At 40.6% G+C, this 72,089-nt stretch overlaps 1 protein-coding gene across 1 annotated transcript; it reads left to right on the top strand.

Moving 5' to 3' along the window:
* Window positions 1-11,713: 11,713 nt before the first annotated feature.
* Window positions 11,714-22,910, top strand: CARTPT (CART prepropeptide). Its single transcript, XM_089689008.1, has 3 exons — window positions 11,714-11,898; window positions 15,039-15,122; window positions 22,593-22,910. Exons 1-3 carry the CDS (start codon window positions 11,746-11,748, stop codon window positions 22,698-22,700), a joined length of 345 nt encoding a protein of 114 aa, XP_089545134.1. The 5' UTR covers window positions 11,714-11,745; the 3' UTR covers window positions 22,701-22,910.
* Window positions 22,911-72,089: the final 49,179 nt, after the last annotated feature.

Below are 72,089 nucleotides of genomic sequence, written 5' to 3' on the forward strand. Positions count from 1 at the left end.
AAACTCAAACATTCACTATATAAACTGAAACATGTTTGAAGATTTTGCTTTCCTGTGAATCAATTAATATTTCGTTGTATAAGCACTGTTTCTGAGAACTGCTGTACATCTCTGTTGCATGGAGTCAACCAACTTCTGACACCTGTGAACAGGTATTCCAGCCCAGGATGATTGGACTACATTCCACAGTTCTTCTCTATTTCTTGGTTTTGCCTCAGAAACTGCATTTTTGATGTCACCCCACAAGCTTTCTATTGGATCTATTGGGCTGGCCACTCCATAACATCAATCTTGTTGGTCTGGAACCAAGATGTTGCACATTTACTGGTGTGTTTGGGGTCGTTGTCTTGTTGGAACACCCATTTCAAGGGCATTTCCTCTTCAGCATAAGGCAGCATGACCTCTTCAAGTATTCTGATGTATTCAAATGGATCCATGATCCTTGGTATGCGATAAATAGGCCCAACACCGTAGTATGAGAAACATCCCCATATCATGATGCTTGTGCAACCATGCTTCACTGTCTTCACAGTGCACAGTGGCTTGAATTCAGTGTTTGGGGGTCGTCTGACAAACTGTCTCCGGCCACTAGACCCAAAAAGAACAATCTTACTTTCATCAGTCCACAAAATGTTGCGCCATTTCTCTTTAGGCCAGTCAATGTGCTCTTTGGCAAATTGTAACCTCTTCAGCACGTCTTTTTTTCAACAGTGGGACTTTGCGGGGGCTTCTTGCAGATATGATTAAGCATGAGATCGTGTGAAACGCGTTAACAGGTCCTGTATTCATGTCCTGATGTTTTGTGTGTCCCATGGATCAACAAGTACACACTATATTCATCTGTCCTCCGGTGTGCGGCTGACCCTTCTTCCTGTTGCATCGTGTGTGGTGGCGAGCCAGAGCCTGCACCTGTTGTGAATTGATCTGGATTGTTTACCTGAGTGGTATACCTTTTGCTCTTTGGCTTCTTGCAGATAGCTTGGCTTCACATAGGCGTCTTCTAATTGTAACAGTACTCACAGGTAACTTTAGACCTTCTTTGATCTTCCTGGAGCTGATTGTTGGCTGAGTCCTTGCCATTTTGGCTATTCTTCTATCCATTTGAATGGTAGTTTTTCACTTTCTTCCACGTCTTTCAGGTTTTGGTTGCCATTTTAAAGCATTTGCGATCATTTTAGCTGAGCAGCCTATCATTTTCTGCACTTCTTTATGCGTTTTCCCCTCTCCAATCAACTTTTTAATCAAGGTACGCTGTTCTTCTGAACAATGTCTGGAACGACCCAATTTCCTCAGAATTTCAGAGAGAAATGCACTGTAACCAGCATGTACAACATTTGCTGCCTTCCTGCCTTCCTTAAGGGCAATAATTGCCACCTGTTTTTCAAAGAATGAATGACCTCACTAATAGAACTCCACACTGCTATTATTTTGAACCTGCCCCTTTCAATTAGTGATTCAATTACACAGAATCAGCAGCATGCATGTCATGACTGTTGGGTCTGTTGGATTTCTATTACTCAACTACACCTGCTAGTAAATTATTTGCCATGTAGAAATATCATTTCTACCAAAAACAGTGATTGATCAGGTTAGTGATGTCTGACTGCTATTATTTTGAACACAACTGTACGTCTTTATAGGATACTAGAGTCTATAGACCTCATTTAACGGTTTGGTCATATTTACCAGGTGAGGGCACAACTGGTGAAGGTGCATGCAAGTTTATCATTACTACACAAACAGTGGTGAATTGAACACAAATCATTTTGTCCACAATATTGTAAAGAGTTTTTTCACAGATTATATGGACACTTAATTTTGGGGATAGTGATATTGCATATGGACACTTAATGAAGAGCTAGAATATGTTACATTTTACACCCTAAGTATGGGTGTAACATGTACACGTTCAAAAGGTGAACTTAGCCTGGATAAATTGGAGAAGAGATTTGAACACCTGTCAAGTTTTTATTGCTGTCTGTGTCCTCCTTAGGGACATTCACCCTATGAGTCCTGTTGTCACCAAGAGTAAAAGTGAAAGAACCTAAAAATGTGTGTCGCAGTGTGAGTGAGTAACGGCCTGCCTATTCGTGGCCATGGTGGCAGCCGGGACACCCCTAACATAAAAGACTGACCTGCTCAGGCATACCAGTAATTGCTTTGTATACTCTACTCTCTCTCAGTGCTCAGGTGGTATTCTCTGCCCACATCCTGATTGCTCAACTGTTCCTCCTCACTCCCAGGGGTTACCAGGACACTGGCTCACTTCACCCAGGGCTTGACAGCCAGGTGGCATCACTATGACTGTACTCACTTCATCTGCTGCATTGTCTGATGAACTCACACAGTGGCCACATGCAAATAAACTTCTTGTTTACTGAAGATTCACAATATATATACAGTTGTGACCAAAATTATTCAACCCCCACTGAAATTGAGTGTTTTGGCCAGTTTGACATTGCTTTTGATCATTCAGTCATCTTGCTTACATTTACATTAAAGAGGCACTTGTAGGTCAGACAAATATAACATAACAGTTATAATGAAATAACCACAAATGTCTTTTCTGTGCTCACAGCATTATCAGTTTTATTCAACCCCCAAGTGACATTCAATCTTAGTACTTAGTACAGCATCCTTTTACAGTTATAACAGCTTTTAAACGTGAAGCATAGCTTGACACAAGTGTCTTGCAGCGATCTACGGGTATCTTCGCCCATTCTTCATGGGCAAAGGCCTCCAGTTCAGTCACATTCTTAGGCTTGCGCACTGCAACTGCTTTCTTTAAGTCCCACCAGAGGTTCTCAATCGGATTTAAGTCTGGTGACTGCGATGGCCACTCCAAAATGTTCCAGCCTTTCCTCTGCAACCATGCTCTAGTGGACTTGGAGGTATGCTTGGGATCATTGTCCTGTTGAAAGGTCCAACGTCTCCCAAGCCTCAGGTGTGTGACGGACTGCATCACGTTTCCATCCAATATCTCCTGGTACTGAAGAGAATTCATGGTACCTTGCACACGCTGAAGCTTCCCTGTACCTGCAGAAGCAAAACAGCCCCAAAGCATGATTGACCCTCCACCATGCTTCACAGTAGGCAAGGTGTTCTTTTCATCATAGGCCTTGTTCTTCCTCCTCCAAACATAGCGTTGATCCATGGGCCCAAACAGTTCTAATTTTGTTTCATCAGTCCACAGAACACTATCCCACAACTTTTGTGGTTTGTCCACATGGCTTTTGGCATACTGCAGTCGACTCTTCTTATTCTTTGGAGACAGCAAGGGGGTACGCCTGGGAGTTCTGGCACGGAGGCCTTCATTACGCAGTGTGCGTCTTATTGTCTGGGCTGAAACTTCTGTACCCACATCTGACAAATCTTTTCTCAGTTCCTCAGCAGTCACACGGGGACTTCTCTCCACTCTACGCTTCAGGTAGCGCACAGCAGTCGAAGTCAGCATCTTCTTTCTGCCACGACCAGGTAGCGTTTCAACAGTGCCCTTTGCCTTGAATTTGCGAATGATGCTTCCTAAGGTGTCTCTTGGTATGTTTAACATCTTTGCAATCTTCTTATAGCCATTGCCCTTCCTGTGAAGAGAAATCACCTCTTCTCTTGTCTTCCTGGACCATTCTCTTGCCTTCACCATGTTTGTAACCACACCAGTAAATGTCTAGAAGGAGCTGAGTATCACAGTCATTTTAAAGCTGCCTAATTGGTGCTTATTATGCTTGATTGCTGCTCGGTGACATCCACAGGTGTTTTCAATACCTGATGGAAAGCACCTGTATGAACCTCTGTTCTTCAGAGTGGTAGTCTTTAAGGGGTTGAATAATTGTGGCAATGAAGAAACCACATAAGAACCATTTACTACTGTATTACATAAACAATTGATGTCATTTTAGTTGCATTTGGGTAGTTACAACGTCCTTGTAGGATTTGATTCTGAATACAATTCCAAATGTACACTATAGTCCCTAAACCCCTTTACAGCATTGGGGGTTGAATAATTTTGGTCACAACTGTATATATATATACATACATAAATAGTGTTGCCCTAACTCATATAGACATAATAGTCCATAAACAGATTCAAACGTTATAGTTCAATCAAAATATGAAATATAAATATAAAGTGCTTGAATTGTGAAAATCAAATAAAGTGCTTAACCATTGGCCGCCCGGCCAATGGCCGTTCGGCGGCGGCAAAAGTGCTTCTGCATTCCAGGTGCACGCCATTTGGCATGTCACCGGCCGTGTACCTCGGACATGGCCGATGACAGATCTGAGTACCGGCCCCCGTTGCTGGTACCATGTGACCTGCTGTGACCAATCACAGCAGGTCACATGACAGTTGTATACAATGGATGGCTTCATTCATGCCATCCATTGTATACTAGTGCCTAGCTGTGAATGGTCACAGCAGGTCACATGCACATGTCATGTGATTAGCTGTGACCAAATCACAGCTAAGCACAAAAAAAAAAAAAAAAAAACTGAATGAATCGATTTCATTCTGGTAAATGCTTGCTTATAGCAAAGTAATTCTTTGCTATAAGCAAATTGTGTAAAAAAAATAAAATAAAAAAAATACTGATCACTTCCCCAAAGTAGTACAATGTTACTATGGTAACACTGTACTACTTTGGTCATAGTAAAATATGAAAATAAATCTTAAAAAAATGTAATAAAAAATTAAAAATAATAAAAAAAAAATATATAAATATATATATATATTTTTTTCATACTGTCACCAGTCAGTGTCCCTGTTCACCGCCATGCCAGTTATATGATGATGCTGTACTGCACTGGTGACAGTATGTAAAAAAAAAAAAATAGTGAAAATAATTTTTTTCATTTTTTCATTTTTCCGAAAAATTATGACAAAAAAAATACAACTTCAAAAAACTCGCCATTCCTCTTATGAAGTACGTCGGACTGTCTACTCTGCAAAAAGGGGTCATTTGGGGGATATCTGTACTGTTCTGACATTCTTGGACCTCAAGAAATTAGATTGGCCGTCAGTACTTCAGGATTGATCAATATTCAGATATATAACATAGTTTGTGAACTCTATAACTTTCCTACAAACTAAAAAATACATCCTAATTTGGGTTATTTTCACCAAAGACATGTAGCAGAATACATCTTGGCCTAAATTTATGAAGAACAATTATTTATTTGTAAACTTTTATAACAGAAACAAAGAAATACTTGTTTTTTTCAAAATTTTTGGTCTTTTTTTGTTAATTTAGCAAAAAATAAAAACCCCAGCGGTGATTAAATACCACCAAAAGAAAGCTCTAGTTGTGTGAAGATGATAAAATTTTAGTTTGGGTACAATGTTGTATGACCGCGCAATTGTCATTCAAAGTGTGAGAGCGTTGAAACGTGAAAACTGGCCTGGGCAGGAAGGTGTAAAATTGCATGGTATTGAAATGGTTAAATGGTGAAGAATCACTACGATGTGCTTTGGATAAATAAATAAAGTCTATTTGAAAAACACAGTGCTTCACCTTGACTTAGTGTTCCTTCACCTAAAAATATATATGGATGGCGGCTCACCTGCTACAGTGGATTCATAAATTATTACAGGTCAACCAAGAATGGTAATTCCAAAAAGATGCTCTAGATGGCAGCAGAGAGCTGATGACAGGCACCCCTTCAATGACAGTATAAAGGGGACTCTTCTCAGCTACATCCACATATAGAAAGAACAGAGGACATGTCCCATAGTGTAACTGTTTTAATTCCACATAAAATAATTCCAGAGTGTCACTCACATGAGCAGTAACTGTGATTTGCAATTCAAAACTCCCACTCTGTAAAAAGCCAGCAATGACGTCACTAGGTTCCGACCCCACACTTTATGCCACCAACTAGGTGGCTTTGTCAGGGTAAAAAATATATACAGTCAATCAGGCCTTGAGCCAAACACAGTTCAAACAAAATAATTCTCTATCCAAGAGCACTTGGTCTATCTGGCTGGTGAGATATCCCTTGTGCCCATTTCCAGGGGGCAGGAAAAGGGAAACGTCTCTGCTCCTAGGTGTTGCTCCCTTTAATGGCTCTCCTTCCCATGGCCAGCAACCTACTCCGTTTAGATAGCTCCTCCCACACTATTTAAGGGATCCTGCCAGGCAAGAAGTTAAGTCCCTGTCCTTCCTGGAAGGATTTGAAAGGGTAATACTCTTAAGTGGGCTACCTAGTGGGTCCCACCTTAACCTGCCTACAATCAGAACAGGAAAAGAGGAAAATACTCTGAAGAGACCTTGGTTCTGGTGACTATCTAAGATTCCCTCACTCTAATTTCCTGTTTTAGCTATGGGACAGGACGTGAAGGGAGATTCCCAATGGGACAGCAAAAAACCCTCCCTTATTAGATCCAAAATGAAAAAAAAAAAGTTTTGCCTTTAGTTTCACTTCAAGGGTAATTGCAGAAAGCTTTAAGCTTTTCATTGTGCTTCTGGGTGACTTTGCTGCCACTAATCATGTGTTTATTGGCTGTGCAACATGCCCGTCAAGCTCTAATGTGTATAAGTAAAGCTATAGTGGGCTCAGAGAAAGAGCAATGTTTGCACAAGGAAATGTATGGGTAGTATCAGATTCAGGATCATTCTCTGGAGCTACAGGAAATTAGGTTACAGAACACAGAACCACTCAGCAGTTAATGTCTCTTCCATATAATAGTTCATGTATAATTAGACATTACCATGAAAATGATGCATGCATGTTCAAATACGTTCCATTATGCTACACAACGTAATGTTCAGTCTGCTGAATCACCTGTATTCACAATTATATAATCCTCATATGTGAAAGTCCATTACAATATCCATATATTTTAATCAACCCCATCCAAGTGCACAGAACTGTTACTTTTGATAACACCACTTTGTGAGATACCGTCACCATCAGCCTCTCACCTGATATATATGACCTACTACACTTCAGTCTAATTGCACCTTTAACCCTTTTATCCCTGGGTTGTGGGGATTATCTTCCTGATGCAGACCAATCACCGGTATATATGTAGAAAGATAAACTAACATAGTGTATTCTGAAAAGACTCAATTTATTGAAAATATTTAAAAAACACACTCACAAGTCAAGTGCTCTATCCTGGTGCACCACAGATAAAAACCATGACTGAATACAATTTCTCCACATGAATGTGGCACCTGGTGGGGCCTCTGTAATGGTTCTCAGTGTTTTCCCTTCCACACTCTCACTAGCTGGTTACCTCCTGTATTAAGCAACCCGATGGGCTCTGTCAGCCATTCCTAGTATCACTCTTCCCACACCCTTATGCATAACGCCTACGTGGGTTCGTCAGAGGGTACCTTGGAAAGTAGATTGTCCAAGGTATTTAGTAAAAGGTATTGGTGTTTTTTTTAAGCTGTAATTTTTTCACAATCTTTTGAAAATGTGGAATAAAAATGAACATTTTAATTTTTTGTAAGTGTGGAGATACCACGTGTGAGACTTTTTCAAAGCCTAACCACAAAGAGAGGCCCAAAATCCAAGGAGCACCTACAGGCATTCTAGGGGTATAAATTACGGATCTAATTTCCTGACCTAGCTATAACAATTTTGTAGACCCTGGAGTACCAGGACAGGGGAAACACCCACACAATGACTACATTTTGGAGAGTAAACGCCCCATGGTATTTTTTAAGAAGCAATGTGAGTCTTTTGAAAACTGTTTTTCCACAAATGTTTAGAAAATGCAGAAAACATTAAAATTATTTTGTTACACAAAGTTGTTAATTTAAAAGAGGATATTTTTCCTACACAGCATAGGCATACTTAGAATCACACCTCATAACACAATCTGTTACTTCTGAGTATGGCGATACCACATTTGTGAGACTTTTCAATGCTTGGACTAATTATGTACTGTACATTATATCTTGTGTATCATACAAATCAACCAAATGTATAAAAAAAACTGTACTATAATAGTCACTTTTGTACAGGGAATATAGCTCAGTGTAGCATCACCTATATCAGTCCCTATCCCTATAAGCCAAGCAAACCTAGTCTACTGGTATGTGGCCGCCCCCAGGAATGCCATGTTCACTGGCCAGGAAAAACAGGAGCCTGAAAAAAGGAAGAACAAAAGAGTTCCTGTGGTTCCAGTACTGTAGTTGTCCACAGGGGATAGCAGTAATTGTTGTCTCACCGGAACGTAGTCAGTGGGATATGCAGATTGGCTAGTTCAAGCAGCAGGCAGAGACATGATCAGCAAATAAGCGAAGGATCAATCAAGGCAGCAGGCAGGAACATGGTGAATAAACAGGCCGGGGTTAGTACAGGCGCCAGACAGAGGCAACACTGCACTGGTGTGGTGGTGATCAGGAACACTTGTTGGCTGCACAGGTCTGGTGACTCTGGGGACTAGTGTGCCAGCCATCAGGGATACTGTTGCTAGCTTACACTAGTCTGGTGACATTGTAACTGATGTGGCGGTGATCAGGATAACTGTTTGCAGATGAGGTGGCAATCAAGAAAACTGCTTCTAGCTAGATTTGTCTGGCAACACTGTGACTGGTGTTGTTGGTGATCGGAGGCATTGTGACTGGGTGCACATTTAGGGATAGTTCACAGGTAAGGTTTAGGGACACTGTGATTGGTGTGGTGGTGATCAGGGACACTGTGATTGGTGTGGTGGTGATCAGGGATACTGTGATTGGTGTGGTGGTGATCAGGGACACTGTGACTGGTGTGGTGGTTATCAGGGACACTGTGATTGGTGTGGTGGTGATCAGGGGTACTGTGATTGGTGTGGTGGTGATCAGGGATACTGTGATTGGTGTGGTGGTGATCAGGGACACTGTGATTGGTGTGGTGGTGATCAGGGACACTTTGGTGAGGTGGAGATTAGGGACACTGGGACTGGTGTGACAGTGATTAAAGACGCTGACTTGCAGTACTGATCTGGTGACATTGTACTGCTGTGGCGGTGATCAGAGAATGGCTGGCTGCACTGACATATAATGAAATCAGAGCAGCTGCCATTGTACATGATCACCACCACAGCAGTACAGTATAGTGACACTGAACTTGCAATTTCTGTTTACATATGGTCACCAGGGCAGTGCAGTGCTCCAGGGGTGGACGGGAGAGGGGGTTATTGTTTTTTGTTTGTTTTTTTTAACATTGCCATTGCTTACACAGTAATGATCACTGTGTATGCAATCCATAATACTTTTGAAATGATTTAATTCATTCAACCTTTGTTTACTACTGTGATCGCTGTGATTGGTCAGCCATCATATGGTGCAGGGCAAATTTCATTGAGTGGCTAAAGTGTGGGTATGCATGGGTCTGTCCTCCCAGAACAGCACTTGTCCTGCCCGGTTGTACATGTACAGTGGACAGGTGGCAGGAGGTTAAAGCAGTAACAAACCCAGAGACATAAATGTAATATATTGCAGCTTACCAATCCTTAGACAAGGTGGCTGCATTACGTTTATTTTTTTCCCCCTTTATTTGCACTGGATGATCCAGTCAGTAAGTCTGTTATTTTTCAACTTCCTTTAAGAGACCGAGCTCTCCAGAAAAATTAGCAGTTACAGAATTGAGACAAACCATTTATCACTGACAGGGGTGCTTACTATGATCAGCTTTTATTCATCTATGTAAAACCTTTATCTCAAAAGGAAAAAAGCTGTTGCTGAAACTGTTTATAAATTGTAAGCTGCAGTTCTGCTTTAATGTGTTAACCAAGTCCATCTAAATCTGCAAGTTCAGCTAGCACTGGTTGCTGCAACTGCTTATAAAGTTTTAGCTGGAGTTCAGCTTCAATTTGTTAGTCAAGCCCATCTAAATCATCTAACACTACCCTATCCCCAGAATACCAATGCCCAAAGGTGTCTCCTTGCTCCTCCATTCAGAGTGGAGACATAGGAAGTGTGTTACTGGCTGGATCACCAAGTGAAATAAAGGGGAAAAATCATTAAAAAAACGAATACAACCACCACAGGTAAGGATTGGTAAAGTGCAATATATATTTGTTTTGGTGTATAATGCTGCTTCAACAGTCCATAATGGTGCAAGAAATGAATTGTTAAAGCTTACATACCCTTTAAAGAGGACTTCCAGTCTCCCCCCCAAAAAAAAATTGAAAAGTCATCAGCTACAAATGCTGTAGCTGCTGACTTTTAATAAAAGGACACTTACCTGTCCAGGGATCTAGCGATTTCCTCACCTGAGCCGATTCTTCAATCAACTTTGGGTGCAGGCATGGTATCTTAGGTAAGGGAAACTGGCAATTCCAACCTCACAGCCAGTTCCCTACTGTGCATGCACGAGTCACGCTGCACTTTGTGATCGGTCCTAGTCTTTGGGACCTGTGATGTATCCCAGCAGGGGGAAGTAGAAGCAGCTGAACATTGGCGCGGTGATCTGACCAGAAGTGGGAGCGAATACCTGTCAAAACCAGGTACCCACTCCCCCCCCCCCCGCAAAAAAAAGTGCCAAATGTGGTTGTGGATGGGGGAAGGATGCAAACAAGCGGAACTTCCCCTTTTGGGAAATTCTGGTTTATGCTAGGTTCACACTTAAACGTTTTTCTTAGCGTTTTGCATTTTGCAGAAACGCTCTACAGTCCATTTAACACAATTTCCTATGGGACAAGTTAACCCAGTGCATTTTTTGGCAAGGGTCAGGGACATTTTTAAACTCAAAAAGTAGCATTTTTGGTTCTATAGACTTCAATGGAAACACTGCAGAAAAGCATGTAGTGCGCTTTTGCTGCATTTTTGCCACGTTCTGCGTTTTAAATCTGTCTAGCAACAAGAGAAAAAGACAAAACAAAAAAGACGCAAAAGGCATGTGCAAAGACACAAAATGTACCACAAAATGCACTGTAGAAATGGATCAAACGCAAATTGCATAGGTGTGAACCTAGCCAATTCACACTGACCTGTGCTGAAATGTATGGCAAGTGGATGTACATTTCCATCAACTTTAGTTGCATGCTGACATCCATTGACATTCATTTTGACATCTGTTGATATTTTAGCGTGCATTAAAGCGTACTGTATTTCACAGGATATTCCGTGCATTGCAATAACATCCTCTTACATCTGTTGCATTGTGCTAAAATGCATTCACGTTGCATTTTAGGGCAACGCAGCATTATAGTGTGAACAGCACACATTGGAAATGATCTTTTTTTCAGATGTCCTTCTGTTGATCTGCATTTTACAGCTCCGATAAAATGCAGATCAATGCACTGGTGTGAATTGGCCTTAAGTATAGCAATGCACCAAACACTGAGAATGTTTTCTTGCAAATTACATATATTACAAATATTATGGGGGGGGGGGTATTGTAACTGGAGAAAAGAAAGTGTTATTACCAACATCAGCCTTCACTTGTTATCTTTAATGAATGGAAAAGTAAAGATCTGACATCAGAAAGGACATAGGACTGAAAATAATGATCACTCATAACCTTTTACAACAATGGAGCCTGATATACATTGCTGGAGCCACAGTCCTCACATATCTGACACCTGTCATTTCACCTCCGTGTAAAGCATGGGAATGAGTTATGTGAACAATGCTAGAAGTCTGATCAGACACATAGATCCTAATGGTGACTAGAAGAGGCTGGTGATTTATTTGTGCTGTGGGTGTGATGTAGGGGGGTCCTGGTCTGTGTCCTCCATGCTGATGTCAGTGGAGGTAGGACCCTCTCCAGTATAAATCGTCTCCTCTGCAGGCTGGGAGAGGATTCAGCACCATGGACAGCGCCCGCCGCCACCTCCTCACTCTACTGAGCTCCACATTCCTCCTGCTGGTATTCCGAGCCAGCTGCGAGGAGACCGACTACTTGGAGACCAGATCGCTGGACTTCTACTCCCCCATAGACAACAGCGTCCACGAGAAGGAGCTGGTAGGTAGCACATAGGACTGGGGCTTCTATGTCAGGGTGTGCAGAGTCCAGGAACTTTCTGATTGCAGATATATTAGGTGTAGATGAGTGAATGTGTAGGTGGGTGCTCTATTAAAATGTCACTTTGGGTTTCTTAATGAGAGATATGTGAGGGTAGCCTCTATCTGGAACCACTTTCAGTCAATATGTGTTTATGTTCTCCTATGTGGATTTATGTTATGGATCTAGTTGTGAGTTCAAGAAAAGAAGTGCCTAGTGCAGCCATTCTCAATCAGAGTTCCTTCAGAGGCTGCTGGGGGTTCCCTGACTTGTGGCTGATGGACCTCTTATTTAAAGCTGAATTTCTGGAAAAGTAAAAGCACTCCCTTGTATTGAGACTAGTCCTGCACAGCAAGGACCAAATGCCTATTTAGGTCTAGGGAAGGGGAAGAGTAGAACCTGATCCCCCACTCCCGCAGGCTCCCTCTGCAATGCTAGACAGGTCCTGCAGCCTCTCTCATCTTCAAAAACAATGCAGAACCCACAGTCCTGCTCTGGACATGAGGATGCCAAAGGACAGTTCACTGCTATAAACATAGGGGAGCAGAGCAACAGGTAAGTAAAGCTGCTGTTCTTGGTCCCTAATGCTAGGTTCACACCTTGTGTGTGTCAGGAATATGCACAAAATCAAGCAATTTTCCAACGTGCATATTCGCTCTGCCCTTTAGCAGACACGCAGTGGTGCCATTATTTGTCTGCTAATGCTCATATTGTCACACATGCCAAACCACACGGTCCTGCAACACCATGCAGTTTGGTGTGCTGCGATTTTGAAAAAGGCTCAGGGACTTCTTTTGCACTTTTCTCAGGTGTAGGGCAGCCCATTGAAATGAATGGGCAGCCTTACAAGTGACCCATAGGAATGCACTCATGGTGTGAATGGAGCCTCAGACCTAAACCAGCATTAACCCTTGCAGTAAGGTAGCAGCCCGACCGCAAGGGAGGATTTTACTTTCTCTGGAGACAGGCTTAAATGGTGCCTGCATGGTTTTAAATGCCACTTGGTAGAGCCAGTGGCATGACTCCAGAGACCTTTTTAGCTGTCTGTAAGGTTACATTCACACTAGTTTTGTCAGCAGGCATCACACAGGCATTTGGGAAGCGTTTTTAACACTTCTCAAACACCTATGAAAATTCTGCACATGGCAGCACACAGTACTGTTCACACAGACGCATTAGCATCGTGTCGCGTTGCATCATGGCAAAACTGACGCCTCGTATCCAGTCAGGAGGAGTTGAAGCCTCCCATTCAAGTCTATGGTGCCGCTCCGCAAACGCCTGGTAGGCATTTGCGGTGCAGTTGCAGAGTATTAATACCATTTAACTTCATTATAGGAGTTTGTGGTGCAGTTTTAACGCTTGGCAAACGCATATCAACCACCTCAAAACCATGCATAGGGTGTTTTGGGAGCATTTAGGGAGCTTTTGAGGAGCATTAAAAACACTTCCCAAACGCCTGTCAAATGCTATAGGGGTGTTTGGCAAGAATTAGAAACAAAGTCAAGTGTGAACAAGCCCTTAGGGGTGCATTTGCTCCAACTGACCACCAATATAACGGACATTTCTTCCCTCTGACCCTAAAAGAATTCATTTTAGCAGGGATTCCCAGAGACCTGGAAAAAAATTAAGGGTTCCTCTGGGTAATAAGGTTGAGAAAGGCGTGGTCTAGTACAGCCTCAATTTGGAACAAAATCTGTCATAGGAGTCAATTAGACGGTTCTCCTGCAAATGTTATTTGCCTGGCTGCCATGCTGACCACATTGTATCAACAGTAAAGGTCACTGATATGGAACAGGTAAGCAGATAAGGACTCATGATCTTTGTAAATATTCTCAGTTAGACAAACAGCCAGGCAACTAGCATTTTCAGAAGAAGGTAAGCTATTGCTTGGTTGTGTATATATGGTTACACCTGTGTGTACAAAATAATAGGCTGGTATGGATAGTTTGAGAAAGACATTGATATTTGCTTTATGGTAGATGTGTTTGTTTGTGTATCCCTGATAAACAGATTTTAAATGAAGTCTGACACTGAAATGTATATATATATATATATATAGATATATAATCTTTTTTTCTTTCAAGAAAAATAGGTGATCAGTGACTACAACTGGCCTTAGAAGTAAAACTGTAATAAAGGCAATGTGCATTATTGAACTGGAAAACGTTACTGATCTTTCCACATACAAGGGTACAGACCAGGGGCGGACTGACCTTTCGGAAACTCAGGCACTGCCTGAGGGCCCAGGGTCAGTAGGGGGCCCCATAAGATGCCCCTGGTACCTTTTTCATAGCCTTTTTTGAGTTTGGGCAAGGACACAGGGGCCCCATGATCCCCTATTGCCCGGGGGCCCCATGAGTTGTCAGTCTATCCCTGGTACAGACATACAAATGATACTGCATATGTCTATGTACTGATCTGACACTCCTATGCTGTCTTGTTTTCGAGAAACAAAAGTAAATAGCCACTGAAATCTGGCTGAGCTCTTCCCTTAGATTCTTCTGGTCAGTGTCTGTACTGAGATCTATACATGCTCATATCAGTGATCATTTACAGATTGTGTGGAAATCTTTATGACTGGTACACATGATGAGAAAATTGTATGAAAACAAGCATTCTGATTGATCGTTCAATAATCTGTTCATTAGTACACAGCTTTTGAGAACCGATCATGACAGGTCTTGCCAAAATATCCAAAGGAGCAACCACAAAACTTTTTCTCCTAAGATACCAAAACAAATGGTTTTCATGTAATTAGTATAGTATTTTTACCATGCATGACCACCCATGCTCAAGAAATAAAATCATACCTTACAATACAATACATTTTCGTACTTTTAGTAACCTGTTCGTGTTCAAGATGGGGCTATTATGCAACAAAACCCCAAAAACTGGACAATAATTTATCTGATTATTAGGAACAATATAATTTAATGTAAATCCGTATACATAAAAACTAGGAACTGTGATCGCGTTGCAAAGATAGCATTTCAACACTGTCTATCTTCTTTGTGAATATTATGTAGTTAGCTGGCCAAACAATGGCTGTATTTCCCAAGCATCCATTTTTTAGTAATAATGTTACATTTGTCTTCTTTCAGATTGATGCTTTGCAAGAAGTGCTAGAAAAACTTAAAAGTAAAAGACTTCCATTATTTGAAAAGAAATATGGACAGGTGCCCATGGTAAGTAACGTGTGTTACCGAGTTAGTTTGCAGATATCAATCCTTTTTCACATTTACGTTTCTGCATCTGTTTGAAAGAAAATTTGGTGTATTGACTTATATCTCCTCCTGATAAACAGACTGGAATATAATCGGTATATAATCTGACCTGGACTAATAAGCATAAAGAATTTCAGAGATACATTTCCAAAAGGAAGGCATTGTGCATGTCTCAAACAATAGGGCATTACAAAACAAGAGAGATAAGTAGAACTAAAGGAGAACATTTTTTTATTTTGGATACACTGGGACGTCTTATAACTACTGTCAGAATTACAAAGCAATTACATATATATATGTGATTGCTTTGTAAAAAAGTATGTAAAAAAATACTATGAAAAGTGTGACACCATGGGGTTGATTTACTAAAGGCGTTGGGGTTGATCTGCTAAAGGCAAATAGGCTGTGCACTGCAAGTGCTCTCCAAGTGCAGTTGCTCTAGATCTGAGGGACACATGGAAAGAAAATAAAAAAACTGCATTTTTACTTGCACATGATTGGATGAAAGAATTCAGCAAAGCTTCCCCTCGGATCTAAAGCAACTGCACTTGCGGTGCACTTGCAATGCACAGCCTATTTGCCTTTAGTAAATCAACCCCAATCTCTTTAGTTTGGGAGTATTCAGAGGACTATAAGTAGAAAGTAAGGAAAGAAGGAGTATGAAAGACCATAAACAGACCTGAGTCTGATGTGGGAATAAAGTACAAAAAGAGTGGCAAAGAGAGAGAATAAGAAAGAAATACAGGCTGAAGGGGGGGGCTTGGATTTTGGACTATGAGGAAAGGAGGATAGAGGGGACAAGGGAGATGGATTGGGCAGAATAAAAGAGAGAGGGAAGAGAGAGAGGGATAGGATATGGACAGACTTCTCAGTACTTTAAAGGGTTAATTAGAGGGAGAGAAGAGAGCGATCAATGTTCACTTGGCTATTGTAATGCAGACAAGGAGTTCATATTTTAAGAAATGAGTGAGTGTTATAAAGTCTGGCAGTGAGTTTTTCATGTACCATAGTACCCATTAGGTGGACTACTGTTTTTGTTTCTTTTTGCCATCTGTATCCCATTGGAGAGATTTTCCTTCACGTCATGTAAAAGAATAGCAACTCCTAAGCTTCATTATAGACTTGTTAAAGGGGTAGAGACACTAACTTCTACAAGTAAATGTTAACACTGAGTGATATAACAAGACAGAAGATGATCCAATCTACCAGCCCCCACTGAAAATTACAATAAAACTATCAAATAAAGAAGGCCTTTAAAGGCATATCAGTGTATTTTTTAGATATTATTATTATACAGGATTTATATAGCGCCAACAGTTTGCTCAGCGCTATGCGTAGATTGTTTACTTTAAATGTGCACCTGTGCCAAGACTATGAATTTTATATTATTTAGATATTCTTTACAAAGTTAAGTAAGCTTTAAGGCAATCCATTCCTGAGCTCTGTAGCTGCTTGTAGTGTGAAGTAATTATATCTCAAATGTCCTCAAAGATCACAACAAAGACAATCGTATGTCCTGTGTGAATGAGACCTTAACAACACCTGCTGTTTGTTTATTTGGGCAGGCTGTCAAGAATCAGATGCTATAGAAAATTAATAAGAAAACTAAGATTTCTGTATTTCTATAATGAACGTTAAAGGGAAATTTCTCCATGATGCTTATGGCTAAAGGGGTGAGTGTGGGTTTGTCTGAGGTTTCGTTCATACTACACAGGTGTGATGTAGGGCACACACTTCTTTTGTGCATTTCTGTGCATCACCCATTTTAAATAGTGTGCCATGTACTGCAATACCATGTGTTTTGCACACATTAATGCACAGGTGTGAATGAAGCTTTGATGTGATTTCACTGCTTGCTCAGAATATGAAACTACTCTAGTGTGCATAGTTTTGGCACAGGTTCACTTTAAAGTAATTTCTTTATGTAACTTTATTGAAGACAGCAACAGGTACAGATCTTGGCCCTCCGTCCCACTGAGGCCATGTTCCAGAATCACAGCATCAACCTTATTTTGGGTTATTTCACCTGCACAGGAACTCAAAAAAGGCATTCATTCCAGGGATTGGGGTCATGAGCGGGCAGTCCCCACATATTTAGAGGTGGGGTTTGGGCAGGACCATCTCCACAAAATGGGTGTGGTAGATGGCCACTACATATTTAGAGGTTGAGTTTTAGTGTGATTTGGGTCCATCTACCCAGAAAGTGGGCAAATAAAGTGTAGTTCTTGAAGAGGGTTATCACTGTTCCAGAATGTAGGAAAATAATGTTGGTAAACGCCCTTTAACATTTGGGTAGAATAAACACAGAAATGGTCAGTGTTAGAAAAGGATAAAACTAACTAGGTGGCTTGCAAAAATAGGCCAGTATAAAAAACCCACAAATATTAGAAACACAAAAATTGCAGCGGCAAAAGAACAAAAGTAATAAATAAGTATATGCAAAGTATAAAAAACATCAAATGAACATTCATGAACTGACGCTTATTTTTCTATTTACCTTTTTAAGTAACCCAATTTATGAACTGTTAGTATCCACACAGGGAGTGCTTTCTATTCAATGGGTCAGCCAGGCCTTACAACCGTATTGTGAGAAGGAGCAGTAAAACACAACCACCTTGTAGCCCCGCAACACAGCAAACAAAATCTGAATGTTTACTGAACATAGATGGTTTCTCTTGTGTACATATATTACAAAATATACATTGAAACAGTGTTTAAAATATTGGTATACATACAAGTTATATTCATACAACTTTTTTCAGTTTTTATTGTTCAGTCACGTGACCACGCAGCATTCTTGCATATCCTCTTCTGATTGGCAGGGGGTGGGCAGTTCATTAAATCAGAGACAGGGAAGGGGGTTCCCTGTCTGTAAGCTGCACTCCAGAACCATGTGCCTTAATTGCTCCACACCCTACTGGCTGCAGCTGCAAAAGGCAATCAATCAGCAAGGCAGGACTGGGGAGGTGTGACTGATAAACAGCCATGTGAGCACGGCATCCTGTGTCTCCAGACAATAAACCCAAGGGCGCAGACTGACCGCGCAAGTGCGGATCTGCTTACATGCTCTGTGTGGTCAGTTTCCAACAAAGAAGAAGGGAGACTGACAAGATCACTAGATATTTCTTAAGAATGGCAATAGGTAAAAAGTAGAAGACTGTTTGAAAGGTATATACAATAAAACATTAAAGGAACACTTTTGAATCAGAGTATAGCATCAAGTCAATTAAACTCCTGGGATATTGATCTGGTCAGTTAAGTAGCAGAGGGGGTTGTTAATCAGTTTCAGATACTTTGGTGTTAATAAAATTAATAACAGGTGCACTAGATGGGTAACAATGAGATGATCCCCACAACTGGAATGGCTTTACAGGTGGAGACCACTGACATTTTTTCCCTACTCATCCTTCCTGACTGTTTTTCACTAGTTTTACATTTGGCTAGGGTCAGTGTCATTACTGGTAGCATGAGGAGATATCTGGACCCTACACAGCTTGCACAGGCAGTCCAACTCCTACAGGATGGTACATTAATACGTGCCCTTGCCATAAGGTTTGCTGTGTCTCCCAGCACAGTCTCAAGGGCATGGAGGAGATTCCAGGAGACAGGCAGTTACTCTAGGAAAGCTGGACAGGACCGTAGAAGGTCCTGAACCCATCAGCAGGACCGGTATCTGCTCCGTTGTGCAAGGAGCAGCAGGATAAGTACTGCCAGAGCACTACATAATGACATCCAGCAGGCCACTGCTGTGAATGTCTCTGACCAATCAGAAACAGACTTCATGAGGGTGGCCTGAGGGCCCAACGTCCTCTAGTAGGCCTTGTGCCCACTCTCTGGCACCATAGAGTTCGATTGGCATTTGCCAGTAAACACCAGAATTGGCAAGTCTGCCACTGGCACCCTGTGCCTTTCACAGATGAGACCAGATTCACCCTGAGCACATAGGACAGGCGTGAAAGGGTCTGGAGACATCGTGGAGAACGTTATGCTGCCTGTAACATCGTTCAGCATGACCGTTTTGGTGGTGGGTCAGTGATGGTCTGGGGAGGCTTGTCCATGGAGGGAATGCAGAGACCTCTAAAGGCTAGACAATGGCACCCTGACTGCCATTAGGTATCGAGATGAAATCCTTGGACCCATTGTCAGACTTACGCTGGTGCAGTGAGTCCTGGGTTCTTCCTGGTGCATGACAATGCCCAGCTTCATGTGGCAGTTCCTGGAGGATGAAGGAATTGATACCATTCATTGACTCCCCACTCGCCTGACCTAAATCTAATAGAACACCTCTGGGATATCATGTTTCGGTCCATCCGATGCCGCCAGGTTGCACCTCAGTCTGTTCAGGAGCTCAGTGATGCCCTGGTCCAGATCTGTAGGGAAATATCCCAGGACATCATCCGTTGTCTCATTAGGAGCATGCCCCAACATTGTCAGGCATGCATACAAGTGTGTGGGCCACACAAACTACTGAGTACCATACTGAGTTGCTGCATCATTTTTTCACTTTGATTTTCCGAGTGTCTTTGAATTCAGTCCTCTGTAGGTTGATAATTTTAATTTCCATCAAACAATGGGGCATCCTTACATTCCTAACACATTACCCAGTCCATATCAGTATAGATATCCAGCATGATGTTTTTCCCCCCATTGAGATCTGATGTGTTTTCAAAGTGAGCAGTGTATATTGAAACACACATAGATTAACGAATAGGGTAACATGCACTTTAAGAAGGTGATATCATCCATTAAAGATGTAAAATATTACCCTTTACACAATGCACTGTACACAATATAGATCGTGAAAAATAATAGGGGTTTCTACAGCCCTTTACTGGAAGGGTAAATAACCAAAAACTAACAACTGCATGCAAATATTAGGAAACTTTAACCCCTTCCCACCCAGTCCTGGTGTCCCTTTAAAATGGTCTGTATGCCTGAGGGTGGGAAGACCGATCATGTGACCTCTGTGATTGTCTGTCACAGTGGAAACATAAATGGGAGCCGGTTCTGCCGACTTCTGATCATTAGTATAGTTACATAGTTAGTCTGGATGAAAAAAAGACAAAAGTCCATATAGTTCAACTATAAAAAAAAGAAGAAAGTTATAATCCTACACCCACAGTTGATCCAGAGGAAAGGCAAGAAAAAACCCTAGCAAAATTATGAACAAATGTGCTTCTGCAGGGGAAAAAAATTCCTTCCTTATTTCCTGAGAGGCAATCAGATATTCCCTGGATCAACTTTACCTATAAATGTTAGTATCCAGTTATATTCTGTGTATCTAGGAAAGAATCCAGACCTTTTCTAAAGCAATCTACTGATCTGGCCAGAACCAACTCTTGAGGAAGTCTATTCCACATTTTCACAGCCCTTACTGTGAAGAAACCTTTCTGTATTTGGAGATTAAATCCGCTTTCCTCCAGACATAAAGAGTGCCCCCTTGTCCTCTGTGATGACCTCAGGGTGAATAGCTCTACACCGAGTTCACTATATGAACCACTGATGTATTTATACATGTTGATCATTTCCCCCTTAATTTCCTCTTCTTAAAAGAGAATAAATTCAGTTCCTCTAATCTTTCCTCATAGCTGATCTCCTCCATGCCTCTTTATCAGTTTGATTGTCCTTCTCTGTACTTTCTCCAGTTCCCCAAAGTTCTTTTTGTGCATTGGTGAACAAAACTGAACTGCATATTCCAGATGAGGTCTTCCTAATGATTTGTACAGGGGTAATATGATATCTCTCTCTCTGCAGTCTATACCTCTTTTAATACAAGAGAGGATTTTGCTCGCTTTAGAAACAGCAGCTTGGCATTGCCTGCCATTATTAAGTTTCTGATCTACCAGAACTCCCAGATCCTTCACCATTGATTCCCCCAGTTGTACCCCCCTAGTATGTATCAAGCACAAATATTCTTAGCCCCCAAGTGCATAACCTTACATTTATCAACATTAAACCTCATTTGCCACATAGTTGCCCAATTAAACAGCGCATTGAGGTCGGCTTGTAAGTTGGGAGACATCCTGTAAGTACGTTATTCCCCTGCAAATAGTTACATAGTTAGTCAGGCTGAAAAAAAGACAAAAGTCCATCCAGTTCAACCATAAAAAAAAAGTTATATAACAAATATGGACCAAGAACTATCTTTGACGACTTGGTCACTGTGCTGGGAGTACACAGTGAGCTCTGCCAGCCGTAGACACATACACTCACCGGCCACCCACCATTTGCAGGAATTTCCTCTCACTTTCTGATTGGCTATGAGACTGGAAGTGAAAGGAAATCTCCACAATGTGACACCGATGGAAAAAAAAATTTGACAGGGGTTATAATGCTCCCTTGCTCTAACCGAAATGAAAAAAAAAAGTTATTCCTATAGTTCTACTTTAATATGATTATGTAAAATCAATAGCAACTGTTAACAAGTCATTCTATTTGCAAACAAGACATAACATGACACAAATGCAGCAAGAATCTGCTCCTGGAATTTCCCTTCAAAAAGTAGATTATATATTTATGTACCCCCCACCTCTGCAACACTCATTTGATTGGAGAGCCACAATCACTGTAGAGAGGTACATCATGACAGGGTATTGGCAGACATGAATATTCTTAAGGTACTTTGTTTTCTGAGCTTCAACCCCTTTCTGACTGTATACACATTTATGCTGCGGGCATTAATGCTCAAACATTGCACATGTGTGCACAAGGCCGCATGATGTTGTGTGCCGAGAGCACGCTTACTGTGCGCTCCCAGCACACTGACCAAGTGGCGAGCAGTCACTGACAGCTCTTGATCACTGCTTCTAATCAGGAGCAAGCAGCATTGTGATAGATAGCGGATACATGATACAGAAGCTGCATTGCCTCCCAGGCATTAAATCCCAGTTAAAGGGCTGGTGGAGGCAGTGTTAAGGGGTTTAAGGAGCATCTGTGGCCAGACTATGGGCATTGAAATATTTATTTATTTCTAACAAGCAGTAAATTATCACAAAGAAACCCCCACTAACCTCTGTAGCTGTAGGCACTGTGAAACACATCATACTTAAAGTTCATAGTAGAAGCTCTAAAGTCATCCCATTTGTTCTCTCTCAATAGCTCAGGTCCCATGTGCCCCCGCTCTGAGCTAATTTCCTCTGTTTACGTTAGAGATTAGAAAAGGCTGCTGAAGAACTGCTGGGATGGGAATAGAGTCGAGCTGCTGAGAAAACAGCTTGAAAGATTATAATGCTTGTGTAGGATTAGCAGGCGATTTAGGTATATTGAGAAACAATATGAAAAAAAAGGCACATATGGAAGACATCACATTTTAACTTCAAATCAATAAATGGCAACTTTATGTTTGGGTTCTCTGACACATTATAATGTTTTGAGCTGCGGTTTGTAAATGGTCCCATGATCCTGAATGTAATGCCTGTGTTGTCATTGCAGTGTGATGCAGGAGAGCAGTGTGCCCTCCGGAAAGGTGCACGGATTGGAAAACTCTGCGACTGCCCTCGAAGGACCTCTTGTAATACGTTTCTCCTAAAGTGTTTATGATTTCCATCTTCTCTTTGACCACCTTTCCAGCTGACATCCTGAAGAGAGCCTGAGACATAGAGGTCCTCTGACTTTTTACATGAAATTGTATATTTTTTTTTCATTACAATGAGTGTGCTATACTGTGAAGCACATCTCTATTTATGTTATAATTCTGTATTGTATGATTTTATATGTTCTATGTCAGTAAATATATTTTAATGCAAATAAGCAGAAAGTGTAATAAAGATTTCTTTTTTCTCTATATTGTATTCTCACCTAATGCCCATGGCTGGAGTGTCCATTTCTATTTAGCTGTTTATAATCTACATATACTAAAAATTAAAAAAAAAATAATTTTGGTCAGTTTATCAGTTCCATTTATAAATATGTGGGATGTCAGCTTCAGATCTTGTAACCAAGTTGGGGTGGGGAAGGGCAGTTGAAGCAAGCATTCAATAACAGCATTGTCTTTTTGCCAATCATGGCACCATTTAAAAGTATGCAAAATCTCAAGGCACCACAGTCTAAAATGTTAATCAATGGGGAAATGGGCAATTATCAATGGGAGCCTGGGACAGGGGCGGACTGACAACTCATGGGGCCCCCGGACAATAGAGGATCATGGGGCCCCTGTGTCCTTGCCCAAACTAAAAAAAGCCAATGAAAAAGGTACCAGGGGCATCTCATGGGGCCTTCTACTGACCCTGAGCCCTCGGGCACTGCCAGAATTTCCAAATGGTCAGTCCGCCCCTGGCCTGGCACACAACCACCTTGATGAAATTAGCTTCCCATCAGAGGTCTCCCCATCACATCAAAGTTCCCCCCATCACATCAAAGTTCCCCCCATCACATCAGAATATCCCCATCACCACAGATCTCTCACCCCAATTAAAGATTCCTCTCATCCATCTCTAGCCCAGGGTAAACTAAGTCTGTTATTTGCAGCACCCTGTGGGGAAACCAAAAGGGCACCCCAAAGTGTCAAAGCACCCTGGTTGAGAAACATGGCTCTATAAATTCTTCACAATGTGGGTGTGGTTTTGTTTCCCCTCCCCCTTCCCCATACTGGACCTACATAAGTTAGACCAAATTTAAAAAAAGGCAACAGGGTCTACCAAGAAGGTTTAAAGGGTGAAAGGTTCTTATTTATCATTTTTCACATATTCTTCAATAGGTGTTTACAGAGACATTGTTTTATTATTTTTGTATTAAAATGAAAAATATTATTTTATTTAAAAAAATTAAAAAATATATTTGTAGGTTTTTGATGTGTGTAAATCTGTGGTGACACAAAGGTCGCAAAGTAGAATCCTGTGTGACATTTAAAATACACCTGTCATGAAATAAATATGTGGGCTGCCATTGCTGACCAACTTTTGAAAATGTTAGTTGTCCTATTGCTTCAGTATTTGATAAGCCACTGATTGGGAACAAGCATTCTGATCAGGTCTGAATCCTATACCTGCAAACTGCTTCCGGGTTAGAAATTCAAGATACTCACCCAAAAGGATTAGCATGATAGGAACTTAAAAGAATCCCTCATTATTTAGTAAGCTATCACAACATAAAGTACACATTCTACATTATATAAACTGCATAACATGCAACAAGAAGGGTGGAGAAAATCTCCAAAAATGTGAGGGATACCTTAGACAGTTGCCACTATTGGAAGATATACGCTCATCTTTGATCTTTCTTTAGATTTTGCATCACTTTCTGTCTAGGTGACAGTGGCCATTAGGTCATATAGAAAGGGGTAATCTCAGCAATTGGGACACATACAGCAATAAAAACGTGACAGAGGGTCTAAAACATTACCACAGTTCTCAAAACTTAAAAAATGCTGCCTTTATATGCTTTTTACATGCAATAACATCAGTTGTAACTGTGTAGTCAATTGTAGTTGACTGACATTCAAATGCATGACTGTCCATGTGTTTCTGAAGAGCCGACAACACAGGAAAAAAAACATTCCACGAAAATGAAATTAGACACTTTTTTGGCCACAAATATTTTTTAGAACTTTTGTTATTTAGTTAAAAGTATCACCAGAACAGGAGAATCAGACATCGGTAACAACAACATACCATAGGATTTCAAATAGTATACAAAAAGAAAAAGCATATGGCAACTGACCAAGTTACAAAAATCACTGTACACAGTACAGAGAAATGCGATATATTAAAAAGCAGCTCTAACTGTTGGCCTATGGTGTTCAGGGAAGAACCCAGAAGCACAAAATGGGGAAGTAGAGCCCAGGGATGAAAGAAGGGGGGTAGGAAGGGGGAAGGACTCCAACCTGAGGAAACCACAAACCTATAAAAAAGGGTAGATGTGAGAGAAAAAAAGAGATGGGGGAAATGTTCATAGGAGCAAGTAGATATGTATGTAAGTTCCCATAATGTTATGCATAGGAGGGGAAGGTGAAGAGAAAAAAGTTGATGTTATGAAAAGGGGGCATTAATTACATTTGGGTGAGCATTTAAATTCTTCCCAATAATACATTTTCTTTGGTCTGCAGACTTATGTCTGAGGGCACGATAAGATCTTCCATGGTTTGGATATTGTTCACTCTAGCAAAACCACTGTTGAAGTGTTGGAGTGGTTGATTGTTTCCAGGTACTAGAGATACATGCCCTAGTGGCATTCAGTAGATAAATTAATAAGGATTTCTTGCATCTTTTCCGCAGTATGGGTGTATGGGTGAGAAGGATGGCAGCAGGATTATCAATCAGAGAGAATCCTGTAAGTTGTTTGATTATCTCTGTAACCTGTAGCCAGAAGGGTTTTACATGGGACAGTCCCATGAGACGTGGATGACAGTTAGCCTGTATGTGTTTCTTAGTGCCAGAAAGTGGGACTTGTGAAAAAAATTTGGCAAGAACTGATAAGGTCTATATTATCTGGTCATTATCTTATAGGAAATCTCCTGATAATTATTACAGATTGAGGCTTTGTGGGCAAAGAACAGTATTCTACTAGTTTGGTTTTCCATAAATGTAAACTGTAGGTCCCTCTCTCATTTAGTGAGAAATCCATTTAGTGTGAATGTGTAGAAGTTGGTATGAAAAAGATAAAGACTGGTGTCTAGCCCTAGAGTCCTGACAAACCTATAAAGGACAAGAATTTTCTCAGGAAATAGTGAGGTTTAGGCAAGCAAAGCAGAAAATGTGATAAGTTGTATGCACCAAATGTTTAGCTTAGGCACACTGTAGGTCAGAAAGTAGAAGCCAGGATGCCTCTGCCAAACTACACTGTCATTAAGACTGCTTCCATACAGTAATGAGCCATAAACGTATACATTGACCCCCACATAGCTGCCTTGCAGATAGTGTCTGGGCACACAACTTCTGCTGCCGCTCACAAAGTCAAGACCCTTCGGTTGGATAGTGAAGTGATCCCCCATGGCACAGCCAACCCTTTCAACTTGTAGGGCAAGGAGATGAGCTTCACCAACCAGGAGGCAATAATCTTGTTGGAAGCCATAAAATCATTACACACTCCACCTGGAATGACAAACAACTGCTACGACTTCCTGATGCTAGATGTCACCTTGATGTTAAATTTTAAAGCTTGACCCACATCTCATGGGCTAACTTCTTGGATACACCCCAAGAGGGATGCAGGAAGGACTATTTTCCATGTAATATGGACTATGAAGGCCACTTTGGTACAATCTTGAGCATCAGCATGAGTACCACCCTGAATGCAAGAAAGGGTTCTTTAAACCCCAGGGCCGCTAATACGGACACTCTTCTGGCTGATGTAATTGCCACCAGCAAAGAAGTTTTCAACGAGAGGTACCACAAGTGGCCATTTTGATTGAAGGCATCTGATGCAAACAAGTCAAACAACAATAGGAGATCCCACTGCACAAACAATCCCTTAGGTTGGTTTCAACCAAGTTGCAGCCTGAAGGCCAGTATAACTGAGTGTTGGATGCCCATTGTATGCCGGTGAAGGCAGAGATAGCTGAAATGTGGTCCCATAGCATACTTATGCATAAAGCTAAATCAAGCCTCACATACAGAAACTTTAGAACTTGACAGACTTGTGGAGAGCCCAGTGTAAAACCCTGATAAGCAGCAATCTTGTGAATTTATGTCATATTCTACTATAGGCACTGTTAGTGTTCTTCTTTGCTTTCATAAGAGTATTCACAACCTTTACAGAGCCCCCAAGATCTAGTAGCCTCTGCCTTTCAAGACCCCAGCCATGAGCTTGAGCCTGTCAGGTGTTGGACGAATGTGACTTCGGAGAATCCGATCTTACCAACAGAGGGAGTGGATCCTTGGCACTCATTAGGAGGGCAGAGGGTACCAAGGCCCCTTCAACCAATCTAGGATACCACCAGATTAGATCCTTGGCACTTATTAGGAGGAGCAGAGGATACCAAGGCATGTGTTGGGTGTCATCATCCTCATTTGTGGTTGCTTAAACAAAGCAAGATTCATATTATCAAGTCCATTTGTCTTTTCTTCTTTGGAGAGTCTGAAGAGGCTGTTCTGCCTGGGAAGGCTATGAGACTGCTCCTTGTTAGAACACATAACCCCTTCACAGGGTGAGTGAAACATTTACATTCATGTTTATCTGTGTCTTCTTTTTTGAAAAGTCTGAAGAGGATTGTCTTGCTTCGGAAAGCTCTGGGACTGCTCATTGCAAGACAATCCTTTCACATTGTTTTGCCTGCTGCTTAAAGCCACTAACACCCCCCCCCCCCCAGTAATTTAACAAAGTAGAAAATAGCTTGCTTAGTAACGAAAAAATAAAGGGTTAACCACTGCTAGAGGAATGCTGATACTTCAGCTTCCAACCATAGCCATGAAGTCTGCCAGAGAACAGGACATGATGAAAATGTTTTGTTAACCACTTGCCCTCCTGAGGATTTACCCCTCCCCCCTCATCATCAGGCCACTTTTTGCGTTACGGCACTGCGTTACTTTAACTTACAATTGCACGGTCATGCAACACTGCACCCAAATAAAGGTTACATCTTTTTTTTCCCACAAATTGAGCTATCTTTTGGTGGTATTTGATCATCTGTGCGTTGTTTGTTTTTTGCACCATAAACAAAAAATACCAACAATTTTGAAAAAAAACCCAATAGTTTTGCATGTCCAGTAAAAAAAATTTTACAAATCAAATTTCATCATAAATTTATGCCAAAATGTATTCTGCGACATATCTTTGCGAAAAGAAAAACTCCCAATATGCGTAAATTAATTGGTTTCAGTGAAAGTTATAGCGTTTACAAAAGGCAGTATTGATAATTGGATTTTTTTTCTACTAGTAATGACTTTTAACAGGACTGCAGCGGACATTCTGGCACTGGGGGGGGGAACTAACTTGGTGTCCCTGACACCCCAGAGACACCAATACAGTGATCAGTGCTAAAAAAAAAAGCACTGACACTGTACTAATGGCACTGGGCAGGAAGGGGTTAATGTGAGGGGCGATCAAAGGGTTAACTGTGTGCTGGGAGTGTTTTAATGGGGGCGGGGGGTGTGATCTTCACTTTAAGCACACTGATCAGGATGGCTGTACCTGTCACAGCCATCCCGAGCAGTATGCTAGAGCTGACATGGAGGAAGATTGTAAACAAAATAATTTTCCTCCCCATCGGAGATGCTTGGTATTCACCAGGCACTGGTGGGTAATTACCGTTCGGAATCCGGTGATTGACATCTGTGGCCACGAATGGCGGCATGCAGCTCGCTCTCGCCCCCCTACACGGAAATGCAGAATGACATACTGTATATACAGTATACGTGATCCTGAGCACAGGTGCCGCCCTGTAGCAGTATATCTCCTATAGGGCAGTCCTAAAGCGGTTAAGAAAAGCAACAAAAAGGTAGGAATCTGCATCAGAATTACAATAATATTGTGCAATGTACACAAGTCATCCAATTAAATTGTTGACACAAACAAATATTAAAGGGATATCCTATACTCCAACAGGCAATGCTGGCTATAGTAGTCATCCACAGGCGACTCCTCTACCTTGTCTGGGAATGCTGGTCTTTTGAGGGGGTTGGCATAATGGCACAATAGTAAAGCATATATGAGAAGCCCCCAACAAGTAATACCATGTGGGAACAGACAAAGTACTACTTTGTACACCTGTTATGCAGAGTGCAATCTGTGGAGGAGCTCAGGGTATGCACAGTGGCTGCAGGGAGCAAGGCACAACAATAGCCAGCAATGCAGCATTCATTTGGATACAAAGCATTTTTACATTTAGCTCACCCAACCTCCACCATCCGACTGTAAACACTGGCACTGCGCGGGTGTGCGTGCCTAGAGGAGACTCTACTGACTCCACTGCCCACTTCACATGGACCTAGTGGATCCCAGACAAGGCTGTTAGCCATGATAAAAGCCGCTCTGAGAACCAGCAGCGGGGCTCCCTGGATTATGGGTCATTTAGCCGGTACACCAGAGACTACATCCAGCTGAAATCCACACACATGGATGGACAGCCAGCCCTTTAGACTGGCCAGGTAGAGGAGCACACTTAGGTTCTGCACTTGGGACGAAAAAAGAGGAACACTGAGGCTGCAGGTAGGTTCAAATTTATGAGTTAGGTCCTGGAAGCATGGGGGGCAAGGCCCTTACCCAGCTGTGCTGACATGGAGCTGGGAACATGAGACATATGTGTCTGAAGCAAATATAACAACTAGGGCATCACATTCTTTTTTAAAACATTACATTTTCTGAACCAAGAGAAGGTAAGATATCTCTTTGTAAAGGTTTTGAAAGTGGGAGGTAGTTCAAGCTGAAAATCAACCTAAAATCAGCTGGTATAAGCATGCCCAGGCACTTTATAGATTGAGGTGACCATGGGAATGGGAAATTAAGATTTAGTGTCTTTAAGGTAGGTTCATCTAGGGATACATTTAAAACTTCAGATTTTTGTAGTTTGACTTTAACATGCCATACGTATGGAGTTCTTACACAAAGGACGGTAGAGAAATAATTGGATTGGTAATATAACAAAGAAGGTCATCCATGTATGCTGCAACCTTATGCTGGTAACCCTGGACAGATAGGCCAGAAATGTCTGGGTTGTTATGGACATGATGTAAAAAGGGTTCAAGGGTTAAGATGAAGATCAGGGATGATAGAGGACAGCTCTGACTAGTCCCTTTTTGAATAGCAAAGGGAGCGGAATCACAGGCATTAATCTGGACAGTCAGTCAGGAGAGGAATATAAGGCCTTAATCCAAGTGAGCATGGGTTCTGGAATCCTCTATGGGCTAAGGTACAATGCATGAATGCCCAACTGATCCTATTAAAGTCTTTGTCTGCATCCATAGACAACAGAAACAAAGGAGTGAACAAAGTCCCTACTTTGGATATGATATTGATTGTATAGATGGAATTATTGTGTGCCTCTCTAGTGGATATGAAACTCACCTGATAAGGAGGAATAATACACTGGAGGATTGGGCCAAATCTATTGGCAATTCAATTTCATGTCATGGTTCAATAAAAATATAGACCTATAGCTGGCACAGTAGCCAGAAACATTTTCATATTGGGACTTATTCGTGCTGCAATGCCCTCCCACACTCATATGCTCTCTCTGCACCAGAGCATTTTTTACATTTCTGCTATGGACGTGTTTACACATGCACCAAGAACAGGCATTTCATCTGCATTTTATAGCTTCACAAATGTCTGTAAATGTTGTAGCAATTATATTCATTGCAACTGACAGTGTAGTTTATATGGTGGAAGAACATTGAATACTCTATGACTTTCTTTAACATGATAGGTGCATTAATGGGCATTCGGGGTATCTAAAACTTTTAAAACACACCTAAACAAGCCCCAATGATAACAAAGTAATACATATAATGTTTTTAAGGACAAACAAGGCTTCCTTTTCATGATATTGTTTTGCAAAATTGAACTTTTTTATTCAATCATTAGACAAAAAAGTAACAAAACAAAAAACAACCCCCCCCCCCCCAGCTTTTTTATTTTTGAACAGCGTTCATCTAAATAATAGTGTTACTATAGAGTATGTATTAGATTCTATAATTTGTCCTGTTTAAAACGACACTACAATTATGATTCTGGAACAAAGTTGTGCTTTTTTCAGATGTGTCTCTTAAAAAAAATTAACAAAACATGAAAAAACTTTAAACATTAATGGTTAATAAAATAGAAATTAAAAAAAAACACCCGGAAAAAAAAGAGTAGAAGGGAAAAATTGGGGAAGAACTTTTATTTATTTACTTTTTTAACATGTCAGGTTGCTATGCCTGCAGATGGAACTCTTTCCTTAGATCTTCAGATGAATGAAACAAAGTAGATAGAAAAGTAAATGTTACTTTGTATTTATTTAATTCATGTCTGATAAAGCTAAACTGTTCTTTTTTTTGACAGCTGAAACTGCTGTATGTTTTGCTGGCAATTTGGATGGGGAATGCGGCAGAGGTGCAGAAGGAATGGCTGTGCTACACACATCCTGTGTACTAGGATGAGTTTTTTTTTGGATGTGTGTGGCACATCCAATATCCCCAACCGGTTAAATGAATGGTTATGTACAAGTACAAATATCAACTTAAGTGTTTGTAGATGGGCATTTGTATATGTCAGAATAGCTCTTCCTCTCACAGAAGTGTATGGGAATATAAAAGCAGCTCAGCTTGAAGCAGCTCAATGCAGCTTAGAAAAAGTACTTGTGAAGGAACACTGAAGGGCTCCAGAAGTGTCTTTAACTGATCTTAAATGTATGGTGAATGCATCTGCAAATACAGTGTATTAACCTATATGCACAAGCTCAAGCACATACAGTATGTGTTAGATGTCATCTACTGTTTTCTATATCATGGTAGTTAGTTCCTGGCATCCACCACATTAGCAATTTAGTATTCATAACTATTGCTTTTGTTTTTTTTTCCCCCTCAACCCGGCCACACATGGGTTGAATTCCAAAATAATTTTCTTCGAAAATCTTTTTTAAGAATTTATGATTCGAATTTCGCACCATTAGTGGGCCACAGTAGCAGCCAATTCTTGAACAACCATCAAATTTGAGTGATTCGGCATGTTGGAAATTTTTTGAAAAAATAACAAATTTCTAACCAATGATGGGAGAATCGTATGAGAAATATAATCGAAAAAGAAAAACATGAGCTGTGACATGGAAAGAAAAGAAAATTCTTGGCCACGAAAATTCTTTTCTGTAGCAACATGAGGTGAAATTAAAGCCATGGTTGGTTGAATTTCAAAATCAATGGTGGCACCTTTGGATTACAAAATGCACGAAATTTCCGATTTTATAAAGAAAATTCATTCGGAATTCGACCCATGTAAGGCCTGCATTACAATTGTACTTGGTGCCTGCAGGCCGGAAAATCATTTTTTTTAGAATCTTAGTGTAAACAATTTGCACACTGTAGCTACACACTCCTTGCTTGGCTACACACTTAGGCTCCATGTACACTGCAGCTGATAAACTCACGTTTAGGAGCTTTTCTGCGTTTTTTTTCAGCAGCCCCTGAACTCTCCCTAATGTTTTCCTATGTATTCATGTACACTATGTCCTTTACAGGCAGTTGAGTTTACAGTCATTTTTTTGAACACAAACTTGCATTCAGGAGTATATTTTCTCTGTGTTTCAAACGCCAAACATTTGTAAACGTAGCTAACCATGTTTATAAGCGTTTGCGCTTAGAACATTTTTTAACTCTTCCATTTCCAGATGCTGTCCAGAGCCTTTTATCATCATGAAAAAATGCATGCAAAGCGTTTTCCCGGTACTCAAATGGACCTGGTACACCATACTTTGAGGTTTTGCATGAAAGAAAATATGTTAGCCACTGCTGCAATAATTTCTGCACAGAAATGAGCTGGAACACATCAAAACACCAAAAAAAAAAAAGACAGTTAATCTCAACAAATACTGCTCTCTCTGCTTCTGCTCTCTCTATTTCTCTCAAAATGTCTGAAATAGTTAATTTTATACTGTTTTTCAGTGCATTCTGGGCATTTTGGAAGGTCTCCTGAGGTTATCTTAAAAACAAATGCCTCTAAACGCAAACGCTCATAAATGTGCATAAAGGCAGCTAAACAGATGCTTTTTAACCTACGTTTTCCAGTAGTTAGTTTCCATCATTCAGAAGTGTTTTTCAAACAGCCCGTGTACATGGAGCCTTACCCCCACCATCTGCTGGACAATGTTTACTACTATAATATGTTCACACTGCAACTGCACACCTGGCTTTCATTAATTGTACTTAAATTGAGGTCAGATCCTTCAGTCAGTGCCTGATCCAAGATGTGTGTTAAGACCCATCTGGCCACTTCTAAGCTTTAGGATGTTACAAGATAGACTTACCTTGGTTTCAGCTTTTGCCTGTTTTATCCTTGTCCCATACTATGTCTGTCTGCCACCAATCCTGACTACCAACCTGTCTTGACTTTGTTCCTGCTTTGATATTAAATACTATGCTTCAGTTCTGCCTGCAAAAGCCAGTTGTCATTGTTTGAGCCATCCCAAGTGTCATGATCAGGTGCTGTCTAAAACACAGCATCTGCTACTTTAGCAGCTCTGGAAATGACTTGAGACACTAGAGATGGGCCACATTGAGTTCTTTCCTCCCCTTGCTGGTGACTCACGAAACACACTGCAGGAAGACAAAGATAAAGGTCACAAATCTTAAAAATAAAAAATAGGGTTGTTATTTATGTACATGGTTGTTTCATGCAGTAGAGGAATCTACATCACAACACTAGATGAACTAAATTACAGGTTCTGTGGCAAGTTGAACACTTCATGTATATTTATTTCAACTGCTTTTTTAGCTATTTGCCTGGAGTTTCACGCCACAACTGTGCATTGCATCATAGGTAAAGAACACCCGAACTTACATGCTACTATGAATAGAGAGTATACGCATGCCTAAACACCCACCTACTGTTGCTAAAATTTTGGAAGCATTTCTCTGGAAAATGCAAACATTCAGCGAACAGGATTTGCAGACACCAAATGCACAAGGCTATAACAATTGGAAAACAATGTGGGAAAAAAAACCCCATAAACTGAAAAATGTCCAAATTATAGGTAAGATTGTCCAGGCAACTTTGGCAAACTTCATTTCATAGTGAGGAATGTGTTTTTGCCTTTTCCCAAAATGTAGCTGAAATTGGGATCTACTGTAATTCTGCCATGTGTGCACCACAAAGCCTATAATGGTTGTCACAACTTATTTATAAGAAAGGTATAGCCACTACAGCTCCAGTGATGTACCTATACTTTACTGGTGTTTGATCTGTTGTACCACGACGATGCCCAGTACTGTTATTTAGAGCCAACATTCGGCTCTCTTGTAATAGCAAGTGGAGTGTCTAACTAGCCTCTAGGTCAAGCCCTCCCCCGCCACCTTCAGCAGGAGCTCCCATCCCATTGGGAGTCCTGATCAACTAGCTGGCATTGATCACAGAGCCGAACAAAGATCAGCTTTGTTCGGCTCTGTAATATAGTAAACCAGAAGCGATGACCAGACATCACTTTCAGTTTACTCGGAACTAAACAGCACCATTTTTATAAAACAAAAACATTCAATCACACCAACCTTAGTGTAATTGAATTCTTTTAAGGGCATAGGAGGGATTTAGGGTCTCATTGACCCCAGATCCCTTCATAAAGAGCACCCGTCACATGCCTATTGCAGTCACAAGGGATGTTTACATTCCTTGTGACAGCAATAAAAGTGATCTAAATTTTTTTTAAACAGTGTAAAAAATAAATATAGGTGTACCTCGGTTTACAAATGCCTTGGTTAACGTAATTTTCAGTTTACGAATGAAAATCCATTGAAAATAATGCCTCGGGTTTTTTTGGCAATATGAAGTGTATGTCGGTGCCGATTTTTAAATGCAATTGCCGGCTTTTTTGTTCTTCACTATAGCTCACAGAGCTATCACTGGAGTTAAAGGAAGCTTTGTGTATTTTAAGAAACTAAAAGGAAACATTGTTTCTTTTAACTTTGGGAAATAAGTTAAAAAGAAACTTTCTCTTTTAGCTGGGGGGAAAGTGACAACTGAATCTCTGAGCTATAGTGAAGAAAAAAAAACAGCAGTAATTACAATTAAAAACCAGCACCATAGTAAATAAAAAAATGGCGTGGGGTCTCCCCTCCTATCCATACCAAGCCCTTCGGGTCTGGTATGGATTTTGAGGGGAACTACCATGCCAAAATTAAAAAAAAAAAAAAAATGGCTTGGGGTCCCCCCCAAAATCCAAACCAGACCCTTATCTGAGCATGCAGCCCGGCAGGTCAGGAAAGGGGGGGATGAGCGAGCACCCCCCCTTCTGAACCCTACCAGGCCACATGCCCTCAACTTGGCCTGGTATGGCCACATGGGGTGGGGTCACGTGCATGATGTCCTCGGGTGGCCCCATCCCTTACCTATTTAGGAACTTTCAAACCACCGGAGCATGCAGATGGCTGGAAGCCATTGTCAGAAGCAGAACCTCTGTTTTTATTACTCTTTTTTTGGATGGGTGGCTGGCATCGTGAGCGATGTTGGATCTACTGCGGGGGGGGACATTCTTTTAGTTTTTTCTTTTAATAAAGGACTTGTGAAAGACCGTGTCCTGTCATTTTTCACACTACACTTGTTGCTTTTTGTGAATGAGTATTGGGACCATGTACCCCATACTCATTCACATAGGGGGGGGCAGGGATCTGGAGACCCCCTTGTTAAAGGGGGCTTCCAGATTCTGATAAGCCCCCTGCCCGCAGACCTCCACAACCACTGGCCAGGGTTGTGGGGAAGAGGCCCTTGTCCCCATCAAAATGGACAAGGTGCTTTTTCGGGGGAGCCCCCCTGCCCCAAAGCACCCCTCCATGTTGAGGGCATGTGGCCTGGTATGGTTCAGGAGTGGGGGGGGGGACTCACTCGACCCCTCCCCTTTACTGACCTGCTGGCTGCATGCTTGGATAATTGGTCTGGTATGGATTTTGGGGGGGACCCCCACGCCATTTTTTTTAAATTTTGGTGTGGGAGTTCCCTTCAAAATCCATATGGGGGCGGACTGACAATTCGAGAATTCGGGCACTGCCCGGGGGCCCAGGGTCAGTAGGGGGCCCCATGAAATGCCCCTGGTACCTCTTATAAGCTTTTTTTTAGTGTGGGCAAGGACACAGGGGCCCCATGATCCCCTTTTGCCTGGGGGCCCCATGAGTTGTCAGTCCGTCCCTGAAACCATACCAGACCCGAAGGGCTTGGTATGGATGGGAGGGGGTCCCCACGACATTTATTTTTTTTTGTAATTGCCGACAATTCGTTTACATTCAGCTGTCAGTGGGGAACCCCGCTGACAGCTGAATCATTAACACATGGTTGTCACTACTAAAATACCACATGACATGATAAAATAGTGTTTACTTTTTCTGACATCAGGAACGGATTAATTGGTTTTCAATGTATTCCTATGGGAAACGGCGTTTCAGTTTACAAATTTTTCGCTATACGAAAGTCCCGCAGAACAAATTCAATTTGTAAACTGAGGTATGCCTGTAATTAAAAAAAATAATGTTTCCCCACTCTCCCGTGCTTACGTGCAAAGGCAAATACACACATTGGTCCCACATGCAAACAGAGATTGTCCTATATATGTGAGGTATCGCTGTGAACAGATCAAGGGCAGTCATTCTAGTACCAGACCTCTTGTGTAAATTTAAAGTGGTAACCTGTAAAAGCTTTTAAAGCGTCACCTATGGATAGTAAAATATATGTAATTTGTCGTCTCTGCACGGGCGGGCGCAATGTTATGTTTGTTTGGTATCTATTTACTCAGCATAACAACATCTTTTATATTTTACAAATGTGTTTATGTATTGTGTTTTTTTTTGCATTACAATTTAAAGTGTTTTTTCCTGAAAAATTGTGTTTAAAAAAAAATGCTGCGTAAATACCGTGCAACAAAACCCACCAATTTATTCTCTAAGGCCTCTGCTTAGAAAAAAATAAATATATATATATATATATATATGAATAAAATGTTTTGGGGGGGGGGGTCTGAGTAATTTTCTAGCTAAAATTACTGATTGCTAAATGTAAACAGAAAAGGCCTGGTTTGGAAGTGGATAGGGTTATAGTTAGGGTTGATGCTAGGTTTAGAGTTCCTGTTAGGATCAGGTTTAGTGTTAGATTTAATGTTACTCTTAGAGTCAGGGTTAGTCCTCAGATTGGACTTACTGTTAGGGCTATTGTTAGGCCTCGGGTTACCATTAGACTTTTAGGCATAAGAACAGATCCAGAATAGTTTAAATGGACTTCTGTAACCCATCACACTCCTCAAAGCCACCAAAACCACCACCCCAATATTGCCCTTTCTACTGACTCCAATGCATTTTGCAGGAAAGAAAAATGTTTCAATTATGCAAAATTTTCTGTAGCACCCTCCTATTTAGCTAGGGGGAGATAGAATCCTGATTGTCAGTAAGGAAGGCTTAGTAGCAGCCTGGGTGTAATAGCCAGAGAGAGGTCAAATTGTGGTCAGGACTGCGAGGCTTTTCAGGCTAGCCCCTCTGGATTCTACCCCTGCTCTAGTGCTTTTGGACGAAGGCTGTAGAGGCAGTGTGTGGATCTGAGGAGTAGCTGGTTGTACTGTTGAGGGATCCTAGCCAATCCCCAACAAGAGGTTGGCAAGGGGCTGGATACCCTTAAATGTGTTGGAGCCTGCTCAGTTGCAGGAGAGTTGGAGGGAGAGTTCAGGTAGAAGACAAGGAGGAAAATGTGAGACTGAAGGAAGAAGGCTGCAAGGAGGTCCAGTGGGTTGGGGCCTACCTGCAGGCCTGGAGCTGGAAAGGAGGAAAGCTCGGGCGCTCACTGGCCCTCTGAGAGCGGACCACCTATATGGCAGGGAAGGAATGACCCAGCTGATAGGCCTAGTAGCAGCCACCAACCCACAAGCGGTAAAGGAGAGGATCTGAGTGAGTACACCTACACCCCTGATTAGCCACCTGCCAGTGATTTTTGTACCTCCTAAAGTGACAGGAATTGAATTCCATGTTCAGGGATACCTCCAGATTGCTAGGGTCTGGGGTGGTACACTAAGGAGACACTGGCTAGCTCTCCAACAAAGACTGTGCTGCAGGGAAGGATTGTAAATAGTTCCAGGAAATTGTCCCCAGTTTATCAGACCCCTTGAGCATTCTGTACACATCTTACTCTATCCCAGTTCAAATCCTCTAAATAAAACAGCAAAACCAAACCTCAAGGACTGATTTCTGACTCTGGATGCAAGCTTTTGTGAAGATATGTGATGCCTGACTGTGCGGGGCTATAGGGAGACCCAAATCTTCTAGTGACTCCTAGGGGGAAAGTGCTACACTTCCAATCTTCAATTATGGGGTGACATGTCAGAAGAGTGGTGTAAATAACAAAATGATCCACAGAATTACTAAGAAAACTCATAGAAAAAAAAGAAGCGTATTCTGTAGTCCAACGTTTGGAGTTAGTAAGCAAGCACACAATGGTATACAGGCTGAACAGCTAGAGAATTCAAGTATGGATATTTATTAATGAGAGAGTATGTAGTTAACTTCAGCCTTGATACTGGGGATGAGGCTATTAGGACAGTTATTGTAATCAGCTCTCATTCTGCCAGGAAAAAAATACATTTAGGAACATTAAAGACATTCACATCATTTTACCTTGGTAATTTATTATGAAATATTACAATTTCTCTGAATGTATATCCTGTTACAAAAGTCATTAAAGTCTTATTATTGTATAGCGTGGTAATAAGTGTTTTAGGTTTGCTGACTATTCAATGCTGATATGATTTAAAAGAACTTAGGAATACATAGGGCCAGATAATAAACATTTTAGACTCAGACTTGGATAATTAAATCTGTATTTATGTATCAGTGACATACTGTATATCCTTGCATAAGGGTTATTTTCAGTGGATGAAAAAAAATCCTACAGCTTTCTACTTGTCAATTCAAAATCAGCCACTAAGGGGCACTATTGATTCACATAATGTCTGAAATCCTTTCCCTGGTGTTCTTTTGTTTCAGTAATTTGGTTATAATTATATAAACAAAATACTAAAATGCAATTGACTAATGCAATCATTTTTTAGGTTTTCCATTAGCATTTAACATATACTGTAGATACATGTATGCAAATTATGCTTACAGTCCATAGTGATCACTTTTTTTAACATGTCAGATGAAACCAGTGTTGGAAAGTGTTGAACCCCAGTTTGGATTTTTTTTGTCCCCAGCCTCTGCAAAGTGTAGTCCTAACTCTTATATTTGAGGGTCTCCATACTGGATCATATATAGCAATGGATAATTAAGGGCAGGTAATCCTGGAAGCAGCCTATTTCTCCTTAACCACTTGTCATCCTGAGGATTTACTCCCCTTTAATGACCAGGCCTCTTATTGCTACTCAGCGCCGCACTATTTCAACTGGTAATTGCGTGGTCATGCAATGTTGTACCCAAACTAACTTTACGTCCTTTTTTTCACACAAATAGAGCTTTCTTTCGCTGGTATTTAATCACCTGTGGCTTTTTATTTTTGGCACAATAAACAAAAAAAGACCGAAAATTTTGAAGAAAAACAATATTTTTTATTTTTGGCTACATGTCTTTGGTAAAAAAAATCCCAATAAGTGTATATTGATTGCTTTGTGTGAAAGTTATAGCGTCTACAAACTATGGTATAGATACTGCAATTTACGCCATTTATTGCCATACAGTTTAACTAGTTTAACGGACAATTGCGCGGTCATGCAATGCTGTACATAAATTAAATGTATGTCTTTTTTTCACACAAATAGAACTTTCTTTTGTTGGTATTTGATCACCTGTGCGATTTTTATTTTTTGATTCTGCCAACACTGCGGTTTTGTGTGCAATGTATCAAGTGACAGTGACCTACTGACACTGAACTTGTTGGGGGAGAATGGGTGATAAGCGTAGGGGCTAAACGCAGGTGCTGGCAGGTTCCCGGGGCTGATCCCGCTAACGCTGCATTTTTGGGGACGCTATACTAATGTGAATGCTGGTATAGTGCTGATCTGATCAAAGATATTGATTCGTTCAGACACCATACTATCAATGGAGGTTTATTGTGTATGTGAGCATGTTCCTGGCAATCAAGGGGTTAAATGTGATTTAGATGTGGCAAATGTGATTAGATGTGGAAATCAAGGGGTTAAATTATTGGTGTACTAAGGGGCAATCTGACACTATCTGGGATGGGTGCTAACTGACGCTAGCACTATCTGAAGTCGAGTACAGTGATCAGCAAAAAAATCTGTACACTGTACTAATGACACTGGTGATAGGGCAGTGAAGGGGTTAACTGTGGGGGCGATCAAGGGGTTAACTGTGTCCTAGAGTTTTATAACGGTAATTGTGTAGTGCTTTTACTCACAGTTTATTGATTCTTCTCTCCCTGAACGGAATGTGCCCCGAGAGAGAAAATGTAATCACTTTCTGTCCTGTGTAACTGTCAACACAGGACAGGAATCAATCATGTGACTTGGGCTGGACATCACTGGCCTAAATCAGCTTGCCCGGTGTGGCTGCCATTTTTGTATAGATTGCGTGCTGGAATTGGCTGGGGGTCAAATTGGCTGCCTTTAGCTGGGCTACCTCCAGACATATTGCTATGTATGGTCCACTATGAAGAAGTGAGTTAGAACCGCACTTTACAGAGGGACCTTGACGTGGCAGTGTGGCTTTCATATACCGTATTTTTCGTTCCATAAGACGCACTTTTTTCCCCCCAAAAAAGGAGGGAAATGTCAGTGCGTCTTATGGAGCGAATATAAAGCGGCCGGTCCGGTATTTCCGCCGTCTTCATGTCAGAATACCAGGCCGGCCGCTCAGCTGTTCTTTGCGGCAGGAACTCACCTGTTCCTCGGTCCAGCGCTGTAGTCTTCCTGCGCCAGCTTCTTCCCACCCCGGCATTTGTGACAGCCGGGTTCCCAGTGCGCATGCGCGAGAAGCGCTGCGCTTTGTGAATAGTCCGGTGTCTTCTGGGACACGACAGGTCCCAAAAGACGCTGGGCCATTCACAAGGTGCAGCGCTTCTCGCGCATGCGCAGTGGGCACCCGGCTGTCAAAGTCGGGTGCCCACAGTATAGGAAGGAGAACTCCGCAGAAGTGGGAGCGGGTACCTGTCAAATTCAGGTACCCGCTCCCCCTCCCTCCCTAAAGGTCCACAGTGTCTGGTCATCCCCTGTACTGTCCACAGTCTCTGGTCATCCCCTGTACTGTCCGCAGTCTCTGGTCATCCCCTGTACTGTCCGCAGTCTCTGGTCATCCCCTGTACTATGTCCGCAGTCTCTGGTCATCCCCTGTACTGTGTCCGCAGTGTTATAATATTTTTTTTCTTGTTTTTCTCCTCTAAAACCTAGGTGCGTCTCATGGTCAGGTGCGTCTTATGGAGTGAAAAATACGGAATATATATTTGCAAATGTGGGAACCTAAAACTTATGTTTTTAACACAGACAGTTTTTTGTTTTTTGTAGGCTAGCTGGTAAGTGAGCTGCAAATCTTTTTGTTTGTGTTTAACCATTCCCTACTCCAAAATGTTTAAAAAGTTTGGGCTTTAGATATACTTTAAGTTCTGCATTCCGATTGCACCAGTTTATTACATTGTCAGATCTTTATAACTGTTTAAAGAAGAATTACTGATAATGCAGGCACTAAAGGATCCAATAAAGAATGCATGAAGCTTTCCAAGAGACAGACTACCAGGGCTGCAATAAAGAACAAGATGAATATCTGCACTGTGCCCACAGAATGGGAAGGCCAGATATTTATTAGCAATGGATCATGGCCTGGTTATTTGAACGCCTCATGCACGCTTTTCCTAAACTCACGTTTCGGAGCTTTTGGTGTTTTTTTGCCAAAGCCCCTGACCTCAGCCCTATAAAAGTCTATGGGTGTGAGTGCGAGCTGAGTTTAGGATCAGCAGAGTTGAGAGGCAGTTAAACGATCCTCTTCTGGATGCAGAAGAATCACAATCAGGACATTTTGGGAAACAAAGACAAACATGGCAAAGTTTTGTGTAAATGTGCCTAAAGCAACATCTGCATTTAGTGCTTGGGTGTTCATTTAAATAGCAAGTACTCTGGCTAATTAAATGAATATATTTCCAAGCATTAAAAGAGGTACCGTGTTCACAAGTGTTTTTGGTACATTTAGCGTTTTTCTGCTTCCAGGAGAGTTAACGTCTATGGGTGTTCCAGTGTACGTGTAGCCTAAAAGAGGCTGAACTTCTTCCATCTGGCACAGAGCTAATACAGCCAAAACCTGAAATCTAAGGCACCATTCGCACAGGCGTTATGTCACACTGGCAATTCCTGAGGTAGGAATTTACTGATCTTATATTTTACAAATAGACATACTCTAAGAAATAGTTTTGTAAATGAATGAAAGTGTTACTAAACCCAGAACCCTGCATTTACTATATCTGGTCTCCCAGAGTACACACAACATGGAAATGCAATTATTGTAGTAAATATAAACTGCTAAATACCTTTTCTCATCAGCAGTTAGAGCAGTTTTGTGTCTTCTATCAGTGTCCAGCAGAGAACTGAAAAAAAGCTTGTAGAAGTTTTCTTTCTGCTCTAGGAGGATGCAAAACCCCTGACTTCTGTCTGGACAGTGCTGATTGGCTCTGTGCTGATCACACGCACTCTCCCAAGAAAAAAAAAAAACCTCTCTAGCAATACACTCTAAACTGAGCATGTGCAGAATGGCTACGGTTCAGTCTGTCTTATCAGGAGAGAAGACGCTGACATTTGAACAAGGGGCAGAGAAGTCAGGATCAAACGACCTTTTTACACAATTTAGAGGATTAACTCCTTAGGTTCCACAGTGAGTATAACAAGCATAAAATGGATATTATATAGGGCGCGCTTGTTACAGCCCAACCTCTGTAGCTGTAGGATAAAGGTGTCAGATGAATATCAGGGATGGCTGGATGGATGGGAGCAGTAACAATGAGGTAGCTCTTCTTAGAGTGGAAGCAAAGCTCTAATGCAGTAAACATGAAAAAGAGAGGAAGGCGCCTCTAAGTGCAGTATAGACAATTTATTAGTGAACAATAGATAAATTGCACTTACAAGATAAATAGTTAAAAAGACTCATCGTGTGGTGTGTTAAGATCCAGGTAAAACATCCAGCCGTCCAGCAGCAGCTCAGTCTATAGGATCAGGAAGTATACACAGACACATCCTAGGTCTTACTTCCTGATCCTATAGACTGAGCTGCTGCTGGACAGCTTGATGTCTCACCTGGATTTTAATACACCACACGATGAGTCTTTTTAACTATTTATCTTGTAAGTGCAATTTATCTATTGTTCACTAATACATTTTCTATACTGCATTTAGAGGCACCTTCCTCTCTTTTACAGTATAACAAGCATGCTTTATTTACTGCATATACAGACTGATTTTACGGTTGTGGGTTTAGTAACATTTTAATACAAGAAATGAATAAACTTGCTGATAATTTGAAATATATGAAATCATTTCATGTCAGGAGATATTAGATCAGAGCAGAAGTCCCCCCTGTACATAAGAGTCCCCCTTTTATATCAGAAACCTCCATCACTTCACAGCCCCCTTACATATCTCTCCTTTAGATCAGGGTCCCTATCAGAGTCCTCCATACATCAGAGTCCCCATCAGAGTCCTCCATACATCAAGGACCCAATCAAAATCTCCTTACATCAAGGTCCCCATCTGAAGTGGAGACCAACTGATCTTCAGGCTGTAGTTTGGAGACCACTGACATAGAGCAACAGGTACATTTGAACTGATAAGGAAAGGTGCTGTGGATTAGATACTCTTTGCAGTCACATGGCTGTGCTCTTCTCTTTCTTGTCGGAATATTCCTTCCTGCTTACTTAGTGTAAGTAGTTACACGATGCAGATCATTCAGACACAAGGCCCCTGAGTAATTCCCAGGAGTCAGACAAATCTGGAGCACATAGTGACTGCATAATGGGAGGACAGAGACAGGAAGACACAACAAAGGAGATCAATACTTACTACCAGGAGGAACACTAGAAACAAAAGGAAATTTCTAATGAAGACCCTCTTCCTCTAAGCTACATACCATCTATATTCATTACACTTTGGACATGTTCTACTACAAAACAACCTGCGCTACAACATACTGTATCTGGCACTTGATTCATTTCTTTCTACCATATTAACCACTGTTTAGTATATGTGCTTAGAATGTGGTTCCTAATTTTTATTTTTTTTAACATTGTGAAATACCATGATGCTGATTTGGAACATTCCTATACCAGATTCCATAATTAGTAGGATTTTACTTTCTAAAGAAAAAATCTAGTAACAATTAAAAAAAAATGTAATATTTTTTCCAGATGTAAGGTATCTATTAATATCTGTCATATTTTCTGTAAATTGCAGCGTTGTAAAAATGCAAATCAGTTGCCACACACACTGCCTAACAAGTCTGAATTCTTCCTCATGTGTATGTCTGTCAAGGGCAGATGGGCCTCCATAAACATTAATGGGCTTCTTCAATGAAGGCTGGGATTAGCTACATTTACATGTAATACGTTCTAGCAATCAGTGACTTTACCCAAATCAGGTTACTATAAAGCAAATTGTGATTGGTTGCTATAGGGAATGCTCTTTGGATATCATTTCTGTTCACTAAAATGCCTGTTCTTCTAATAATGAAACAGTGGAGTTAGGGAAAGATTTACTAAAACCGGAGCATGCAAAACCTGGTACAGCTCTGCATAGAAACCAATCAGCTTCCAGGTTTTATTGTCAAAGCTTAATAATACAAGCTGAAGCTAGCAGATTGATTGCTCCAGTTTTAGTAAATACCCCCCATAATGTTATAGACACGTCCTAGTGTAGGCATATATCTGCTTTTGCTTAGTTTCACAAAGTATGTTTCTTACCTTTTTACAAAGTTAGAAGTTCTGTCATGTGACCATGTCCCACTTCCTGATATTGGGGGGGGGGGGAGGAGTATGGTTACAGGACACTGTGCAGGCACACCCCTTGCCTGTATTCCATAGTCTGTTCAGCTATGATGCAGGCTGTGCTTGAGCATGGGGAGTGTTCAAGAGTCAGGCTATGATTGGTCGGGGGGTGTGGTGGCTGAACAAACTACTCAAGCATGCTGTGTGTCTGCACAGTGTCCTGTACCTCTGAATGTCCACCCAAAGTATGAAAACTGACCATGCTAACACAGATCAGCTTCCGTGCCTTGTGTGGTCAGTTTAGAACAAGGACGAAAGGTGACTGGCAGGATCGACCAGGTATTTCAGATGGAAAAAGTACATGAATGATAAAGGACTATTATTTACAGTATAAAAAACACACATGTGGACACACACATAGAAAAAAATAAATATTTAGGGTAACATACACTTACATTTCATATTTCATTGTTTGTATATGTTGTCTGTGCTTTGTTGCAACCTTTCATGTTATCATAAAGAAAGATGGTCTGGGACTTTGAATATTGTAGAAGTATGACTCTTATGTGACATTTGGGATTGTGACATCACTGCACCATGTCCATTACTGCTGTACCCATCTGGGGGAAAGAATGGAATTGTATTTTTGCGCTTGGGTGTGGAGAGTAATCTTTACACAGACAAATGCTCCAATCATGAAATATATCAACACTTTAGATTATGGTTGCCCTGAATATGTATCTTAATGGCAACATTAACAATATATAGACTTGTTCAGTCAAAGCAGGGCAATGATGATGTAACAAAGTGCTGCAACCCACAGAAACCTAACCCAAAATGATCTTGTTATTATATTGTTATGATGTCAGCTATTTGCAATTGGTCAGCTTACTATGGGATACTATACTTTACATCTCATTATTGCTCTTCACAGTGCCTTATTATTGGGCTAATATTAAATGCACATAACAGACAGGCAATGAAATGGGATCTTGGACCAGAATACACAGCCATGGCATTAATCCACATAAGTAAAGCTAATTCAGCAACCAGCCATCTTTGATTAGTGTATATGTAGCCAATTACAGGGCAAGTAGTGTGTAGAGGACATGGTTCATGAATAAGTGATTCAATTACCAGTGCAGCAGCCAGACACAACCTTCCCCATCATTCTTAACAATTGAATATCCCATCTTGTATACAGCTAATGGCTGGAGATAGGAAATCAAGAAAATGGCAGGAAAGGAAATCCAGAAAAAAATGCTGAATGTGAATAGGCAGGCAGCAAATGGTATAATATTTAACATAATTTGAATTGGACGTAGCTGACAAAATATGATGCTACAAATGATAAACAAATATAGTATTGAATTGGTGTATTTAGCAGTTAATTTATAGGTTATGTTTTCTTATTATTTTCCATATTTATAAAGTACCCATTACATGGTGCCATACAGAGTGCCGAGTGCCTCACAGTCACATAAACTCTTAGGCTACATTTTTCAAAACCCAATCCAATCACCATAGAGGTGATATTTCCTCTGGAAACTGATTCTGTGTCCGAGGAGGTCTGGCTGTATGAAGCCAGGGTACACTGATAACTGAGTGGTACTCTATGAGTCACTCTAGTTTCTCTTTTTTGAACAGCATTTCCATGCCGTTTCTTCAGAGCTGTGTGCTGTGGCCCAGGACTCCCGCGAGTGATGTTATCACAGCCTGGCCTGCCAGCCGGATTGAGTTCGCGAACCCGAAAGGAAGACCGGGTGAAGATGGAAGCCTCTGCAGCAGTGACAGCGCATCGCTGGGGGGCTTTTTTTTAAATTAAGTCTTTCACAATGTGCTAGTATGCCATGCATACCTTGCAGGGGACCTTTCTTCTTTCCTGCTGTTTACTACTGCTTTAAGATTATGAAAGTGTAAAGAAAAATCAGATAATGTAACACTGTAACACAATTGCTTACTGTTCTGATTCTGGTAGCATGGCCAGTGCCATGAGCTTGTTGAATGAGTTTAAAGAAAAACTCCAGGATATGCAAAAAAAATAACCCATTTGTACACCCCTCTACACAAAACGCTAAACAGTCAGTGCAATTTTTAAAATCCTTACCATTTAGGAGAAAAGTCTAAGTGAATTTTCATGACCTCATCGCTGTAATTCAACAGATAACAGCATATGCTTTGCCAAGGAGGAGGTGTAACAGCAAGGATAGCATCATATCTTCTCCTCTTTCTGCAGTGAAAGGAAACTACAGTTCCCATCAACCACAGAGAATTGCAGTGAATGTGGGTACATTAGGCCTGTACATGTTGAATATGTCTGAGAGTATCGGTCTGCACACCAATGCAAGTGGGGCTGAATTACATCACTGCTTCCCGGCGAAAGAACTACAGAAGGGAAGAGCCAAGACCAGTGGCTGGGGGAATAGGAGGCATTGCAGCCGCTGGTCTTACTAACCTAAAACCAAAGAGAATTAACTGTTTAATCAGAAACTGAATAGGCTAATTCAGAGCAACTACTGAGTGAACCAGAAGATGGAAGACATACTCAGTGAAGGTAGGAAATCAGCAACAAGGACATTGTTTTTTCCCAGAGGTCTGCTATAAGGCAGATGTAAATGCTAAAGGGTTGGTTCACACCATGAATTGCATAGGAACGCACTATGTGTTTCTGTGCAATTCACAGTAAATCCGAGTGCAATGCAATTTCGGCTTATTCATTTGAATGAACCAAAATCATGCCGGACTGCACCAAAAATAGTGCATGCACTACTTTAGAAAAAGTACAGCAACCTGATCATATGGTACTATTGTACCATGCGATCTGGTGTCAGCAAACGCACTGCATTTGTGACCTGCATTTGGGGTGTCAATAAGTTAACATTGGCACCTGCTGCAGATCGCAAACTGCAGTGTGTTTTGAATGCGGTGCAGGGAACACGGGTTTCCTGCAATGCGGTCTGGCATGGACTTGCCCTAACCAAATAACATTTAGTTTGCTAAAATACTGTGCATCATAAACAATCTTTTAAAATAACTATTTATTTTCATCATTTTTTATCCCTTGCAGCCTCTACCTACCTACATGCAAGCACTCCAGCATTGCCTGCATAGCATTTCTGAGGTGGTTCCTGAGGGGGAAAACAGTGGACCATGCCTGCTAAAACACCAAGACCTTAATGGTCTGATCATTTTAAAGAAAACTATAGATTTTTCTTCCACTACAATTACTTTTGAAATTACATTCATATGTTGAAGCAACTAACTTTAGGCAGAGATGATCAGTCACCTATACCCTATACCAGTGGCCAGAAGAAAAATAGTTATGGAGTTAAAGTGGTTTTAAACCAAAAAGCAAAAATGTATTATATTGCAGCTTACCGATTCTTAGATGTTACGACTGCATTAGTTTTCTTCTTTTGGCTTTCTTTCTTCTATTTTCATCTGGTGATCTGGCCAGTAAGTCTGTTGTTTTTCAAAAGAACAAGCTCTTTTGCAAGATGTATTAGGTATAGGGATGAAACAAACCATTCAACACTGGCAGGGGTATTTACAATAATCAGTTTTATATATGTATGTAGCACCTTTATCCCAAAAGGAAAAAAAAACTGTTTACCGTAAATGCTTCAAAGGCATTAGCTGGACTTTGGCTTCAATTTGTTTAGTGTATCTAAATCTGCTAGTACATCTAACACTCCCTCCCCCCCAGACTGACAATGCTTCTGTCCAAAAAGGTGTCATTGTTGCTCTTTCATCCAAAGTGGGGGCACTCTAATACAGGAGGTATGTTTCTGAATAGATCATTAGGTGAAAATCGAGGACAAAAAGCCTTTAAAAAGAAAAAGGAATGCAGCTACCACATCTCATGATTGGCAAGCTGCAATAAACTACATTTTTGGTTTTGGGTTTAATACAGTTTTAAGGTGAATCTGTGCCCAAATCATATGCTCCAAGGTGTTTACATACTGTATTCTGAACAGGCAGTATAAACATTTTATAAGAAGCTCTCATTTATCTCTGTATCTATAAGCATTGTTGAAAAATTATTTTTCAAATACAACACAAGAAGTAAAATAAAAAACAGAAATTTGACAGGATGCTAGAGCTCAAATGTAAACAAGCAGCAGATGTTTCTAAGCTGGTTGAGACTGACTGAAAGAGCACAGAATCACTGAAAAAGTATGGAAGATGCAATTATTTTCAATTGTGCAGCAGTAAACCACATGGTACTGTGGTACCATGTTTTGGTAGGTACTAATGCACCCAAGTTTTCTAGATGTGTGTAGGGGGCATTAAAAATGAATGGCACCAGGGCTGTCTGCTGGGGAAAGCATGTGCTCTTACATGCGTTCCTGCACCACAAGTGGTGTGAACTGGCCCTAGAAGAGAGTTATTTATTTATTACACCTACTGACAATTTACACAGCGCTTTAAATATATATTTTACTGAAACTAGGTATAATAATTGGTGTCTATGCACAAATCCCTTTACATAGGCTTGCACTATCATCCCTACTACTTACAAAAAATATATTTTTACAAACAATTGGGACTTGAAAGGTATACAAATTCCAATGTTCAACCAAAATCATACCCCAAGAAAAAATATTAATGCATTATAAGGCTGATAATATTTGTCACAAAAAATGTCTTACATACAGTTTACCACCTATTTCATGTTCTACATCCTCATAACATGTTCAAATTGCATATATTGCGTAATTCTTTATTAAAGATGCCAGCCCAGACACCCAAACTAGAGGCCACAAGGGATATCTCTTAGTGCCCTTCCAAGTATTGTGATTTCTCCTAGGCCAGCGCCTCCACTCAACCTGGCCAGCAGCGAGGTGAGGAATATTCATAACAATAGGTCACAGGGAATTATTGATCTCCCCCTATCCTTGGAGGCCAATCCAATTTTTGGAAGTTACAACGTTGTCACTGGCCTAGGAGAAATATTGTGACACTAACACCAATCCACCAAATGAATCAATCTCACCTTCTGCAGAGCTAACCCATACAAGGCTGATTCAATCAAACACCATCATTGTCTGAATATGAATATCCACCTACAGATACAGAGATTTAGATGCCATTTACGTATCAGATATGAAAAATCCATAAGGATGGGATTGAAAAAATAGATTAAGATGTTCCACATCATTAAGGAAGGGTACTAAGTAATATCCCTTGTGGCCTCTAGTTTGGCATCTGCAGAGCAAGTCACACGTAAATGCTTAACTTTGAGGCTGGTTTGTTTCATGTACCTACCATGTATTTGCACTGTTCTGAAGAAGTAAATGTTGTTCATGTAGAGAATTGCTACAGCTTTAGTAAAGAATTATGTAATATATGCAGTTTGAACATGTTATAAGTATGTACAATGTAAATTAGTGGTAAATTGTATGTAAAATATTTTTTGTCACAAATATCACCAGCCTTATAATGCATTCATATGTTTTTATAGGGTATGATTTTTTTATTGAAGATAAACAATAAATTGATTTTACAAGATTGGGAATTGTGTACCTTTAAAGTCCCGTTTGTTTATAAATATAAAATATAACCCCTATCTTTTTTTTTTTTTGCCATCTGTGTATCATTTGGGAGATTTCCATTCACTTTCTGTCCCATAGCTAAAAGAGGAAATTAGAGGAAATCCCCCCAAAGTGAGAGAATCTGTGGTTTCCACCAGGGTTATCTGAACTATTGGGAATAACTCAAAATTTGGGATTTTCCTCCACTTTCACATTCGGAGATAACTGTAAACAGGACAAATAGAGAGGTTGAACCTTCTAATGGGGGCACAGACAGCAATAAACACTCACAGGAATTGTAATCCCTCTCCACTCTTTCCAAAACTAAAAAAGAGTTGCCTTTAGTTATCAATTAATATCCATAGTTTGAAACAGGTATGCTTTAAAGTACTTTTAAACCCAATAACAATAGTGTAAAATATTGTAGTTCACCAGTTCTTAGTGTTGGTTGCATTCACTTTCTTCTTTCTGGATTTTTTTCCCTTTAATTTACCTGGAGATCCTACCAATAATACACTTCCTGCCTTAGGGGGATACTTACTATCTCTACTGCATCTATGGAGGAGCAAAATTGTCATCCTAGGCTGCTTCCTCCTTATTTGGATTAGAAAGCACTTCTTTCACTCATCTGCATAATATGGGGAGATGTTCTGTAGTTCAATGAAATACCCTGGACAAGGCTGATAAGACTCCTAGGGATTTTAGTGCAGCATTGATGTCACTGTACAAAGTTATAGTTTCACTCTGATTTCAAGATGTTTGGTTACAGAGTGGGTGTACCCACAGTTTTCTTGTAGGTTACCCACAGTTTCCATAGGCTTTCTGTTATGTCCTATGTTTTGGGCACGTTTTCTGAAAGCATAACAAAAGTCCTGCATGCTGCATCTTTGGTGCACGTTTAGAAAAACAAGGAACATAATAGAAAAGCAATGGAAAACCGTGTCTAACCCACATGGGAACACCCACGCAGCAGCCACATCGCAGCACAGCAGTGCTCTCTGTGTATTCATCAGAGAGATTTCCCATCACTTTCTGCACGGTTTTCAGGAGAGATGAGGAAAAAGCCTGTCAATGCTGCACACATCAATAAAAGCCTGTCAGGTTCAAACCTTTCCTACTCCTCAAAATCTGAGCAAAACAAATAAAAACCAATTTGTCTGCAGTTCAACTTCAATTGCATTCAAAGATACAGTATGTACAGTACCAAAAGTTAATATTGAAATGTTTTGATGCAGAAAATTATTCCGATTGCAGGGAAAATTTTGTTGACCAAAAGCTAAAGACATTATAAACCTTCCTACCAGTGCCTTGCGTTTTTTACCTGCAAAAGATGAACATTGATCATGTAGTTTCATACAGTCATGGCCAAAAATATTGACACCCCTTCATTTCTATCAGATTATGCACCACTTTGCCCAGAAAAGTGTTGCAATTACAAATGTTTAGGCATTCACATGTTTATTTCTTTTGTTTGTATTGGTATGACACAAAAAAATGGAGAAACAAAAAGCCAAATGTGACACGTTGCACGCAAAACCCCAAAAATGGACTGGACAAAATAAATGGTCCCCTCAAATTAATTTTTGGTAGTACACCCCCTTGGAAAAACTGAAATCAATTGCTTCCTATAACCATCAATGAGTTTATTACACCTCTCTATGTGAGAAGTGATGTCAAAGCGAGTGTGAAAGAGGACCTAGTTGATGGACAGTGTGATGAGGCTGAAGCATTATGGGTGAACTGCACATGGGGGTGCGTACTACAAAGGTAATCATTGGAGTTTGTTATGGGCCTCCCAGTGTTATTAACGAGATGGAGACTCAGCACCTTGCACAGATTGAAAGGGCTGGGACAATGATAATAATGGGAGATTTTAACTACCCGAAAATTTATTAGAGTAATGGCACTGCAAGAACAGTTAAAGGGCAAACATCTTAAACCTACTAAAGGACAGTTTTATGGTACAGTTAATAGAGGCCCAAACTAGGAATGATGCTCTGCTGGACCTGGTAATCTCAAACCATGCAGTTTATTATGAATGTCCATATAGAAGAACATCTGGGTAGCAGTGACCATAACATGATTTAATTTATTGTTAGCTGTAAACAACAAGCACATACAGGAAAAATAAAAACACTCAAATTTAAGGGAGCTAATTTTCCAAGGCTGAGAGCTGATCTTCAAGACTTAGACTAGGAGGGAATATTGGCATCGATTAGCACAACACAGAAATGGGTGTTCTTCAAAAAGACTGTATGTGAACACACTGCAAAATACTGTATATCCCCATGGGCAATAAATTTAAAAGGCTAAAAATAAAACCTGTGTGGCTTACAGTCAAAGTTAAAAAAGCTATAAATAATAAGAAAAGAGCTTTTATAAAATATAAAAATGAAGGAATGCTATCATCCTTTAAACATTACAAAGAATATAACAGAAAATATTAAAAGGAAATAAAGGCTGCAAAAATTGAAAACGAACGACAGATTGAAAAAGATAGCAGGACCAACCCCCCAAAACACTTCAAATATATTAACCACTTCCTGTCCGGACACTTTTACCCCTTCCTGTCCAGGGCAATTTTCAGCTTTCAGCGCTATCACACTTTGAATGACAATTGCGCTGTCATGCAATACTGTACCCATATGAATTTTTTACCATTTTTTTGAGACAGATAAAGCTTTATTTTGGTGGTATTTATTCACCGCTGGGATTTTTATTTTTTTTACTATGTAAATGAAAAAGTCCAACAATTTTGAAAAAAAGTGTTTTTTTTAATAAAATTTTGAAAATAAATAATATTTCATCCTAAATCTTGGCCAAAATTTATTCCGTTATTTTTTTAGTAAAAAAAAAAAAATCCAAATTAGTTTATAACCAAAAATTATAATTTTTAAACATTTTTTTTACATTTCTATTTTATTTTTTTTATATTATTATTTTGTTTTTATTTTTTTTTACATACTGTCACCCTAGCAGTACAGTGTCACCATGGTGACACTGTACTACTTGTGGGGGGTGATGAAGATTTTTTTTTTTTTTTATTTTACACTGATTGCTTTTACGCCCATATAGGATGTAAAAGCAATCATTTCTCTTTCTCTCTGTCTGCAGTCTTGCAGTCATTGAGAAATACTGAGTGAGCTGTGATTGGTCACAGCTTGTCACATGGTACAAGGCTTTTGTGAATAGCCTTGTACCATATGACCTCTGTGATCATTCACAGATTTCACACGTAGTAAGCAATGATGTCACAAGTGACATCTTGCTTACTATTTTGCATGTGATCACTGATTCGCCAATCAGTGATCACATGACCGGGACCTCGTAGAGAGGTCCCGTCCTACGATCGGTGTTTCACTGTGTCCGGAGGACACAGCGGACACCGGATCGCGGTGGTGCGCGCTCCTAGGGAGCGCGCACAGCTAGAAAAGGCGGGTGCCGTTTAGGAACGGCAACCCGCCCCTGGACTGCCACCGCCCTGCTGTTTATAAACAGCAGGCGGACGGCAAGAGGTTAATAGTAAAAAGGTCCTGTCCAAGCATGTAGGCCCTTTACAAAATAATCTAGAGTGGGTGACTGGGGACAAAGAGAAGGCAAATTTATTAAATACCTTCTTCAGCTCTGTGTATACAAAGGAACATGGGGGAGCTCTTGTCCATAATGGGCATGGTATTGACACAGCTCCAGATGATCCACATTGGCTCACAATTGATATGATCCAAAAATATTTAGACAGTATAAAGGTGAATAAAGGACCTGGACCGGATGGCATGCACCCGCGGGTCCTTAAAGAATTGAGCTCTGTCATTTCAAAGCCATTGTTTCTAATTTTTAGGGACTCTAATGACTGGCATAATAACACTGGATTGGCGTAAGGCCAATGTGGTGCCTATTTTAAAAAGAGATCAAAATCCTTCCCAAGTAATTATAGACCTGTTATTTAGCATCTTTAGTTGGGAAGATACTGGAGAATTTAATAAGAGACCACATAGATGAGTTCTTGCTGGAAAAAAAATATTTTAAGCAACAGACAGCATGGATTCATGAAAGACAGAAGTTGTCAAACAAATCTGATTTCTTTTTATGAGAAGGTGACAAAACCTTGGACAGAGGGGTGGCGGTGGACGTGGTATACTTGGATTTTGCAAAAGCGTTTGACATAGTTCCCCACACACGGCTAATGTGTAAGGTAAAGTCTACGGGCTTGGAAAAATCCATATGTAAATGGATAGAAAACTGGCTAAAAGATCGTATTCAGAGAGTAATGGTTGAGGATTCATACTCTGAATGGTCTAGGGTTGTCAGTGGTGTACCCCAAGGTTCAGTGTTGGGACTGTTACTTTTTAATATATTTATAAACGATTATAGGGTCTGGGATTAAAAATACTGTTTCAGTCTTTGCAGATGACACCAAGCTTTGCAGTGGAATAATGGCCTTACAGGATGTTTCCAACTTACAAGCCAACCTCAATGCACTGTTTAATTGGGCAACTATGTGCAACTATGTGGCAAATGAGGTTTAATGTAGATAAATGTAAGGTTATGCACTTCGGGGCTAAGAATATAAGGGGGGATATAATCAACATGTATAAATACATCAGTTGTTCATATAGTGAACTCAGTGTAGAGTTATTCACCCTGAGGTCATCACAGAGGACAAGGGGGCACTCTTTACGTCTGGAGGAAAAGAGATTTAATCTCCAAATACGGAAAGGTTTCTTCACAGTAAGTGCTCTGAAACTGTGAAATAGACTCCCTCAGGTGTTGGTTCTGGCCAGCTCAGTGGATTGCTTTAAAAAAGGCCTAAATTCTTTCCTAGATGCAAGTAATATAACTGAATACTAACATTTATAGGTAAAGTTGATCCAGGGAATTTCCAATTGCCTTTTGGGGGATCAGAAAATATTTTTTTCCCCTGCAGAAGCATATTGGATCATGCTTTGCTGGGTTTTTTTTGCCTTCCTCTGGATCAACTGTGGGTATAGGATTATAACCTTTTTTTTATGGTTGAACTAAATGGATGTTTGTCTTTTTTCAGCCAAACTAACTAACTATGTAACACTGCTGAAATTTTGGACCACTCTTCTTTCCCCAAATGTTTCAGGTCTCTCAGATTGGAAGGGTTACTTTTCCCAACTGCTGTTTTGAGATCTCTCCACAGGTGCTCTATGGGATTGAGATCTGGACTCATTGATGGCCAGCTTACTACTCTCCAGCACTTTGTTTTAAGCCATTTCTGGTGTGCTTTGAGTCATTGTCCTGTTGTAAGACTCATTATCTCTAACGAAGATCCAAATTTCTGATACTGGGCCCTACATTGCACCCCATAATGTTTTGGTAGTCTTCACATTTCATAATGCTATGCAAACGGTCAAGTCATCCAGTGCCTGAAGCTTCAAACAACCCCAAAACATCAGTGAACCTCCACCATGTTTGACTGTAGGGACTGTATTCTTTTCTTTAAAGGCCTCATTTCTTTTTCTGAAAACAGTGTGTCAGATTTTGCTTTTCATTTCTCCACTTTTTTGTGTCATACCACTACAAACAAAAGAACATTAATAATTGCAACAATTGTCTGGGCGAAGTGGTGCATTATCAAACAGAAATACAGGGGTGCCAATATTTTTGGCCATGACTGTATGTTGCCCCATACGCATATCTTATAGTAGAGCAAATCTTCACATTTCTGTGTCAGACGTTTCTCTTTGGGGTCAAACATGAGGCATGCTGCATGGCACTGCACAGTTTAATGCACTTCCCCTGTCTGTACTCTGAGACTTGACACTTCAGATGAAGAAACTATATATCCCACAATCTCTCAGCCCAGCATTGGTGCAGGTGAAAATTACACAGTAATTAGATCTGACACAGGCCTGGCAGTCACAGAGCTTACCATGCTGGAAGATATTTTTTTTCCACATTAACACCTCCACATTTGTGATGCAACCCAGGGAATGGTTAGGCATGCAATGGATGCTGTGCAACAGATAATGAAGTTGTCTGTTCCTTTGTTGAATAAGGACAAGCTAGGTGAATGCATACATGGATATAGTAGACTTGATCAGCCATTTCACTACAATAGAGTGACCTGATGTCCTCGGTTCTCTAGCATAGTCCTTGGACCAGGGCACGGTGTTAAAATTTGCCTAGTAACTGTTTTTTATTTGCTGCCTGGCAGAGTGGGTAGAGGTGGGGTACCTGTGCTACTTTCTTGCTTTAATAACATCAGTGCCCTCTTCTATTGTTTGTGCAGATATCACATGATTTCCTCCCTGCTTGAGATGATGTGGTATGCCCAAGAGCTGAGTAGATGCCGCTTTGCCCTGGATATTGCCACATGAATTTACAAAATGTAAGAAAAGTTGGCATGTAAAAGGTACAGTCAGGTCCATAAATATTGGGACATCGACACAATTCTAACTTTTTTGACTCTATACACAACCACAATGGATTTGAAATGAAACGGAAAAGATGTGCTTTAACTGCAGACTGTCAACTTTAATTTGAGGGTAAAATCCAAATCAGGTGAACGGTGTAGGAATTACAACAGTTTGCATATGTGCCTCCCACTTGTTAAGGGACCAAACGTAATGGGACAATTGGCTTCTCAGCTGTTCCATGGCCAGGTGTGTGTTATTCCCTCATTATCCCAATTACAATGAGCAGATAAAAGGTCCAGAGTTAATTTCAAGTGTGCTATTTGCATTTGGAATCTGTTGCTGTCAACTCTCAAGATGAGATCCAAAGAGCTGTCACTATCAGTGAAGCAAGCCATCATTAGGCTGAAAAAACAAAACAAACCCATCAGAGAGATTGCAAAAACATTAGGCGTGGCCAAAACAACTGTTTGGAACATTCTTAAAAAGAAGGAACGCACTGGTGAGCTCAGCAACACCAAAAGACCCGGAAGACCACAGAAAACAACTGTGGTGGATGACCAAAGAATTCTTTCCCTGGTGAAGAAAACACCCTTCACAACAGTTGGCCAGATCAAGAACACTCTACAGGCGGTAGGTGTATGTGTGTCAAAGTCAACAATCAAGAGAAGACTTCACCAGAGTGAATACAGAGGGTTCACCACAACCCTCAACTTTGAGGGTAAATACCCTCCAATTAAAGCTGACAGTCTGCAGATAAAGCACATCTTGTTCGTTTAATTTCAAATCCATTGTGGTGGTGTATAGAGCCAAAAATGTTAGAGTTGTGTCGATGCCACAATATTTATGGACCTGACTATAGTTATGAATGCACTTACCACTGTTCCTTGCACTCTGCATTACTTACTACTGACCTCTGAATTCTGTTACTTCCTACTGACCTCTGCACTGTGCATTACTTACTACTGAACTCTGCATTACTAACTATTGACATCTGCACTGTGTTACTTACTACTGCACTCTGCTTTACTTACTATGGACATCTGAACTCTGTTAATCCTGACTTCTGAACTCTGCAAAACCACTGAGCTCTGAACTCTCTGTTAGTATCTACTTAACCTAGGATTCTGCACTGCATACTATTGACCTTGCACTCTGTTTACTTAATACTGACCTCTGCAATCTGTGTTACCTATTACTGACCTCTGAACTCTGTGTTAGTATCTACTGAACCATGCACTTTGTGCTACATGCTATTTACCTCTAGACTGTGTTTTACTTAGTACTGACCTCTGCACTCTGTGTTACTTACTATTGACCTCTGATCTCTATGTTACTTACTCCTGCCCCCTGCACTGTATTACATACTACTGACCTCTGCCTCTCCACCTCCCCTCCTAATATTCGGCCAGTCCACAGTGAGCCCCAAAGGGGCCTAAGTGTGTCTTCATGACCACCAATCTCCCCATATGACTATGTATTGTCATGATTGTGTCAGGAACATGGTGCCAGCCCTCAGGCTAAAATGAAATGTCTGCCTGTGTTTACTGTATGAATCCACTACCGGGCCTGGCCTGGACTACTGACCACACTTCTGCCAAGTGAATCTGTACCTTGTTGTCCAATTGCTGTCGACTTCTGCCTGTTTCTGACTCTGATTCTGCTTATGTGCTGTTGTTCTTCCACTCGGCTGTCATTTGACAAGGTTTGGGACCTGACTCCACCGTTAACAGGACTTGGCATCTTCACAGTGTATTGCCAGCTGTACATCTGCTCATCATATACCAGAGCTCCCCAGTTGCTGTCTACATCTTGGCACTTGTGCCTTTCCTTCACCCCTGCAGACCCTGTCTCAACATCCTTGTGCTCAGACAGGAATTGTACAAAAGGCCACCCTCATGATCTCAGACTTAGCATACAGGTACATGACAGATTATCTGTTTGTTGCTCATGTATTGACATAATTACCCATATGTTGCCCACTTATTTAAACAAATGCTTACATATAGAAGAAAAAAATGTAGCAAGTTGCGTCATCAAGACCTGGGGATCTTGCCAGCAGAATGCCAAGGTCTAGTGAGTATAAGGGAGTAAGGATGAGTTTTTGCCAGAGGTGATTTTGTCAAAGTTGGTGGCAGGTTACATTTGAGCGAGGTGGTTATTTTTTCCTGGGAGCTATTTGCCTGCTATACTTACCCTTGACCTCTACACAAACTCCTGACCTCTACATTCTCTGTTACTTTCTCCCAACCCCTGCACTCTGTGCGTTATCCATTACTGACCCCTGCACTATGTATTATGCATTCTTGACCTAGAGTGGCCCCTTCTACTGTTAGGGGAATTTGGTCATAACCATCATTTGTCATGATGCTCTTTGTGTGCCTCTATTGGCCCTGCTTATGCCCCACCCCATTAAAAATGGGAGTGGTCATGAGGGTTCCCCCAGATTTTATTTTGAAAATTTGGTCACCATACACTACAAACTACAGCCACACGTGAGCCTATCATTACAAGGTAAGGCAAACAAACAACACATGGAATATAACTATACTAATACCTAGTTAAAACAACGAAAACATTTGAAAATGTACAATACTTTTAAGGCTGACAACAATCATAATGAAGTGCCTTGTTCTGGATAAATACTGCTGTATTGATACTGGGTTATATGTTATGCTGTAAACAAATCACTTATGTATAATATTATTTCAGTTTGTTGGGAACAATGTGTGCTCTGTATGGGAGGAGAGAAGTTACAATACGATAAAAAGTAAGCCTCTGTACTGATATTGGGGGGAGTAGTATGTACTTTTACAATGACTGTGTACATTCCTTGTTAGGTGACTTTTTCCTCAGTTTCCCATGGAGCAAGGGCAGTGCTTTTGACTAATAAAACATTTATGGCTTACCGTAGAACATAAGGACACCACTCTACAAATGTACATCTTGCATATTTTGAGAAGCTTCATTACTAAAATATGATTATTGGTTTTAAAGAACAAAATATGAAACTAGAGTCTATTAGTCAGTTTTTATGATGTTTATCACATTTTCCAGATCTTTTTCTATCACATACTTTCCAACTACAGCAGAGAAAGAGGGACAGCCCGGCAGGGACAATATGTGCACTGTGTCCAGTGCACCACTTGGGAAAATAGATGTGGCTACATTGCACTAAATATTGGCCGTGGCTTAAAAGGACATGATTAGATAGAGTCTAAGTTTGCTAACAGTATACACTGTACATATATGTTGCAGTTCTCGTACACCCTAAATAGTCCTCATTACTGTTGTTTTTTTATGTCTATTTATTGAAAAGAACATTTGTACAAATTAAAGATAGAGATACAGTATATATATATACACACACACACACATACACATACATATACATACACACACACACACACACACAAATGACAACAAAAAAGACACAACCTAAGTAATAAGAATAAAACGCCATCTCATCACAGCACAGATCCATGTAAAAAAAATAAGAGCAAACTACAAATAATACATATCAGTTACAGGGGTTCTAGATGAAAAAATCTAACCAGCATTTCCAGCTAATCAAATTGAAATATGGCATTGCCTACAAAGTATATTTGCTTCTCATATCCAATACTGTTTTTCAAATCTTGCACCCATTCAGATATCGTAGGGGGAGAAACTGAAACCCATTTAGCGATGATCATTCTTCAGGCAATTAAGAAAACTCTAGAAACTGCCAAAAGTTTATACTTATTCAAAAGAGAAGACTCAAAATGCCCCAAGATACATGTCAGTGGATCTATACTAAGAGGAAGACCTGTTACATTATTAATAATTTGGAAATCTTCCATACAGTATTATTTAGGCTTAGAACAGCACCACAGCAGGTAAATTAGGTCTCCCTGCTGTTGACCACATCTGTTGCAACAAGAATCTTGCCGCAGACCTATACTTCAAAGAAAATAAAGTATAATAATCCCGATGGATAATGAACAATTGCATGCTGGTACGAGGGTGAAGGAGAATTAAGAGGAATCTTTTGCAGAACCTCAGACTTCATCAAGAATATGGCCTATCTCTTATTCCCATTTCTGTTTACATGGAGCTGGGTGTCTCAACAAAAATTTAGGTAAAAGTTGAGCATAAATCTCGGCAATGAGACCCTTTGAATCCCAAATCCCAACAATTTTATTAAATAACAGAGTATCTTCAATTAATAAGCTCCCTGAAAGGAAGCGGTTTGGGTCTGAAAGGCATGTCTGATTTGAAGATACTGATGGAAAGACCTTTTGGCTACAGAAAATTCTAACTGCAATGGCTGAAATGAATTGAAAAATTGATTTTCACATAGATGGCAGATCATCAGAATGCCTCTTCTGGCCCAAACCTGAAGCCCCTGCAGCTTCCCAAATTCAGGAAGTAAATCATTAGACCATATAGGGGTAAACCAGGTATAGCCAGTAATACCAAGTAACTCTTTTACAGATGTCCAGGCACGTCCTATCAAACAAACAGTAGGGAATTGTGATGGAGATTTAAGATATGCTGAAGTCTCCATGGCATATAATTGCTAATACCCCTTTAAACAGCCCCTTAATCAATTTGTAAGAGATTTTTGTGGAGGAGTGGCCTTTCCAGTCATTCAAATGCTGGAGTTATGTTGCCAAAATGGTACAGTCAGGGATTCGGTACTGCCAAGCCTCCCATATTCCTGGGGTATTGACGGAATTCCAGCCTAATCCTAGGTGGTTTATTCTTCTAAATAACAACATCTCTAAAGATACCAGACATTTAAAAAATTTAAGGGGAATCCATCAAGAGGAATTATGTAATATATATAATAGTTGAGACATCCAAATTATCTTAATCAAATTGGCACATCCCACCATAGAGATGTGTAACTTACACCATAACGTGAGCTGTGACCTGAAATGTGAAATCAGTGGAACCTGGTTAAGAGTAATTTACTGTTCTACAAATGAGTCTCACAGACACATTCTGTATAAATCTCAAGGATCATAATAGCAAATAAAACGCCTCTATTAGTATCCCCAAAAAATCTTGCGCACCAAATAAATAAAATAAGTGAGCAGCAAGCATAAAGTGACAAACACTAAAATAATATAGAAAGGATGCTGAAATACGTACATATACATTGTGGTTTGCAAGCGGTTTAATGGGGTTATGGCTGAAGATATCAGCCATAACCCCAGTAACCTTTTTATTTTAGCCGGCGGCTGGCTCATTAACCACTGGATCGCTTTCAGTAGCAGCGAGAGGACCCATCCCCCCCTGCTGCATGCCAGTGTTTCTTGGGCTTACCGTTTCAACTGGTATGCCCAACAAACGATCTGATGGTGCGGCTGGCTGGTCACAGAGGAGATGAGAGACTCAATCTCTGATCACCTCTATGGCTTTGAGGATTGGAGCAACGTCACCTCTGGTTCAGGACGGATGTAAACTATTTTTTTTTTTTTTGTGAGCCAAGGTCTCCCCTTAAATAGGACCTGTCATCCTTATTTCTATTACAAAGGATGTGTACATTCCTTGTAATGGAAATAAAAGTGATTAAAAAAAAATAGAGGGACAGTGTAAAAATAAAATAAATAGGACATTTTTTTTTTAAAGCTCCCCCCATCCCTCCATGCTGAAGTGAATGCATACGTAAGTCGCACATGCATATGTAAATGGTGTTCGCAGCACACATGTGAGGTATCGCTGCAAACGTTAGAAAAAGAGCAATAATTCTAGTGTTAGACCTCCTTTGTAACGCTAAAGAGTTAAACTGTAAAAATGTTTAAAGAGTTGCCTATTTAGATTTTTAAGTACCATAGTTTGTCACCATTCCACAAGCATGCTCAGTTTTAAAGCACGACGTGCTGGATATCTATTTACTCACCTTAACATCTTTCATATTTTACCAGAAAATTGGGGTATATATGGTGTTTTATTTTATTCATTAAAGTAGATTTTTTCCCAATAAAATTGTGTTTGAAAAACCGCTGTACAAATACCATGTGACATAAACAAAATTGCAACAATCGCCATTTCATTATCTAGGCATCTTTGCTAAAAAAAATATATGTAATGTTTGGTGGTTATAAGTAATTTTCTAGCAAAAAATACTGATTTAAACTTGTAAACAAAAAGTGCTAAAAAATGAAGGAAAAAACATGCATTATCATCCTCTACCATTAACATCAACCATAACTAAACACAAATAGCATCAACATGCTTAGTATTTCAAGCTCAAACATTAAAGTGCATGTATATGCAGTGAAAAAAAAAGTGATAATGGTTTTCAAACTGGGATCATGAAAATACTGTATATAAATGAACATCTTTTTTAAATGTCCAAGAGTAACTGAATGAAAAATCTTGTAATCTTGCATCCGTGATGCACTCTTGTGAATTATTATCAGTGATGCCTTCACCAAAACTCTTGTGGGCGCTCCCTCACCTTATTAATGTGATCTTTAAAGAACAAGGGTGACACCACATGTTACCACACCGGGTGACACCAACCCTAGGGACGCCTCTGCCCTGTACATCTAAAGCAGTCTTCTTCAGTCTGTAAATTCACAGAGTGTCTCCTCAGCTAAAAAGTGACAGCTGACAGCTAATACGCAGTTTAAAGAAGTTTGCATTCTGGTTATACAGTAATTGTGTGTAAGGAGTACTAACAGTTATGTTATATGTCATATTGTTAGGGTTATTATTGCTACCAGAATTCCTTTTCTTTACCTTAAGAGCAGTCTAAGAGCAGTGTAAACAGTGATTTTTTTGTTGTTGCAAGCTTCAAGCTTTCTCTAAAGCTTTCTTCAGCTTCTGTTTAGAATCTGTATATAACATTGCCAAAGTGTTACTAAACCCAGGACCCTGCATTCACTGTATCTGGTCACCCACAGTACACAAAACATGGAAATGCAATTATTGTAGTAAATATAAACTGTTAAATACATTTTCTCATCAGCAGTATATAGCAGTCTTGTAACTTAAATAAGTGTCCAGCAGAGCACTGGTTAAAGCGTGTAGGAGGAGTTTTCATTCTCCCCTGATTGTCCTATGAGGCTGCATGACCCCGACCCTCTGTCTGGACAGCGCTGATTGGCCCTGTGCTGATCACATACACTCTCCCAAGAAAAAAAACTCTCTAGCAATACACACCAATACACACCGCACATGGATTTGGAACTGTGGAAGAAGGGGAGGATCAGAGAAGGCAGCATCAAACATCCTTTTTACGAGCTGATACTTCTAGGTAAGGGTTTTTCTTCTTTGTTTTGTTTCAGTAAGATGATGGAATGCTGCTGCTACTGTTTGGTTTGGCTTTTTGCCGTTCCCCCTAGGTGCCATTGGACGTTCCGTTATTTGGTTAATACACCCTGCTGATTTGAATCTGCTTATGTATGCTTTTGTTCCGCTCTGCCCCTGCGTAGGCAAATCATGAGCATGTTGTATTCCAAAAAACGTATTTAATAAAAATATTGAAGTAGAAACATCCTTTTTACACAGTGCAGAGGATTAACACAAAGTGAGTATAACAAGCATGCGTTGCTGCATATACAGACTGATTTTACTGCTGTGGGTTTGGTAACACTTTAACAGAAGTGCTGATTGTCACTTTAAATAAGCTGCTAGCAGGCTCCATCAGGCTTTCAACAAGCTTCAAGCAGTGCTGAAGCCTGCTAGTAGCTTGTTTAAAGTGACAATCAGCACATCCATCAGAATCTGTGTTCAACATTTACAAACTGGCACAGAATAGTACTTCAACAAAGTTTGCTGAAAGCTCTGAAAATGCTTTGTAAAAGCTTGCTGTTCACACTGCTCTTATACAAGCTGAAGCCTCTGTGAAATAGACCTATCTTACTATTACACTCCCTCTTTCAGCACTTTCTTGCTGTGATGGCTGAATATGTGGGAGTGTTTAGAATCTGCAATCTTAGATGCTGGAAAATGCTTATGGCTAGCTAAGAGTAGAGTAGCTCAGAGCAGGGGCGGACTGACAACTCATGGGGGAGGTGACTAGGGATCTGGGGCCCACCAGAGGAAATAAGTGTAGCTCTCACTGTTTAGGTCCCAATGTTTTTTTTCTCAGTGGTTGTACTAGCAGCCAGGCACACTGTCACTCCTCTGGCTCAATAATCATTCTAACTGTGGGATACTGCAGCAACGATAAAGAGGTTGTAAACCACAGACATGAATTATGAACAAAGTATATCCCTTTATTGTGTGTACTTGTCTCAAATAACAGCACTAAGAGGTTGATTTACTAAAACTGGAGAGTTCAAAATCAGGTGCGGCTGTGCATGGTAGACAATCAGCTTCTAACTTCAGCTTGTTCAATTAAGTTTTGACAAAAAATAAAAAACCTGGAAGCTGATTGGTTTCTATGCAGAGCTGCACTATATTTTGTATTCTCCAGTTGTAGTAAACAGGGGCGGACTGACCATTTGAAAACTCTGGCACTGCCCGAGGGCCCGGGGTCAGTAGGGGGCCCCATGAGATGCCCCTGGTACCTTTTTCATAGGCTTTTTTGAGTTTGGGCAAGGACACAGGGGCCCCATGATCCCCTATTGCCAGGGGGCCCCATGAGTTGTCAGTCCGCCCCTGGTAGTAAACCAACTCCTATATGTCATTTCTGTCTGCTGCTTCATTTCTCTACTATCAGCATGAATCACTTCTGACAAGTTTTCCTGACACCAAGAGAAAAATGGTGATGGGGAGTGACCTTCTGCAGATTGACAGCCTCAGCTTTGTTCCCGTGAGCTGTGTGGAGGGGGGTTGGCCTCTCTCCTCCAATCAGCTCTCATAGCTCTCCTCAATGAGCAATGTAGAGTGTAATTTCAGTTCTCCGCTTCCTTTTTTGTGAACTCTCAGACAAGCTTTATAAATTCAGCACTTTAAACAGATGTAGAGAAGAGAAGACTGGTGTTAAACAGGTACAACTTATGTAGGAGGATTTGTTTCATCTCTGTGTATCACCTGAGGCCAGTCACATCACTGGGTATATGTAAGGGTTTACAACCACTTTAAGTAATAACTGGAGGACACTAATATTCCTCCGAGAAATCTGAGCACAGTCCTTGCAGCAGCAAATAATGGGCTGAGCTATACTGGGACACCATGAACAATATCCTCTTTGCGTAACGCTGACCCTAACACAAGAGAGATAGCAGCAGCACACAGTCACTGGGATCTATCATGCTGGTCTGTACTCACTAATGTCCTTGGATAATTGAATGCCTCCTTTCAGAATCCAACATCCCCCTGTGAAGACTTCAGATCAGATCCCTGAAAAATAAGTCCCTCGGTCAGCTCCAGCAAGGTTCAGTGGAATAGGTCCCCCAGCTTAGCTGGACCTCAATGAGCAGTAGAAGTACAGTTGGACTGCTTAGGCCAGGATTTCCTCCTCCTGAACAAGAACTAATCTGTTCCAAGCCTCAGACTATTTATGCTCCCTTCCAGCCACCATCTGGGAACCCCCCCTTCACAGGGATTGGCTGGAATGCATAAATATTCAGCTGCTGATTTGACTTTCCCAGTCCATGACTTTCCAGAATCCTCCGGAAAGCAGGGGGAAGCAGTCAAGCCTGCAACCAGAGAGACAGAAAATCCCAAAATAATCACACACAGCTAAACTGATTACAGTAAAACTAAGGACTAAATTTACCTAACATAGCACCTATCTAGGAAGGTGCTACATTAGAAAGAGGGCCTATCATAAAGCAGCAAGCACAGCCCAGACATATTTGCATGGCTTACTATGAGGGGACATAGTTAAATAGGCATGGTTTAATTAATATTGGTTATTCTAATTCTGTAGAGATAAGTAGAAAGAGTATTAGGATTTTTTTCTTATCTTAATGGTTTTCATTTAGTTTTAAATAGTAGGAGAGCTGACCCTACCTACAGTCCTCTATTACCATTTATATATTGCAGAAACTGCTCACGTTACAAAAAAATTTCATAGACTGCTCACATCTAACAAAAAAATTAAACTTTCAAAATAAAATAATTCTTTTACATATGCTTTTCTGTACACATATTAAAAACAGAGAGCAAACACGTTCTGAGTCTACCTTAGAGGAGGAAATGCATAGCAACCAGCAAATGTTGAGACAAGGTATTCATGGGTCAGAATTATGAAACATACAACACAGCATACAGAATGCAGGGGTCAGGTGTATGTAACAGTGTTCTTACATTGCCGGTCACATAATTACATTGCACCAGCCCACATAAATTAAAGCCTAAATCTCAACAAACAATTTTAAAAAACAATTTTGGATAGACTGTGAAAGAATAAATCATTTCAGGTGTGTGGCCATGTTGAGGAGATTTAATAATACTTCCTGTTCTTGTGACAGAAGGATATAAGAAAGAAAGGACAGATAGAGACAGCAGTATTAACTCCTTTGCACCAATGGTATGCAAATATGAAGCCTCTTGGTGGCTAGGCTTTGACGCTGGGAGACCGCATATTTATCCAATGTTAACAAACATGTGCAGAGAGTGCACCCTGCACAGAAAGGCTTTTTGACCATGTGACCACTGTGACAGCCAATCACAGTGGTCACATGACCCTAAACCCTACAGTGGTCACATGACCCTAAACTCCGCCCCGCCGCCAAAAACCCCTTAACCTCCCTAGCGGTCTGATTATGGCCATATTTCTGTGCTCAAAGCTGTACATTTTTTTGCAAGGAAATATGTATTTTTTTTATTGTAGGCCTGTAATTCATAGGAATAACTCGTTGAAATTTGTCCGAACAAGAGTGTAGTAAACATCCCGGGTATGTTAAAATTTGAAACACGAAATCATAAATTATAATTTAATAAATAATCATAAAAAATAATAATATAATAGTAAATTTAATTCAATAATAAAATCAAACCAAAAACACTGAAATTTGAAATATAGCGCCAAGTTCACACATCACTGAGCAAAGACGCAAAATCTTTTTCAGTGTCTGATGACGAATTTCCCCACGAATCATTATCACTCAATTCTGCAAGTAGTTCTGATTTACTATCGCTGTTCTCTAGCTGGTCTAAAACCGCTTTTGACTTAAAGGGACGCTTTTTGGACACCATGGACGTTTCTCAGTTTCCAGGCAGAAAGAACAGTAAAAATGCAGGCAGGGCGCAGGACAAGCACTAGGGACAAAATGTATGTGAAATGCTTTGATACAGTAATGTTTTACTATGTTATTTTGGTGAATTTAGTGAATGTCACTTTTTGTCATTTTCAAATTTCCCGCCATTCCATCCCCGTACATCCTGACGCTCACAGGGGACGGAACCCAGACAACAGATGCTGGCATCGGCAGGAGGACATTACAGGGGACACTGCAGGAGGGACATCGCGGGAGCGCAGGACAAGGTAAGTGAAGAACAAATCCCGGAGCTGCACCGCATGGTAAGCCCGAGTGTAGCTCAGGGTTACCGCTTGTGGTACTGAAACTTTACCCCGAGCTACACTCGGGAATACCGCCAGGGAGGCTACAGAGCCTGCACACTCCTGGAATATTTACCGGCATCTCGCAGAAAGGCTTTCCTATCATGTGATCACTGTGACAGCCAATCACAGAGGTCACATGACTCTAAACCCCGCTCCACCTCTCGCCATCACAAACCCCTTAAGGGGCCTGGGTGCTCCAGGTACACTTACTGGCGCCACGCGACAGCCAATCATGGTGGTCACATTACCATAAAACCCCGCCCTGCCTCCCAATGTCACAAAGCCCTTAAAGGACTGGGAGGCACTGGTGCCAAAGGGTGAACCTGACAGCAGTTCTTACCCTCCCCTATTTTATTAGTCTATTCGACTAGGGACACCTCAGCTTATAGTAGGATCCATACAGATGCAATTATGTGAGCTACCTTTATAGTGCCAGTTATCATTTTCCCCTCAAATTACAAGTTTATGTCTTTATAAAGCAATGATCCATAGGTATAAAACATATGAAATAATATTTATGAAGATGTTGGAAACCTAATCAGGTCCAAGCAACATTGCACTAACCACTCCAATCAGCTGCTACAATAAGGACATTGAAATGATGCCTCTCTGCACAAGCTATAATATAATGTATATACAGATTTGATGTTCTACATACCTCATATCTGGTAATATGGCAGTTTTTGCAAAAATTGTCATAAGAAGGGAGATCACTCATAGGTGACTAACTGCTATTAATAGACATGCTATATAATACTTTTCATGGCACAGCGAATAAAAAGAATATTGACAGGAGCTGATGTAATGTTAGTGATGTATCCTGGCAGCACAGCTGTCACTCTGCATGCTCTCTACTCGCCTCCAGATTGAGCAGACACTGAGATCCGATCCTTCGTTGCCAGGCAGAAGAGGACAGTAAAGAGGCCAGAATGTAATAAATGGAATGTTGATGTCTTTCCTCCTCAAGTGTAAACTCCAGATAATTGTCCTGCAGCCTGTTCAATGACTGCTCTCGCCAGCGCTTGTTATTATGCACATTACAATCAATGTCCTGGCCTTAGGGTTAGAAAAAAAAACATACATTTAGAAAGTTTTCTGCATATTAATCTAATGTAACTGTGGCACAGAGATGATAACTAATAGTTTTCAAAAACAGTTCAAAGCAAATTTAGTAATTCAACAGTAAACGGTTTCTAACTAACAATATTAAAGTGAAACATCAGTATATTTAAGGAGTAAATGTACATGATATTGGGTACACCTGCTAGTTATTTGCATGCCGTACTGGGGGCTATTATACGTATCTAAAATGTGTGCGCCTATCTGACATCACCAAATATAGATATGAAGCTTATCAGAATGACTGCAGCTGAGCGGTGACATCTATTAACCACTTCCAGTCCGGACACTTTTACCCCCTTCCTGTCCAGGCCAATTTTCAGCTTTCAGTGCTATCACACTTTGAATGACAATTGTGCAGTCATGCAACACTGTACCCATATTAATTTTTTAGCATTTTTTTGAGACAGATAAAGCTTTATTTTGGTGGTATTTATTCACCACTGGGATTTTTATTTTTTTTGCTGTGTAAATGAAAAAGTCCATAAATTTAAAAAAAAAATGTTTTTCTTATACAATTTTGCAAATAAATAGTATTTCATCATAAATCTTGGCCAAAATGTATTCCGTTATCTTTTTAGTAAAAAAAAATAAATAAGCCAAATTAGTTTATAACCAAAATCAATTTTTAAACATTTTTTTATATTATTATTTATGTTTTTTTTTTTTACATACTGTCACCCTAGCAGTACAGTGTCACCATGGTGGCACTGTACTACTTGTGGGGGGCTGATGAAGATTTTTTTTTTTTTACACTGATTGCTTTTACACGCATAAAGGTTATAAAAGCAATCATTTCTCCTTCTCTCTGGCTGCATTCTTACAGCCATTGAGAACTACTGTGTGAGCTGTGATTGGTCACAGCTTGTCATATGGTACAAGGCTGTTGTGAATAGCCTTGTATCATGTGACCTCTGTGATCATTCACAGATTTCACCTGTAGTAAGCAATGATGTCACAAGTGACATCTTGCTTACTACTCTGCATGTGATCACTGATTGGCTAATCAGTGATCACATGATCGGGACCTCACAGAGAGGTCCTGTCCAACGATCGGTGTTCCACTGTGTCTGGAGGACACAGAGGGCACCGGATTGCAGTGCTGTGCACTCCCAGGGAGCTTGCACAAGCAGGGTGTGGGGAGGCCGTTTATAAACGACCACCTAACCCTGCACTGCCACCGTCTGGCCGTTTATATACAGCTGGATGGGAAGTGGTTAAATTAAAATCATAGTCACACCCTTTACTGCCCCCTACATAAACAGACTGAACTTAATTTTTTTCTATTAATATACAAGGGGCCTTGAAAAAGTTATGTGAATATATACACACGAGGGGCGGTAAAATCAAACCGGGACATTTAATTTAACAGGTATAAAAAGGGATGCTAGCGCTGCGGTACTAGTCGTAATAGTAAGTGCCAAGTGTGTCCTATTACTGGTAGGTGGCACACATGTCGCAGGCCAATCCAGAGACTGTTAATCAAGATGGCAGACAACAGTGTTAGCCCGTGCATGGAACAGTGCGTGGTGATGAAGTTTCTTGTGAATAAAGGCATAAAACCCACAGATATCTACAGAAGACTTCAAGCACAATATGGTGATGAGACGCTCAGGCGCAGCAAGACATTTGAATGATGTAAACGTTTCAAAGACGGCAGTACATTCATCAGTGACTATCCTGGCCGTGCTGGTTAGCAGACCACAGAAGTAATTCCTGTGAGCATTCAGCGCATGGAATGCCTGATCCTAGATGATCGACACATGATCTGTCATGAAATTGCACAAGAGATGAATCTTTCTGTGGGAACGGTGAACACAATGATGACGAAGTGAAGCAGGCTGTCCTAGGATGGTTCAGGTGTACTTACAAATCTTTCTATGCTGAAGCTTTCCAGGCATTAATTAAATGTTGAGATACAGTGTATAAATGTAGCAGGGGAGTATGTTGAAAAATAAATGCAGTTTCCACTCCTTGAAATGTTTCTTTTTTTTTTATATAAACTCAAAAGTCCCGGTTTGACTTGAACGCCTCTCGTATGTTAAATAAAGTGCGAAAACTTTTTGAAGAACCCTTGTACATCACTACAGGGGTCCAGGGACTGCTTAGTGATGTACAATGTCACTATGGGGACTGATGTAGTCAGAGAGAGGGACCGGATATTTGGGGGCTCCCTTATTATAAAGGTCTTGCAAAATACCCCTTCCAATGTTGGCTCAGGAAGGGGGGGGGTGCACGCTTAGCCTTGGTTCACACTGGATCAGACTTTGAAATCATGCTACTTCACTTGAGTTCACACAATTTCAAAGCTGCATGTCAATGTAACTTTAGGTGTGACTTGGCAGACATCTGTGTGACTTCATGCACAGATGTCTATGCAAGTCCCACCTGAAATCACACAAAATAGTGCAAGAACCTTTTTTTCAAATCAATGCGGCACCGCAAAGTCAGAGTCGCACCAATTTGAACAGTTCCATTGCCGACAATAGGGTGCTACTTGTCATGTGATTTGAAACTGTCTAATCACATGACAAGTCACATTGGTGTGAATCAGGGCTTCCTGCCCTCCCTTTCCTGGCCATCCAGACTGCATGCCTGGATTAGGATCTGGTATGAATCTTAAGGGGAATCCCAGGCATTTTTCTTATTTCTTTATTGGCACTTTTAAAGGGTTAACTCATACTGTTCTGTAACTTCACATGCAGGCTCAAGGCACCGCTATGAGTGTTACTTAAAGGGTTAGTGTATTTCCAGTGTTGCCCTTTAGGCCATTGTAAAGCACCCTGTCCCTGCTGACCTGTATTTAAAAAAAAAAAAAAATTCATGGGTACATGTCCTTCATGGAGGTGCCCAGCTACCCAAGCACTTTTTAACAAATGATTGAAAATTATCTTTGAAAAAGGCCAGAAAAAGATTGCAAGTTTTGGCACCCATGGACACCAAT

The sequence above is a fragment of the Staurois parvus genome, unplaced genomic scaffold (genome assembly GCF_062004578.1).
Source record: "Staurois parvus isolate SC_StPar_1 unplaced genomic scaffold, SC_StPar_1.0 ptg000466l, whole genome shotgun sequence".
In the NCBI taxonomy this organism is placed as follows: Eukaryota; Metazoa; Chordata; class Amphibia; order Anura; family Ranidae; genus Staurois; species Staurois parvus.

Excerpts from the sequence above, each read along its gene's own strand:
- CARTPT (XM_089689008.1), top strand. The coding sequence starts at position 11,746 with ATGGACAGCGCCCGCCGCCACCTCCTCACTCTACTGAGCTCCACATTC. Across the intron at positions 11,899-15,038 it reads GCGTCCACGAGAAGGAGCTG|ATTGATGCTTTGCAAGAAGT; the intron begins GTAGGTAGCACA and ends GTCTTCTTTCAG. Across the intron at positions 15,123-22,592 it reads AATATGGACAGGTGCCCATG|TGTGATGCAGGAGAGCAGTG; the intron begins GTAAGTAACGTG and ends TTGTCATTGCAG.